At 40.3% G+C, this 71,189-nt stretch overlaps 4 protein-coding genes across 4 annotated transcripts; 3 read left to right on the top strand and 1 right to left on the bottom strand.

Moving 5' to 3' along the window:
• Positions 1-14,123: 14,123 nt before the first annotated feature.
• On the top strand, positions 14,124-26,425 carry fermt1 (FERM domain containing kindlin 1). Its single transcript, XM_085247514.1, has 16 exons — positions 14,124-14,249; positions 15,713-15,872; positions 16,506-16,603; positions 18,977-19,112; positions 19,252-19,389; positions 19,963-20,146; positions 20,250-20,352; positions 20,422-20,529; positions 22,265-22,396; positions 22,531-22,580; positions 22,972-23,096; positions 24,772-24,878; positions 25,087-25,311; positions 25,404-25,528; positions 25,622-25,763; positions 25,867-26,425. Exons 2-16 carry the CDS (start codon positions 15,722-15,724, stop codon positions 26,038-26,040), a joined length of 1,998 nt encoding a protein of 665 aa, XP_085103640.1. The 5' UTR covers positions 14,124-14,249; positions 15,713-15,721; the 3' UTR covers positions 26,041-26,425.
• A 2,122-nt stretch (positions 26,426-28,547) lies between these two features.
• Positions 28,548-37,008, top strand: trmt6 (tRNA methyltransferase 6 non-catalytic subunit). The gene is made up of 12 exons (XM_085246569.1): positions 28,548-28,910; positions 29,130-29,260; positions 29,453-29,562; positions 31,012-31,103; positions 31,202-31,285; positions 31,375-31,499; positions 31,618-31,788; positions 32,047-32,213; positions 33,397-33,482; positions 34,178-34,280; positions 34,511-34,597; positions 36,419-37,008. The coding sequence occupies exons 1-12, from the start codon at positions 28,792-28,794 to the stop codon at positions 36,578-36,580; spliced, it is 1,437 nt and encodes a 478-aa protein (XP_085102695.1). The 5' UTR covers positions 28,548-28,791; the 3' UTR covers positions 36,581-37,008.
• Positions 37,009-37,053: 45 nt separating this feature from the next.
• chgb (chromogranin B) lies at positions 37,054-41,274 on the bottom strand. The gene is made up of 7 exons (XM_085246568.1): positions 40,991-41,274; positions 40,751-40,797; positions 40,574-40,664; positions 38,966-40,268; positions 38,668-38,767; positions 38,367-38,477; positions 37,054-37,432 (listed from the first exon to the last, which is right to left on the bottom strand). Exons 1-7 carry the CDS (start codon positions 41,034-41,036, stop codon positions 37,352-37,354), a joined length of 1,779 nt encoding a protein of 592 aa, XP_085102694.1. The 5' UTR covers positions 41,037-41,274; the 3' UTR covers positions 37,054-37,351.
• Positions 41,275-56,274: 15,000 nt separating this feature from the next.
• On the top strand, positions 56,275-67,046 carry LOC146557538 (solute carrier family 23 member 1-like). The gene is made up of 12 exons (XM_085247577.1): positions 56,275-56,442; positions 57,329-57,463; positions 58,624-58,781; positions 60,195-60,354; positions 60,576-60,757; positions 61,502-61,622; positions 61,704-61,860; positions 61,940-62,193; positions 62,356-62,520; positions 62,607-62,715; positions 62,811-62,906; positions 64,614-67,046. The coding sequence occupies exons 1-12, from the start codon at positions 56,395-56,397 to the stop codon at positions 64,844-64,846; spliced, it is 1,818 nt and encodes a 605-aa protein (XP_085103703.1). The 5' UTR covers positions 56,275-56,394; the 3' UTR covers positions 64,847-67,046.
• The last annotated feature ends 4,143 nt before the right edge of the window (positions 67,047-71,189 follow it).

Genomic DNA, 71,189 nt, shown 5'->3' with positions numbered 1-71,189 from the left:
AATTAGTTTATGTTAGCTGGAGAAGGTCAGGGGGGCGTGTTCGACTGAGGCCTTTTCTTTAAATGCCACAATAGTGTGATGATCTGTGGATGCAGGTGCAGCATTCGGCTGCTTTTATGTTGCTGAGCCGCTTTGGGTCTCGGTTGTACGGTTCAGTTGCAACCTGGCAAAGACAATGAGGTCTTTTACTTGTGAGTATATGACATTTTTGAAAACAACCCTCCAGCCATCTAGTTTTCCTTTCTCAGGCTTTCCAAGTTCATTAGTCATAAACTCAAATATTATAACGTTCTACAAATAGCACAGGGAAAACCCTCAGCATTGTATGTGGTATAGTGGTTGAAAAACTGAAAAGGCTGCAAGCCAGGACTTCCGAACAACTAAAGACTATGGAGAATAATTTACTGGTAGTCATGGCCTGTGTGATTGTATTTCTAACCCAGAGCAGACCCAGTATATTTAAACCACTTTGAATTAGTTACTATGCGAATAAGAAGTTTCCTTGAAACTTATCACCATTTACGTTGACTGACTTCATATTTATGGCAAATGCAAATCCTTTTAATGATTGACTGTGATCCCAAATTCCCCCTAGCTGTGTACATCATGAGTCCTTAGTAACAGCCCAAGGCAACCCAGCCAGGCTTCTCTCACACAAAGCTCTATACTTAAGACAGGTCTAACTCCCTTCCCCATAGGCCATGCCATGCTCTCATCCCCGTATTTAACATTCTGACGTCAGAAAGAAGCAGAGGAGGCAGCAGAGGAGACTTTAATACTAAATCTCTCCCCCTGTCATTATCGGCCCCTGTGACCGCCTATCAGAGGCCCTTGAGTGATGTGGGAAAGCCTGTGCCCTGTCCTCCCAACTCCTGTAGGCCAGGCCGCCTGTTCTGTCCAAACCAAACTAAAAACTACAGGACAGGAACAGCTAGGGTTGACATCAATGAGGCGCCGAGCTCTTTATGCCCACTCTGTGGTCAGGAGGAGAGAAGCCTGGATATTAATCTCTTTTACTCACGTCTTTCCTCGCGTGTTTCCTTCCTCTTTCCCCTCCTCACCATGAAAGCTATATATCTGGGCTCTCAATCACATTACAGCTTAATCAAATAAAGGCAGGGAGTGTTTCTTTTGGTAGCTGCCGCAATTACAGTCGCAGCTGGAGGAAGCATCCTCTCCAACACCGATACTGTGTTTGGAAGGTAGAAAGAAATTAACGTTGTGTCCTCAGCCCAGCTCGGAGTGATGTATAGTGCCAGCCACTCTTTGCCTGTTTTGCTTTAACCTGTAAAACATTAGATGGACTGATAAGTAACTGCTTTAAACAGATGGTATTCCACATAAAATGACACAATAGAGATCCAAAAACATCAAGATTATGTCTAATAAGTAGTAACTAGTTAAATGCTGACTGTGAGAAACCTCATTATTATTGTGGCTTTTCAAACACCTGTGGTGAAGTGAAAAAGCCCAAACGTGCCAACTCAGTCAGTCAGTCCACCAGCCCATGTGATGTGGGCCTTTATGAGAGGACACCTGCAGCACCCAGCGTCCTCAGTCAGCTTTGTGAAAGCCTCGGAAATGGGTGGGGGACAGAGGGGAGAGCTAGAGGGCCAGACCCAGGTTTGTGCCCCGAAGGCCTTAACTATCACCCCAGTCCATGGGTTGCCTTTGGCCTTGCTAACTGTTCCATGAAATGGGCCCCAGGAACAGTGCAAACCTCCCAGAAACAGGCTGCTCACTGTTAGCCAACAGTGCTCTCTTTGTGTGAAAATTGTCAGAGCTGGCCCTTTTCTGCACCGGTCCTGCCTTTCTTTTGAGCCTCAGCTGTGAGCAAACAAAGCTGGCTTAAAGGTCTGCGTGGTGGTTAGCTAGGTAGCTGGCTAGCAGCATTAGTGTTTGTGTGAGTGAGAGCAATGTAGTTTCCCGTGTGAGCAGGTGGGCTTTCATTGACTAATTAGAGAAGATGACAATTACTCGCATTGTAACATGGTTACAAAATACACGCTTTCAAATCTAAGATTTTACACATGATGACATAATAAAAATGATTTAGTCATTCCCAGATCTGAAAATGAGGGAAACACAGCCTCAGATAAACAACAACACATGAGACAAAATGCAGAAGTAGTGTGTGTAAAACTAAGTACACCCCATGTGTAGGTAGTAAAACTACATTTAGCAACAATAACTTGATTTGTTTCCTGTATGATTATCATTTCATTCTGTCATATTTTAGAGGACTTTTGACCCACTCTTCTTTACGATGCACTTTTAGTTCTGTGGATTTTTTTTTTTTGCACATCTCTATCCCACCACAGCATTTCAGTCAGGTTAAAGAGTGAATTCAACCAATGAAGCACCTTGATTCTTTTCTTTTTTTAGCCATTCTGTTGCTTATTTGCGATCATTGTCCCATTGAAAGACCCAGTTTCAGCCAAAAGACACTCTTCCAGTCTTCCTGTGGTTTGTGCAAACCTAAGTTGGGCTGCTATGTTTTGTTTTTGTTTTTGAGAGAAGAGGCTTGTTCAGTCTTTTTCTAATTGTACTGTCATGAATTTTAACATTTAATATGTAGAGTCTAAGATGTAGCTCTTGGATATTTTGCAGTTTCTCTGGCTACGTTCACACTGCAGGTCTTAATGCTCAATCCCGATTTTTTGATCAAATTTGATTTTTTTGTCTGCTCGTTCACACGCCAAATAAAATGTGACAGCAAACGCGCTCTAGTGTGGACCCTCAAAGCGGCCCGCATGCGCAAAAGAAGACGTCACACACAACGCGTTCTGTTTAGACCCAGAGAAAACAGTATTGTTTGACTGATGGCCCTTAATATAAAGACTCGTTTCGGACTTTACGTTTCCCAATTTTGCTTTAAGTTATAAAGTTATTTTGTTATTTACATTTGGCCTAATAATGATCCTTATTGCTGTTTAGAGAGGAGCGGTGCTTCAAAGGATAGTTGCAGATTTCTGTCAGAATCTGCAGATTATACAGTACAAATAAAATGTTCACGTTTCTCCAACGCTGTCTTCCCAACAGTTTCACTAACATCTACACTGGATGGACAGGAAGCGTTCACGATGTCTTCTCCGGCGCTGATAATTGGCGTCTGTCTTGTGTCAGTGACGTAAAAGATGGATTTAATGCGACACGACCGTTCAAACAGCAGTCGCTTTCTAAAACATCGGATATGTATCGGATTCAGCACCACAAACGAAAGTGACCCAGATCGGATTTGAAAATATCGGATTTGTGCCGTTCACACTGTCATACCATGATCGGATATGGGTCGCATAGGGTCAAAAAAGTCGGATTTGATGCGCTTTCGCCTGCAGTGTGAATGTAGCCTCTGAGTAGTGTACAATCTGACCTTGGGGTGAATCTGACAGCCACTCTTGGGAAGTCAACTGTCTTGAATGTTTTCCACTTGTGAATAATATTTCTCACTGTAGAATGACGTCAACTTCAACTTCGAATTGATTGTTTTGCAACATTACAGTGACTTTAAGGGTAAAACAAATGATTTTACACATGCATAAATCATCCAAGCAGAGTTGATTTATGCATGTTTATTTCAAATAATGTTGATTGTGTTGTCACGGCATAAAATGTTTTGAGGAAACAGAAGAAACATTTATTAAATGCTATCTGTTATGGGGTTTCATCTGCGGTTGAAATGGACCATCAAGTCACCACAGCTTTTGGTTCACATGAGTGAACTCCCTACAAGATTTCTTCATTTTCAAAGCTGTGTGTAACACAGAGAAGCTATACAGCACTACAAAAATGAGCAATAACTACAAGTGCCATGGCAATGATAAATGCTTCACCATATTTACTGAGGTGGATAAACTCTGCTACAGCAGCTTTTTCCTTTTTTCCTCCGCTTTTGGATGGAATGGAAAACCAGTAGCACTTGGTTTAACCGCATTTAACTTTGCATAATTGTTCCCAAGGTTGCTGTTTTTTATTTCTAGGCTTTCTGTGCCAATATAATTCAATCTCTGTGGCCAAGCCAAATATTTGCAGCATGGCTTATGCTTCTAAACTGAGCTGTAGTGGGCAAAAGTGGTTTTGCCTCGCCACCAGCACTGCACAGACAAGGCAATAAACAGATTCGCTGCTCATCAACAACAAATCTGCTTCTAATCACTGATTGTCAGTGTCATTCCGTCCTCTGTTTTACAATAAAATTTGCGCGATTAGATCAACACGCAGTCATCCAGAGCACTGAAGTTTTATTATGCTTCAATCCACACCTTGCTCGGCACTGAACCTCATGCTGGATGGCTTGATGCAGCTGTTTACTACTCCGCTGGAACAGATGACACAAACTAGAGGGAGTCAAAGTCATTTACAGTTAGTTAAATTCCCTGCTGAGAGGCCTTGTTAAATGTTTCTTCCACAGACTTTGCTGGGAAATATTTGCAATGGTTTCCATCCAGATCTGGGTCATTCGGTTCCACATTCACTGCACAGGTGAGCTGGAGCAGGTTTGTTTGGCATTGGTCACTGGCTGTCCTTTCCTTTCCACAGGGCTGGGAAAGCAGTACCACAAGCAGCTTGCAACAACAAGAGATGCTTTTGTCCAGGTTACCGCAGCGAAATGACACCGCTAAGCTACCTGCTGCCAATGTTGTCCAGGTCTCCCAGGACAGTCCCTGGGGGCTACCAGACCTGCTGCAGGCCAGACAAATAGATTCAGAAGGAGAGTGAGAGCCATCGGGAGAATAGGTAACACTGTCAGCCGGTTGTTCAGCTGCAGCATACAGATGAAAACAACCTCTTTCACATGGAGTGTATTTTGGCTTTCAGAGCTATAATCATAGATGATTAGCCTAAGAACTCAATTCCGAGCGGGGACTATTTCTTATTCCTGTCACACTGTCAGAAATTATATTTACCTACCACTTTTCCCAACTGTCTCAAGACATAAAGGGCAACTTCACTGATCAGTGGAAATCAGGCAGGGGTGTTATATTTATTTTAAATATTAAAAGGGTTCACTTCATTTCACAGTGTATGTACAGGTTCACACGTATGACTGCAAGACAGCAGGGATGCTGTGGTGTTCCAAATGGCACATTCAGGCCAGAAAAGAGAGAGCCTCAAATCACAATTTTTAAAAACAGATTAAACTAACAGTTTATAAGGGATCACTTAAAAGAACCCAAATGCAATACAGCTATGTGCTAACCTAATGCGACATATGCTTTAAATGTTGAATAAACTTGCAACAATCAAACAAAAGCCAATGAAACCTATTTTGGTGTCTTTTAAGCACAAGAGAGACGTCTCGAGAGGAAAACAATACCATCCGATCAGCAGCCGTATCCTGCAGTGGGAAATGGAAATGGATCTGTTGCGATTGAAAAAAAACAAAACTGTTCAATGCGGCATCATTTCCTTCTATAAAAAAACCACACAAAAAAACTTTTGTATGACATTAACATGGCAAATTAGTTCAAAAACCTGAAAAAGTAATAAGTAACTTATTAGACTGCGTTGTGTATACTTGATAGAAAGGCTAGGGATATGATATTAGGGCTACAAAGTCAAGTTCTCCTGGCAATCCCAGTACATCATCTTGTTGCCAGACCACATCAGCTGGTGGCTGAAGTGATGCCATTCTTCATCCATCTTCATTTGCTAATTCAGTTCATAAGTGGCTGGAGCCTATCCCAGCTGTCGTGGGGCAAAGGGCGAAGTACACCCTAGAGAGGTCGCCAGTCTATTGCAGAGCTAACACACAGAGACACACAACCAGTGACACTGAAATTCAAACCTATGCCAATTAACCTAAGTCATGCATGTCTTTGGAAGCTGGAGTACTTGGGGAGAACCCATGCAACCACAGGAGGACCCAAGACCTTCTTGCTGTCAGGTGAGAGTGCTAATCACTGCACAACCTTGGTTTCAATCTGCATTTTGTAAAATCAAATCTCCTGTCCATAATTGCTACTGTCTTGGCAAGCCGCACTGCAACCCATACGCACCTCAGAGTCCCCTTTTCATGCTGTGTCTGACTTAATCAATGATCAAAATCATCTCCTGTCACTAATAGCCAGTATATGTGTGTGCGCACACGTGCATGCATGTGTGTGTGTGTGTGTGTGTGTGCATGTGTGGTTTTGCATGAGGTTTGGCTTTTCATTTATGTACATGGAATAAAAGGGAGATCCCCGAACAAAGCCATACTGCCAAATATAAATTACTGCAGATGGAAACAACAGTTCCCCTTTGGCAATAATCCTTCACAGTACAGTGGTCCCTCGCTATAAGGCAGCTCACCCTTCGCGGCATCGTTGTTTCGCGGATTTTCTTCGTGCAAGCTCGTCAAATTTACATAAATCTTCGATCGCTAGCAGTGCTGTACTGTATGTTTGTACGTTTTCTCCCCAACTAACTCAACAATCACCGTCAAAGGCAACCCCGGATGCATTTGGCTTCATTCTATAATACTGAACTTATTTTTCTACGAAGGTTTAAACTTCGAGAGCGTTTAAACAAGAGAGAAAAGTGTGAAAATGTTCATGCCTGTCTGAGAAAAGTATATAAAGTGTGTAGTGATGCGTTTTACAGCCTTAAAACATTTGTAATAATTGTAAAAAATAAAGTTGGCTACTTCGTGGATTTCACCTGTCGCGGGTTATTTTTAGAACGTAACTACCACGATAAACGAGGGACCGCTGTAGCTGAATAATTTGGTTAATGCAAAATCACAATAATTCAAATGGGTCTTTAACTGCATATTTTATATAAACAATGACAGTTATTTTTTAGTTTTGCATGTTTTTTGTTTTTGTTTTATATGTTTTATCCTCTTAGTAATATTTTCATAATTCTTTTCATTTATATTTAATCAAAGAAATATTATTCTGAAATATCTAAACGAAGGCTTCACTGGTTTGCTGTTTGTTAAAGACTAAAGGACATGTTAAGGACTGATGTCACCCCACAACAGGTGCAGCCCTCTCTTTGGTCTTCTAATACTTATCTCCCTTCTACAGATCAGCATAGGTGGTCCCTCTTTTCTATAGGACCCCTATGTTTCTTTTACCACTCCCCTCAATTTATCCCCAGCTCTATTTCCCAGTCTCACTGAGGTGTCAGTGCCAGAAGAACTGGGATGCGTATTTCTGGGCGCAAGCTGCGAGTTTACCATAGCATATTTTTATCATGAAAAGCCAACACGGAATAGGACGGCCATGCACAGCTGCTGGTCTAATTTGCTCTAAGCATGTACAAATAGGACGGCCCACACAGACCATAAAAGTGGAGTGGAGGTTTTGCTCAACGCGGCACTTTTGTCTGACCAGAGGCAATGGGACGCCTTCCAAAGAACAAACAGATCACAAAAGAAAAGAGAAGCGAAAACACACAAAGGCACTCTCACATGAGAGTTAGGAATACAGTAGAAGAACTCAAGAAGATGGACTACTGCTGCTGAGCTATTTGAAGCAATGTTTGCTAAAGCGAATTCCCTTTTATGCTGAATAGATGAGGTTGTGTCCGCATTAAATTCTTAAGAGTGGCTTCTGATGAATATAACAATGGGATATAAAAATAGCTTTTTTTTAAATTAATCAAGTCAATGTTGATGAACATCAGAATGTAAACATATAAATCCCTTTTTTCTGCTAACAAACTCTCAGCGCTGCTTTTCACCTTCAGACCAATGCACCTCCTGTTCATTCTCCATACATTTTATTGCACCACGGAAACTTTTATTTTCTCTCGAGCCAATTGCTCTGGAAAGCCCCTGTAGATCCTACAAGTCTTGAACGTTGGTGAAAGTATATACTACATGCCTGTGCATGAATTCACACACATGTACAAGCACACACATACACACCAAACGGGCGTGCTTACATATGTCTGAACGGGGTTCCCCTTTAGACACCAGATAAATAACTAACTTCAAACAGTAAACTAGGTGCTAATGAACTGGATCCTGACAGGGTTTGCTTTCCGCAAGCAAGGACCCACCCCACAATGGATTCATTCACGGGATCTCAGCCATGGAAAGTGTTGGTAAAGTAATCCCACTAGAGTTTATGTGACCTTTTCTAACTCTCAGTACGTCTTTCTCCTGTCGTGCCTTTAAGGCTTGGCCAAAGAAAACACTGACCTGCATCAGCTGATACAGGCAGAGGCGACCCATATTTGCATCTTTCAAAATGGCACCCATTCACAACCGGTTGGCAAATGTGGTGAGGAAAGGAACACAACGCCCAGCTTCCTCTTACGCTGTACCTGTGAGATCAGTCATGGTCACTTCAAGGTCAGTGTCAGTGGTTGTTTCTTCTCTCTGGGTCTGCAGCACTGGACGTGGCTGAATGGCATCTGAATGCTTCAGTGCAGTCCTCAACATGCGTGACCTGAGAGAAAATATGTTATTTAATCTTCAAAATCATATGGGCAATGTTTCCACTGTGTGTCTGTGTGAACTGACAGACCTAATAAAAAAATCGCACCATTGCTTGTGGCTTTATTCAACGTATTTGAGCTATTTCTGCAGGAACAGCAACGTCAGCCACTTCAAACTTTCATGCGCACCTGCTGAAACCGACAAAGTATCGTTTTCAACAGCTAAGGACTATGAACTCATCGGGTTTAATATCTGAAAATGTCATCCATGTGTTTTAATTTTGCACAAGCGGGAGTATCTGTCCTAGGCGAGCGATCACTGTCTATCCACATGTCTGTGCTCATTCATATCTTTTATGCTTATGGGCAGCAAAGCGATGAAATACTGGCCCTGACAGGTAAAGCGATATGCTATGCGATGGAAGTTCTTTTACAGTAGCCCATTTTCAGAAAGGAGCTCGATATTTAAACATATGATATCCTGTTCCAAACCACAGTTCAGAGCAGCCTCTCTTCTAAATGTGAGGGTCACACTGCACTGACAACCTGTATTTATGGCTATCTGACCTGACACCATGAAGTTTTATTTCCATCAGATGTTTCCATGCAAGAAGAAGTGAACAGGGAAAAAAGGGAATATCAGTGTTGGCTATTGCGCGCGGAAAATTCTAGTTTAATTGAAAATCCATGAATTTGTATGTTTTAGCTTTACTTTCAAATTTCCCCCCTTTTTTTAAGTATTTAGAATTTTTATGGGATTGGCCTTAGCTTGGTAACATTTTTCAATTTTTACTGTAAGATCCTTTTACTAAAGCACCTTTAGCTCCACCTGTATAAACAAACAATTATTTTAAAAATAAAAGAGCTTTTCTGCAGGGCTTTCAGTGCAGTTTAAGGGTTACATAATCTATCAGAGGTGGCGTTGGAGCTACTTAGATGAATACAGGCACTTTTCATCAACTCATAGACTGTTTAGTCACTGTGTGTTACACTGTACATCAGTATATATATTCTCTATTGATGATCACACCTCGCCTGCTTCAACTCTCTTGACTGAATTCAAAATGATGCTGACATTTACAGAACAAATACCCCGCATGTTCTTCTTTGTTGAGTTTTTTTTCCCCACTTTGTTTTTACTTAAATAAATAACGGTATGAAATTTCATGAGAGCTATGGGAATCCATGGCTTAAAAATAAATCAGTTCACAAGAAGCAGACATGATTTTAACAGCTTAAAAAAAAACTATAACACTCTGCAGGCCACAAGGATGTTTAGCCTTTGTTCCCCAGAGTCCTGCACTGTCAAGAGCCTCTCTTGTGCTGTTTCTCAGGGTTTCTGACCCCCTCAGCACCTAGTCCCACAGGACAAAACATGTGGTTTTGTTGGATTGGAGAAAATGGAGAGTTCAGCAGGATGCAGAGGCATAGGTGCAGGGGATATAACCTTTTAAAAACAACACCTTCGAACAGTGTTTGAATCAGTATTAAGCCATGAATGAGGCCTCCGCTGACACGTCAAAGAAGACGGTGAGGTAAGTCAGTTCCTTGTTGCATTCGTTACTCCCTCTCACCTATCCCACCTCCCCATCACATGCCTCAAAGAACACCCCTTCACCCTCCCCGAGCCCACCTCACCCCCAAAGCATAGGGCTCGACAGCATGAATGGAGCATTGTGATGCGTCTCCGTCACGGCAGTGAATGTTTTCACTTCCATTTGATCCGTCGGCGAGGCTGCTAATTGGGTAAGCGTGTTCCCAGGTCACCGGGAGGTTTCTCTTTCCATAAATACAGAGCACCGGCGAAGGCTTCTACAGATGTTGTTTCCCACCCGCTTCCAAGTAGGTTCAGACCAGCTTCAGGGAGTAGATGTAATTTATTGTGTCTAAAACCACAGTCCAAAAGCCTTCCTTCTCTTTCTCTTCATTGCTCTAAAGACTACATTTTATCATTCTCCCAGGCACCGTAGCATAGGTGATGTTTGTCCTTTCCTCCAGCTCGGACTGTGTGTACCAAGTTGCTCTTAGAACCACAGGTGTCATGATGACATGGGCACGGTGTCCAGCCTTGACAGGTCCAAATTATGTTATTTTCCATTTATCCTTAAACCAATGACACGGTTTATGAGGGTCAGGGTTTATTTGTTTGTTTTTGTCATGGAATTTACATTTCCTCTCTTACATAAGGCCTCAACACAACCTCGTGTGCCAGCACTAAACACTCACAGCAAAAACAGAGAGCTTTGACAAACTCACATGCATGTTTGCTACACCTAGTCTTTGGTGTGTGTGATAAAAAAAATTGAATAAAATGGCCAGGGGGCCAGAGAAAGTGTCCTTCAACCTGAGTGCCAAGGTTTTTGCCCGCATTGGCACTCATCCTGCTATGCTGAGTGGTCCATGAGTACTTTCCAGTTCCTAGGCTGTTCTTCTGCACTAGAGTCGGACACCAGACTCGGATGGGACAAGTAACAGTAGGCTCTCAGTTAATCTAAAAATATAATTTTTATTCTAAAAAAGCAAAACAAAACAAGTTTTTGTGAACCAAGAGATGGCTTGCACAATTAGAAAGCAACATTAGTCTCCTTTTGAGATATTACAAACAACTTTATTTGCATTATCTCAATTGATTTAACTCCATCTAATGTTGTGGTAACTTTAGTGGCCACTGTCAGGTCTTTCTTTCTGTCTCCAGAGCAAAAATTAAAAAAAAATCAATTAATAAAAATTTAAAAAAGAAAATAAAAATACTGAAGTGACATAATTTTAACTACTTTAAATGCTCACTCAGAATTATATTTGTCCATTATATAACATGAATTCAAATGTTAAAAACGCTATTTAGTTTACTGTTTCATTTAGTCATTTAAATAAAGAAATGCCTCCAAGCCTTCTCTCTTCCAACACTGGTGTGGTCAAATGGCGCCACCATGTGGTAGCAGAGGTGTTATCAGGTTTTGAAGGGCCATCATTTCCTTCAACAAGACTGACAATGATTTCAAATTGCATTTTCTCTCTGCAAATACGTGCAGTCATTAACAGTATTTCAACCAATGCATATGTGTAAAAAGAGATATAATTGATACAGTTCGGGAGTATAAAATTTCTGATAGAAAAAGCTGTTGCTAGGTGTGATTTTGCCAGTAGAAGGCTGACAAGATCTAATAGGTCAAAGTTCACAGTGTTGATGATGAGTTATTACGTCCTTTTCCATGAAGGAGATGCTCTTTCACTCAATTTAAAGACATTTATCTTAAAATATAACAGTTTGAATTTCATAAATCTGACTTATACGAAAGCAGCTGTATAGGAAAGTTAGCACATTCATCTTTCCTATGGTGGCGACATGAGGTTGATGTCCCTGCCCAGTTTTAGAATCCATTTCACTCTGAGGCGAAAGTATAGATAGAAACCAGGGGGTGGCAGGCTACACACATGGGCTCACTTCATGCCTAAATGACTAACAAAAAAACCACGAAACACACCTACACATTAAAAGCTACAAAGCTGGCTGTAATTCAGCGTGGCTGGGTGGTTGTCAGTAGAACACCATCTGTACAAATGGTAAAAAAAATGCTAACCATCTTTCTTACTGATGTGTTTCATTAGCTGGCAGTACGAATATGTGGAAAAGGCAAACTCAAATGATTCATCTTGATTCACTCATTGAGGAGGATGTGGGAATTATTGAAGGTGGGCTGATCACTTTGAGGTATATAACTGTTCGTGCTGTTTGAGGTCTGTAACTTTAAAAGCCATTTAAACAAAAATAATAATCCTGTTAGGATTACACCATCCGTTGAAAACATTACAACTTACAAATCGACCCTTACGCAAGGATGCATTTATAAATGCAACTTTAAATGTAAATACAATAAAGTAATAGTAAAAACAATAGAAAAAACGACAGTCTATCTCTCCATTAATCAGTGGTTAGCAATTTAAATGCAGTAAATGAAGACTAGGGGCAATGCTCACTTCTTCAAAGAAGAAACAGGTTACACTTTATGGATACACTTACCTGTACTTGCTCATTTAGACTGTCTTTCTACCTGTGGAACAACTGCAGAGTTACTTCACTTGTGCAGAAATTATCAAGGACAAAACTGGCAGGAGGAAGTCTCTTTTTGGATCTACAATATTATCTGTAAATTTAAGCTAATGTCAATTTTATCCCATGGTTATCTGAACAAAATGACAATGAACAACCCGTGCTAATGTAGTTGCTGCTAGCTAAAATACAAGACTGTAATATGGGTGCCATACCGAGGGCAACTGTGACGGCTACAATCACAGGCACCTTGTTTGCTTGAATGATGACACAGACATATTTCACTTTTAAAATGAAAATACATGCTTCTTTGTATAAAATGCTGACTTTTATATGTGTTAAAGCAATATTACCCTACATATTAGTTAAGCCACAGCTGCCCTAAATTAAAAGTATTGGTAATTACCAAAATTATTTTTTATGTTTCTGTAATGGTTAATTTACATGTATGTACACCTGTAACATCTTTTTTAAATTCTTTTTTTTTACTATTGTTAAACCAATTATTGTTGTTATCCATGAATTTTTAAAAATTTCTGTTTAGAAAAAAACAGCAGAAAAAGGCAAATTATTGATTTTTGATTAAAACGCCAAGTTACAGTTATTTACTTGCATTTGTGAACAGAAAGAATTCATTTTATTTCTAGTACTTCATTTATTTTGGTCTCCTCAAAGAAGTTCCAATGTGCCGGCTGAAATTTGGGTATAAAAACATGAATTCAATCCAGTGAATTCCATGATTTCTAGTTTTAAATATGTTTTTGACAGATTTCTAAAATATATTTTTTCTTGTTTTCATGAGAGGTAGTCTAATAGACAAATAAACAAAAACAAACAAATATACACAGTATGCGTTTTTAAATAAATATATAAAATGCTCTTCACCTTTTTTGTGTTATTTTGCAAAGCTCTGTTCTGTCATTTGGTCGTATATTACATGAGTAATAATATTTGAGTAAAATAATATCTAATTATCACTGGAACAATGGCCAGGTCTCTTGGAAAAATAGAAAGAATATTTTTGCCTTGAATATACAACCTAAAATACCCAACATCTAAACAAATCTGAAAGTGCATAGGCCATTATTTTGAAGATTTCTTCAGTTTGAGACACAGTGGGTTAGCATGATGTATTTTTAGTGATACAATTTCCCGCATCTACTATCACAATTGCATCCAAAATGGGCAACTGTAACAATCTGACGTTTTTGTACGATAGTCTTACTGGTCCTTATTAGTAAAAAGATATTAACAGTACCATGGTGAAAATTTTTGTTTCTCAGAAAGATGATTAGCATTTCAAGTAGTCTGTAAATTATGAAGGTACATTTTAAAACAACAACAAACAAACCTCTCTTAGTATAATGTCAAACCAAATTAAATTTAATAACCTCGTGTTGCAGTGTTGGTTCTACTGACATCTCTATTTGAGCCAACTAAGAGCTGCCGTTTTCTTGTTATTTCCACAATAACAAAGTGGTAACAAAGTGACAGTATTAGCTGAGCGGCTGAGTATGTTCACTGAAATATTTTTGTTAGCATTGATAAACTTGCTAGCTTTAGCTGGTCTGTACCTTTTAACCACTGAGACGGACAGTATGGTAGTTTATTCATTTTATTTCTCATATTTTGCTGAAAACAAACTCACCTCTGTGGGATATTATGCTACGTGCACCTCGGCCACTTCCTCCTACGTTCCCACCTCCGTTCTCTACCTGTGTGAACTGGGCGTGTTTTACTCCCAAAGGAGCCTCATTCTCGGGGTCAGTCCACTTCCCACGAAAATATCCAGGAATTGCTCACTGGCAGGAAACTTTAATTTAAGGTAAGAATGGGTTTCTTATTCTCGGTTGGGAAATTTGTATATACTTGATAGGGGGAGAGGTTACCGTTATTTTACTACGGAATTTGATCTCTGACGAAGAAAAAAAAAATCATAACACATGATTGCGATGACCCTGTTGGGATTTATCCGTAGGCCTATATAGGGCTCAGCGATAAATGCACCCCAAGACTCTTCTGGGAATCATGAATTCTTGGAAAGTTTCTGTTTATGAAAGTTTCTAAAGAAAGTTTGCTATCATTTTTCATAATTTTTGAATGATTTAAGGATTGTTTCGGAGCTTAGTGACTATTTACAGTGAATAAGGAATCGCTGAGGCCTTTTTTTACGTGGTGTGGGTGTCCTGTATGAGGAGTTCCAATATGAGATCTCATTGAATTGTATATTTTGCATGAATATATTTGCTTTTCTCTTATTAGAGCTTCTGCATTAAAACAAATTTGCTGTCTCCATCAGTTTTTTTGCAGCTAGTGTAATACTATGCCAGTGAATTCATCATACTCCGACACATCTCAACAAGCTTTCCCTCAGCAGGCATGCAAGCTCCAACTTTTTACTGCACCCTACAGCAGCGCATAGTGCAGGAAGGGAGCAGAACAAAGAAAGCAGAGTGTGTGTATATAAAAAAATCCACCATCACAACAACGCAGTATCAAAAAGTCACTGATATACAGTGTTGCGGTGAATAGTTCAGATTAGTTTGTGTCAGAGTTTTCATGTCTTTATTTCCCACATTTCAGAGCTCAGATGTGATATAAATGTAGGCTGGTGCAGTGTGTGGAGATTGTTGTTTTGTATGATCTCTCCTGCACCAGATTCGTGTCCCTGCTCGTAACACATTCCACAGCTGTGCTGCTCCTCCTCCTCCCCCTTTCCTTTCTTATCTGCCTTGTGTCTTTCATCCATCACTCTACCTTATTAACATCAACCAATCAATCCCCCAGATGTGTGCTGTTATACTAGGTTGTGTCGCGTTAGTTAGCGCATGCTGCGTGCTCTGCAGTCTGATCTGTTTTCTTCCGCCCGTCGGTGTGTTCGCTGGTGTCTTATTTATAAATGGTATTGAGTGAGGGGAGTAGATCGGGGGCTGCAGTATCATTGCAGAGACACTGCAGCAGAAGCAGAATTCGAATCTACTCCATACGCGGCCACTCAGAGACAGAAACAGTAAGGGATGTGTGGTGGTGAAATCTTTGCCAAGTAAATCAGAATGTTGAGAAACACTCAATCCTCTGACTCAATCCCAGACATTTCCTTATTATCCGAACAAACGGGATCAGCAAAATAATGCACATATTTTAGAGTAATTCCCCTCACTAAGTGCTTAATTAGAGATAGTAGTTTCCTTCTAAGATCCCCTGTGCTGTGCCCCTGTGGTCACGTTCACTAAACCCTTGAGCACCCCCACTTTTTTTTTTTTAATAATCTCTTCATTGTCTTTTTAGAACAGGACCATGGTTACACCTGCAAAATATGGAGAAACATCGTGGCAGCTATCTGTGCAGGTGGATCAAAAGGAAGGTGACGAGTCCATGAAATTTAAGATGAGGGTGATGGGAGACTTGCACATCGGTGGCCTCATGCTTAAGCTGGTGGAGAAAATCAGTAAGTGTGCTTAGCACGGATGTGTTTCTGCATAGTGGCTGGAAGGAATTTTAAAAGTGTGTAACTACAAAGGCTAACAAACAACCTCAACCTACATGTGGTGCTACAGCAGCTCTGTTAGCCAAGGCACACCCTTGTTTGAGCTGCATTCTTCTACACTACAGTGCCATTGTGTTGTCACAGTGCGCCAACTTGTGTAGCCCCAGGGGCCAAAGTTCAGCCAGTCTCTGATCTGATATCAATTTACGCTCCTCTATAAACACAGAGGAGCTAATGTGGCTAACTTAAAGGCAACTTTATGGAGGTGATTCAAAGAGCATGGGACATAATAAATGACTAAGCGGCTTGTCATCAACAGATGGATTTCAGCCCAGCACCATAAGATGATGTCAGGTAGACTCATTAAACCACACCACCTACACAACCGTGGGAGCGGAAAATATTTGTGACGCTAGCAGATGTAGTTGTTGGTGAAGTATGTTACCTATGGAGCCAGAACCTCCCCCTGAAGGCTCTTTAAACCCGACATGTAAATTAGTGCAATAACTTTATGTGTGAACTACCCCTTAAACCTGACATGTGTTAATAATATGCAGGTGATAAAATGTCTTACTTAATACGTCTGCCTTGCAGAGGCTCCTCAGGATTGGTCGGACCATGCTTTGTGGTGGGAACAGAGGAAATGCTGGCTGCTCAAGACCCACTGGACCTTGGACAAGTATGGGATCCAGGTAAGATGAATTCTTACACCCAAAGGAATGTGGAATATCCCTTAAAATATCCAATGGGAAGGTGTTCTCCAGTCAAATCTGGCTAAATAAATTACGTGTGTTCTTGCAGCTCTTAAAGGTGTAGAGAGGTTTTATATAACACGTTGGAAGCTATTAAATAAAATTATATCCTCCCACTTAGAGAAACTCTTATTGACCTATTCACTGTAGCCAAAACCATATAGGTACATAATAATGTTTGATATCTTATCCAGTCAAGTAATGTTTAAGCCCAAGTACAAACCCTGATTCCAGTAATGGTGTAAAAAATGTGGACAAAAACACCAAAGTATAAATTAGACAAAAACGCTTTAATATTTATTTTAAATCTCGATTAGTTCTACTGCAATGGCAGACATTTTTTACTACATGCACACCAACATGATATTGATAATACTGGGTTTCCAACACAAAGTAAATATACAGGATATACACTGGCTTGACACCTGAAGTGTCATGGCTACTGGACAGACTCACGCGCAGACAGTTCTTTCTTTGAGAACAAAAGGGGATTATTTATTTATTTTATTTATAATATATATATACACGTACTCCTCTTCAGCCGTACTCGCTCCGAAACTCCACACACGCTGCCACACCCGGGCAGGTCCCGTGATTTGGTCGAGAAGAGGGATATCTACACAGAGAATTCAATGTTAGTTCCACAGCAAAATACACACAAGGGATTAGTTTGATAATGCCGAGAGCACGAACTCAGGAGGTTCAACGTTCCAGCGGCGAGCTGTTCTGTGCCACTGCCTTAAATAGCAGCTGGGGAAATCAGCCAGATCAGCAGCAGGTGGACACAATCACACAGGTGGTGGGCCAAGAGCGAGAGCCCGTAACGAGCTCCACCCAGGCAGAAAGGAGGAGGAGAGACAGAAAACAAAAACAAAAAACAACAACACGTGTAGCCAGCGTGAGCCAGCCAGAGAGACACGGGGACCGTGACATGAATTCAATTCAATTTTATTTATATAGCGCCAGATCACAACAAAAGTCGCCTCAAGGCGCTTCATAGATACAGAGAAAAACCCAACAATCATATGACCCCCTATGAGCAGCACTTTGGAGACAGTGGGAAGGAAAAACTCCCTTTTAACAGGAAAAAACCTCCAGCAGAACCAGGCTCAGGGAGGGGCGGGGCCATCTGCTGCGACCGGTTGGGGTGAGAGAAGGAAGATGGGATAAAAGACATGCTGTGGAAGAGAGACAGAGGTTAATAACAGATATGATTCAATGCAGAGAGGTCTATTAACTCGTAGTGAGTGAGAAAGGTGACTGGAAAGGAAAAACTCAATGCATCATGGGAATCCCCGGCAGCCTACGTCTATTGCAGCATAACTAAGGGAGGATTCAGGGTCACCTGGTCCAGCCCTAACTATATGCTTTAGCAAAAAGGAAAGTTTGAAGCCTAATCTTGAAAGTAGAGATAGTGTCTGTCTCCCGAATCCAAACTGGAAGCTGGTTCCACAGAAGAGGGGCCTGAAAACTGAAGGCTCTCCCTCCCATTCTACTCTTAAATACTCTAGGAACAACAAGTAGGCCTGCAGAGCGAGAGCGAAGTGCTCTAATAGGGTGATATGGTACTACAAGGTCATTAGGATAAGATGGGGCCTGATTATTTAAGACCTTGTATGTGAGGAGCAGGATTTTGAATTCAATTCTGGATTTAACAGGAAGCCAATGAAGGGAAGCCAAAACAGGAGAAATCTGCTCTCTCTTTCTAGTCCCTGTCAGCACTCTTGCTGCAGCATTTTGGATTAGCTGAAGGCTTTTCAGCGAGTTCTTTGGACATCCTGATAATAATGAATTACAGTAGTCCAGCCTGGAAGTAATAAATGCATGAACTAGTTTTTCAGCGTCACTCTGAGACAGGATATTTCTCATTTTAGAGATGTTGCTCAAATGGAAGAAAGCAGTCTTACATATTTGTTTAATATGTGCATTAAAGGACATGTCCTAGTCAAAAATGACTCCAAGGTTCCTCACAGCGTTACTGGAGGCCAAGGTAATGCCATCCAGAGTAAGAATCTGGTTAGATACCATATTTCTAAGATTTTCAGGGCCGAGTACAATAACCTCAGTTTGATCTGAATTAAGAAGCAGAAAGTTAGCGGCCATCCAGGTCTTTATGTCTTTAAGTCATTCCTGCAGTTTAACTAATTGTTGTGTGTTATCTGGCTTCATAGATAGATAGAGCTGGGTGTCATCTGCATAGCAGTGAAAATTTATGCTATGTCTTCTAATGATGCTGCCTAAGGGAAGCATGTATAGTGTAAACAGAAGTGTAAACATGAAGCTAATATAAATACAATTCATTTTGCTACACAGGCCGATGCTGAGCTGCGCTACACACCCCAGCATAAACCCCTGCTACTGCAGCTTCCCAATATGAAAACCATCCAAATGACCGTCAGCTTCTCCAATGTGGTCTTCAAGACGGTGACAGACATCTGCAGAATACTCAGTAAGCGTCTGTTTCTTCTGATTGCTCTCTCCTGCATTATTATAGCTCTAATTTTGAATGCCTCATTCACTGTTCTAAGTTCAAGGTTCAAGTTCCTTCCCATATTCTTCCTGTCTGCTCCTGCTTTGCACCATTTCAGACATTAGAAGACCAGAAGAACTGTCACTGCTGAAGCCTCCGGATGATGCCTCCAAAAAGAAGAAGAAGAAAGATAAGGACTCAGAGCAGGAGGAGATTTGGGACATAGATTTACTCAGTGGCGGACCAAGTGGAACAGGTACTCTGAAAGAAAAAGATGTGCAATAGGAATAGATGGTCTTTCATGTGCCTTGAAAGACTCTGTAAGCCTATCTAAGGGAATTGGTGCTGTTTACAACGATATGTGCATTTGATTCATTACTTTCTGTGTGCTGCATTTTGCATGAAGTTCATTTAACCTAAAGAAAAATGGTATATAAACATACATATTTTCAAGGTATATGAATGGAGCATCCCCACTGTAGTTTTAAGTTTTGCATGGTATGTAGTGCATCTGTGATCTGACAGGGCACATTTCTCAACAGTGAGATCTGACAGAATTGTTCAGTATGCTGCCGTGTTCTCCAGGAACACCCACTCTCGCACTCTTCCTCTGAGTCCAAGTTCATACTCTGCACCATCCTAAAAATCGCTCCGCCTTCAGTCTGTAGCTCAGTTTATTTTGTTTTTCTCTCACCTTTTTTTCGAAGTTATATTCTAACTTTGGCTTCTTGGAATTTGGATTTTAAATGCAGTACCTTTATATTTAGTATAAATATGAAGATATGTTGAATCTTAGCTAATCATTAGCCCTTTATTTCCCTCAAACTAGGCCCCATGTATAGTAAGACCATGAAAGCAACCTATGACCCTGAGAATGGGATGCCAATGTCTGCCACCAGCGTTTGGTTTGGAGAAAATCCTCTTGCAGAATCTCAGACAAACTTGCCACCTGCCGAGCTGGCCAAGATGTATCAGCCGTTGTCACTGGTGGACAAAGCAGTCAACAATGCAGGGTAGAAACCGACCGGATTTCCTATCTCAAGCTGATTATTATACATTGAGAGATATTTCTTTCCCTAGATAAACATTTGATTTTGTTGTTGTTATAATAAACAGGTGGTTGGACTCATCCCGTTCACTTATGGAGCAAGACATTCAAGACTATGACAAGCTACTACTGCGCTTCAAGTACAATGTCTTCTTTGATATCAATCCTAAGGTAAGAGATCCAAGGTGAACACAAAAAAAGGAAAATGTTGACCTAAAACCGCATGTTTCTGTGTTTTAGTATGATGGCGTCAGGATAACCCAGCTATATGAGCAGGCCCGCTGGTCTATCCTGTTGGAAGAGATAGACTGCACTGAAGAGGAAATGCTGATGTTTGCATCTTTACAGGTGAGAAAAACTTGCCATTGCAGATAGCAAGCAAATGATTTTTTACAGTTGAAGTTGTTTAAATGTTGTGCAATCATTATTGTTTGCTTGCATATACTACGTGTGGAAGATTATTAAATGTAACCCTTGTTACCCTTCGCAAGAGGATGGTTTGGTTGATGAGTGACAGGGTTAATGAGAAAACTGTTGTGTGGCCCAATAAAATAACTTTAATAACAAGAAGCACTTGGAGAGCACAAACCTCCAACTCAGCTCACTTTCTTTTTAGGGGAATAGTTTTATATTTAGTATATTTACATTTTGTTTCTTTGTTCTTTTTAAATGTACTTTTAGAGCTTTGCAGCCAAACCAAGAGCCACGTGCAGGCTTTTGTTATTTGCTCTGCTGAAATCAATTTTAGTAAATTTGACAGTTTTTGGATATAATTATTTTTTATTTATGTGGATTTAGTAGGTGTGTAATATTAATTTCACTGTTTAAATGTTAAGTAATAAATATAATTTTTTACCTCCAAAAAACATTAAAAAAATGTTTGCATGTATTCAGCTTTTTATGTATTTAAATGGTTATAACCCGTTACTATAACAAAGTTATAATAAATAATGAGATATTTAGAATATATGTCATTCATACTCACAGGATCAGTAGGAAACATAGTTTTAAATAGCTCAGTATAGCACTATTATCACACTTTCTGATCAATGTATTGATTTTGAAGGAGAGGACAATAGTTTTAATCATGTCACATTGTGTTCATTTTTATATGGCACTTTCTATATGCTGATAATAAGTTATAAGGCTTTTTGTCAATTTTCAATTAAGAGTTTTAATGGCTTGTTAACATGACCTCACACCACACACATACTAAGTTTTACCAGGATTCATTCAAAATGTTTGTTGTGTTGACAGACAGAATGCTATGCCAACTGTCCCAAAAACACAACTTTCTTGGCAGAAGTAATAATGAACTATATTTCAAATTTCAAGATGCTTCACATAACAAATTACTCCTTATTCATTTGACTGGCTGTTTTTGGATAAATGCTCAGATTTGGATCCTGAGGACTATAAAGCTATAGATTGTATGTCATTATACATTACACTTCTCATAAAACAAGGCATACTAGTGTAAACTTTCCTTTGGTAAAGCTTTGAAATGAAGATCATGGCATGCAATTCTTCAGGGCCACAGTAATGCAGCTTTTTTAGTCTTTGATACAGTTTATGTTTTTCTTAACGCTCATAGTACAGCAGAGTGATGTGGGTGCCTAAATCCATCTGAGGACATGTCAGGACATGAGGAAAATCCCAGTGGAAGAGGAGGAAAGGAGGGGGAGGCAGGGAAACGAGTCATACAATTAAAGACAGAGTAGCAGAAAAGCTAGTACGGTAATAATTAGAATGCCCCAACAGACACAATAGGAGGAAGCTGATTATTACCTGCAACATGATGAGTGTCCTGATTTCATCCCATCTTTGGTGACTTCAGCTATTATTTTGCAACGACTGGGACAGTGATTCAGAAATCACAGATTCAAAAGGAATGCTGCACTCACCTACACATTGGTGCAAAGGCTGGCACGCTGGGCTGTGCTCAAACCTCCCTCTGACTCATGCCAGCCTTGCATAACCTCCTAAGTCATGTCGGAGAACTTCATTACCACTTGTAGTTGTTAAGCCCAGTGCAGAATCTTAGCTTTTTGAGATTCCTAACCAGAAGTCTTTGTCCCAACAGTATCGCATTTGTAAACTGACCGTGTCCACTGAACCTCTGAACAACTCTAATGAACCAGAAATTGACGAAATAGAGGCAGCCCTATCCAACCTGGAGGTGACACTCGAGGCTGGACACACAGACAAAATTCTGGTAAACATATTTTTAAAAACCAAATGTTTTCACCTCTGTTGCAGTAGAATACCTGCTCTGAAGCTGAGGTTGATAGACAAGCCTTAGCTAATTGCATGCATGGGATAATTGACAGTTGTTTGTCTTGCCCCCAGGAAGACATTACAGACGTCCCAGAGCTGGCAAATTCCCTCCGACTGTTTAGGTAAACCCAACTTTAAATATATTACATTTATATTGCACAAAGATGCTAAATAATTATTGAAGTGTAATCATTCATCATCATAGTAATGTGTGTGCATGCTGCCCTTAAATAACCAAATTTAAGGTTTATAAGATCAACATTTGTTAGAGATCAAAGGCGTACTGGATAAACATAAAATATTCTGTTTTAAAATTCATTTTGTGTGTTTTTGTCTCTGATTCATGCTCCTGTTTTATAATGTCCCTGAGGATATCTGATAATTAATGAAAGGCTCTCAGAATTGCTGCTCTGAACGAGCAGCCTCCGTTATTAAAAAATAAGACTTTATGCACATTTTAAAACATTTATGCAGTTTTGCTTAAACAAATGTACTTTTTCAATGCTAAATCAGGCCAAAAAGACTGACGCTGCGCTCATACAAAGAGTACTGGTTTGTATTTAAGGACACCACCATCTCTTACTACAAGAACAAGGAGGCCTCCAGTGGAGAACCAATAGAGCAGTTTCACCTCCGAGGTCAGTAAAAAAGAATTATGTGAAAAAATTATTAATAAGTTTGAATTTAAATGGGCCCTATTATGCTTTTCTTTAGTTCATAACTTTATTTCACATTATCAAACATGGCGATTGTTTCAAATAAAGAGCTCTGCATATATATATAAGGATATATGTATGCAATCCTGTGTACCAAAAGTTCAGGACTCACACAACATACCTCCCTGTAGCTTCTCTCCTCCTGTCATCCCCCCAAAACCTCATCCTAATGGAGACTGTATCTACTCACAAACCACCAAAAGGAATCAGCAACAAATTATTTAAGCATAAAAAGACAAAGAAAGAACTCCACCAAAAAGTAAAAGTGTTAAATGTGGATTATTTACCTTTAGATATCTCTCCTCTAAGTCCCTGTTAGTAGATAATGTAATGATAATAATCAACATGTTGATTTTTTTCGGCCTTACAGAAACCTGGTTACAGCAGGATGAATATGGTAGTTTAAATGACAACACCGCCAAGTCATACTAATTGTCAGAATCCTTAAAGCACAGGCCGAGGAGGAGAACTGGCAGCAATCTGCCAATCCGGCTTGTTAATCAACAAAAGAACCAGTCAGTTTTAATTAATTTGAAAGCCTGACTCTTAGCTTTGTAAATCATAATTAGAAAACAAAAAATAACACACACAGAAAAACTGTTTTATTTGTCATAACTACAGTCCTCCTGGCCCTTATACAGTTTCTTTCTAAATTCTTTGAGTTTTTATCTGATTTTGTGCTCTGCTTTCATAAAATAACATAGTGGGGGATTTTAACATTTATGTAGCTGCTGAGAACAACACGATCTACGTGACATCATAAACACTGCATTTAATCTGTTATTAGAATCAATGGCTTCTGTCAAAATGTAGATAAGCCCACCCACCATTTTTATAACACTCTGGACTTTATTCTGGCATGTGGCATACAAAATTAACAGTTAACAGGATTCCCCCAAACCTTCTTTACTCTAGGGGCTTTATCTTACAATACAAAGCACCTTGGGGGGACTGTTTTTTTGTAATTTAGTGCTATATAAATAAATTTGAGATGAAATTTAATTGAAATTGCTGTTGGTAATGATTTCAGTAAGAGCAGGTGTTAGTTTATTATGGTCACAGAGGTACATAGCTAGCACATGGCTGTTCAAATCTTCTGTTTACAAGGAGCAGCCAGTCAGTAGAAGAAAAGGAGGGAATGAGAGGAGCTAAAACCAGTTGTGGATGAACTGAAGAGCTGCAAAGACCCAGTATAAGATGAGAAAGAATTATGTTAAAGTATGAATATGCAAAGCTACATTAATAGAGACAAGCACTAAAAATACATAGCTGGGGGAAAAAAAGGTTAGTCTCCCACTGAGAACCAAATGAGAATGATCATTTCCCCTCAAAGGCTAGAAAAACAGAGAACCAAAGTATTCTGATCATTTCATATATGATGTGAAATTCCATCCATCCATCCATCTTCATCCGCTTTGTCCGGGGCCGGGTCGCGGGGGCAGCAGCCTAAGCTGAAATTGAGATTTAAAATGTAATTCTTTAATATACATTTTTAAGCTGCCACAAAGACAGCAGTTATATTCTGTGACAATATTCTGTTAGAGATCTGCTGTATCTATCCATTCTTATATTACCATCTCCTCTTCTTGATTCCCAGGCTGTGAGGTGGTCCCTGATGTCAATGTAACTGAAAAGAAGTTCGGCATCAAGCTTCTGCTGCCAGTGGCTGATGGAATGAATGAGGTGTACATCCGATGTGACAATGTAAGCCCCACCTTATCATTCATATAAGTAAAGAGAATGTTTTCAAAGCAAAATCTTTACTTTTTGAGATTTTGTGCTTTTTTTCTGTCAATACCAGTAAGTCTTCTTTATTTTAAAACGAATGCCTTGTGTATATTTGTGTATATAAACATGAGAAATTTGAAGCAAACTTTACACCTTGTTATTCTATTCCTTCCCTTTGGACCAGGAAACCCAGTATGCTAAGTGGAAAGCTGCATGTGTCCTCGCTTCCAAAGGCAAGACAATGGCGTACAGCTCTTACAAAACAGAAGTGAAGCACATTCAATCTTTTCTGCAAATGAAGAACCTGGCGCCCCCTCCTGGTCAATCAGCTCCTGACGTCGAAGCGATGGATATGAACGCCGAGTGTTTTGTTTCGCCACGATACGCAAAGAAACACAAGACCAAACAGGTTTGTCTTAGGTTCGTCATATTTTACTTTGCCGACAGCTATCTTTTTTTTTAAGTATTATTATTTAATTTGCCTTTGATTTCTGCATCAAGCTGACCGCACGTATCCTCGAGGCACACCAAAACATAGCACAGCTGTCCCTGGTGGAGGCCAAGATGCGCTTCATCCAAGCATGGCAATCACTCCCAGAGTTTGGTATCAAATACTACATTGTCAGGTACGGTGAAAGGACTGATATAATAGACGTTCAATGTCATTTATGAATGATAATCCAAGAGATTTTCCTTTTGCTTATTTTTCAATCATTCAGATTCAAAGGGAGTAAGAAGGATGAAATTCTTGGGATTTCATATAACCGCATGATTCGTATTGACATGTCCACTGGGCTGCCTGTCACCACATGGAGATTCGCCAACATGAAGCAGTGGAATGTCAACTGGGAGATAAGACAGGTGAGGGATTGTTTTTTTTTTCTTCCTTCATTCAGGACATTTCTGGTGTATTATCTACAGACAGCATTACTTTAAATCCTGAATCTCTTGTATGTAATTACAGGTGGCCATAGAATTTGATCAACATGTGTCAATAGCCTTCTCCTGTGTGAGCTGTGACTGCAAGGTAGTCCACGAGTTCATCGGTGGTTACATCTTCCTCTCCACGCGATCTAAAGACCAGAATGAAACACAGAATGAAGAACTGTTCCATAAACTTACCGGAGGCCAAGAATGAGCAAAGATGTATTAGTCTATGCTTTTTTTTAAAGAGCATTGATCACTTATTTACATTTATGTTACAGTGTGAAAATAGAGCACTCATCAGCTAGCTGCAGTGGTCCATAAACACTGACCACATCAGTGACAGAAGAAATGTGATACCAAATCACATGAGATAAAGTGATATATTTTTACCCAGAGAAGAATGCTATGATCATTTTTCATCATATATCTTGTTTTAATCAGTTACGCCAATGTTCCCCGCACTAGGAAAATAACGCTGTTGATGTAAATATGTCAAGACTATGTCAAAAGTCTGGATGAACTGATGTTTTCAAGAAGTACACATTTGTTTCCAGCTGCACAAATGTACTCATTTCAAAAAGTAAAAAGTAATTAAAGGATTTTTTTTTTATTTTGCAACTTGTTTCACTTTTTTTTTTTTTTTTTTTTGGCTTACAGTTTTTATAATTGGTCCTTTTTTTCTGAGAGTTTAATGAACTCTGTTGGACTGATACTTATATATATATATCATAGTCCCTTGCTGATTAGTCTGATCCTTTAAAGCACTACAAGTCTCATTAATCCAAATCGCTTGCACATTTTTGATTGCATGTTTCAGTCGCTCCCAGTAGGGCTCGCTACAGCGAATTATCCGCCTCCATCCCTCCCTTTCTTGCATTTCTTGCATCCTTTCTCTAAAACAAGGGTGGGCAATTCCAGTGTCCTGCAGGTTTTAGATCTCACCTTGGGTCAACACACCTGAATCACGTGATTGGTAAATGGCCTGTATTTGTATAGCGCTTTACTAGTCCATAAAGACCCCAAAGCGCTTTACACATCCAGTCATCCACCCATTCACACACACATTCACACACTGGTGATGGCAAGCTACATTGTAGCCACAGCCACCTTGGGGCGCACTGGCATAGGTGAGGCTGCCGGACACTGGCGCCACCGGGCCCTCTGACCACCACCAGTAGGCAACGGGTAAAGTGTCTTGCCCAAGGACACAACGACCGAGACCGGCAACCTTCTGATTACAAGGCGAACACCAAACTCTTGAGCCAAGATCACCCCACATTAGTGATTAGTTCATTACCAGGCCTCTGGATAACTTCAGGACATGTTGAGGAGCTAATTTAACCATTTAAATCAGCCGTGTTGGTTCAAGGACACATCTAAAACCTGCAGGGACACTGGCCCTCGAGACCTGGAGTTGCCCACCCCTGCTCTAAAACCAACTCTCTGCTTGTCCTCCTTAACTACGTCCATCATATCAGAAAGTCTTAGTCCCTACATTCAAAATCCCTACTCTCAGCTCCACAATCCTTCTTTCTCGCCACCTCCGAACATGCCTTCCCCTTCTTCTCCTCCTCGTCCGTCTGCAGCCAACAGTAGTACTAGCACAATGCTGGTCAACAATCACCCCAAATCTTCTCTTGCCTTCAAGCCAGGCCTTTACAGCCACTTCAATATGTTAACCTCAAAACATTTTGCCACAGTTTTAGAAGTACGTTTGGGATTATGTTTATTGGGAAAACCCATTTTTGATTTTTTTTTTTTTTTTTTTAAATCCTGTAGCCAAAACATATCACTGACTTGATGCTGCGTCCACTCTGCTTTACGGTTAAGGTAGTGTCTGTTTGTTTTAAATAAACACCTGAAGGAAGCATCTTAAGCCTTGCAGAGGAATAGATTTGCACAGATCTGGAAAAATCTTTCTACAAGTTTCTACATGCTATTATTAGAACAACAATCAAGTCCTCCACTAATGTGAACAACCACATGGTTGCGTTGGACTGGAAACTGAAATGGGCCTTTAAGTTTGTGGGACGGGGGATTCATGACTTCAGTAAATGTCAAATGTCAGCATATTATTAAAGCAAAAAATTACAATAGTTTTCAGTGTATTTCAGTGATATTTGATTTCTCCCGACTTTATACTGTAATGCTCTAAGCTGATAGTATACAAAAACAGACAGATATTTTGCCAGATTTAACTGGAATTGGCAACAGCTTTATGCAGCATATGTCATTCTGTGTAAACTCAATGTGCTTAACACAAAAGACAAAAATATCTATGTAGTTTTACAACGCATTAAGGCAGTGACAGCAAAATATAACATTTTTTTTAAAAAGATGTTGAGTCTATTTTTAGTCACAGATGTAACTGATCTCCGGTTAGCAGGCAGCTTATTCCAAAAACAGCACCACCGTGATTGTCACAGATAATAAAAAGCATAGATATGACGAGAAGAAGACCTTATTTGCTATAAGTATCATAAAATTCGTCCATGTTGCACATAATGTTCTCTAAAGATTAACACGTTATATATACAGAATATAATTTTGCATTATTGTGTTCCAATGCTTCTTTAAGTCCCGCTATGAAGCCGTTTTCTCGGGAAAGATCACCTTTTCCCCTCCCCGTACCCATGATATCGATTATTCTGAACTCTAAAGTTAAACTTAGCGCACTTCTATTCACTCTATACCCTCCTATTGGCTAGCGAGCTCGTCGATGTCTAACCAGCCAATCACAGGCAAGTAAGTCGAAGCATGGCACCAGCAGCACTCTGCTTTCGTTTAGCCGTCCTGAGAAGCTAGAGAAGTGAAAGCTAACACGTGGAAATATTAATTTGGGATATTTTGCTATTTATGCAGGGTAGTGTAGTGCCTTTTTGAACTGTGCCTTGACAGCGAAGACCCCGAATCATTAGCTGAGAAAAACATTTATCGTTCAGCTGAGCTAGTTAGCTCGTTTATGAGCTTCGTTATGGCGGACAACGGAGACGATGATAATCAGTACAGAATTAAAGAGGGTGACTACGTTGTGTTGAAACGAGGGGAAATCTTCAAAGCTGTGCAGATTCAGCCGAGGAAGTAAGTTGACAGCTTTAAAGGAAAATAGAAGCATTTTAACCACCTTAAATACTTCACTGAATTTGTGCTGATCATAATATTTTTACGAGAAGCACAGACTGAGGATTAGCTCACATAAGATGCTTTTGTGTTCATTTGTTATTTTCAGATCAAAGCATGTGTGCAGTGAGATGTATTATGCAGATTATACTAACAAACTGCTCTTTCTGTCTCTCTTAGAAAGGTGATTTTTGAGAAGCAGTGGATCTTCCTCGATAATGCAGTGGGACAGCTGTACAGCACCACATTTGAAATTTTGTCTGGAGGAAATCTAAAGCCACATGAGCTCAAGGACACTGCAAGCCCCCTTGGTGTGTAACCTGCTGTTAAATCTTAAGTCTTTTTCATATTTTCAGATATACAACTGACTCTTTTATGCTACCAGTTGCATTTGGACTTGTGACGACCACCTTCTATACCCAAATAAATATGTCATAGACTTTCTACCGCCTATAACCTTTTACTTACAGTAGTGTCTTTGTGTGCTTGTTTGTGCCTCCCAGATGCAGTGGAGGCAGGTACAGACAACAGAAACATTGTTGACGATGGCAAATCACAGAAGCTGACCAGGGATGACATTGAGGCTCTTAAAGAGAAAGGTCTGAAGGGTCAGGTACATGTGAAACTTTACAATTTCACATTTAAATGTGTCAGAGTACTGCCTATAGTTGTTATCTTACAGAGTGATGGTAAAAAAATACTTTTTTTTTCATTGCAAATTGGATGGAAAACCAATGTTGACCAGTATCTCTAATTGATGACTTTAATTGAATATATGAAAAATACAGAAGGTAACTCGGTTAATACTGATAATAGTACTTTTGCACCAACAAGGGGATGCCTTAAGAGCTAGGCAGACCTGAAAAACTATCTAAAGCCAATGAACATTATGTGAAAGTCATGTCATAAAGAAATGGGAACAAATCCTGTAACGTCATGACACGGGACCTGAGAGATTCATTTGGCCATTCAGCTGATCCTTTCACTGTTTACTGAAGCCTCATCAGAAATGATCTCAGTGGAACAGCAGCTATTTTTACAGAAGGAAATACTTCCTTAACGAAATCTCACAAGTCCACTTCTAATTTGTGAATGCCAAATTACAGAAGAACTGCACTGAGAATCCATGGCGATAAGTCTCATGGAACGATGAATCCTGATATTCCTAAATAAGAACAGAATAGATCAGGTGAGTGGTACAGCACGGAGTGTTTATGGCCATCTGTAAAAAACAGTGGAGGCTCTGTCATGGTTTGGGACTGCATTTCAGCCAGTAGTGTTGAGGATCTTGGCAAAACTGATGGAATTAGGAACACAGAAAATTACTATCAGATATTGATCCACCATCTATTACCACCTGGAAAACATCTGATTTGCAGCAGCTTCATTTTGATAAGGATCCCAAACATAGTGCCAGTGAAGTAACCTGGATAGAAATGCAAAGAATGGAAGACTATCAGTCATGGCCTGCACCTCAACTTTGTTGGTGTGGGATCATCATGACAGACAAGGGGACAAAGGGCAGTCAAGGTCCAAAGAAAAGCTTTGAATGTCCTTCAAGAAGCCTGGAGAACTGTTCCTGAAGACTACTTAAAGACATTGCAAGAAAGCTGCCTAAGAGAGTTGAGGCTGGTCATTAGAATTGTCGATTTCTGATTTATATATATAGTATTTTCATGTATGCTTGAAGATTTTTCAATAAAGTGCTGCACCTTTTCCCCCATTTTCCTAGCACAATGTAAAGAAATAGGGGGTGGCATAAGACTTTAGCACAGTACACATCTAAATGAGTTACTGCTTTAGAGACTTGTGTAAACAAGCAGTTAAACATATGACATATTTATTTAAAATAGATTTTAGTGGTTGCACATCTTAAATGGGAACCAACAGGCTTGGCGTTGAGTCCCGCATACATGATAGCAAAGTTGTAGGAAAATAAAGAGACAGAACACATTGTGTTTTTGTCTTTTCGTGGGAACATTGTGTTTTTAGGATTTAATTAAATTGCTGTATTCCAACATAAAGTGAGACGAGCGACTGTATGTGTGTTTGGTCATCACAGGACATCATTAAGAAGCTCGTAGATAACCACGCCACTTTCGGAGATAAGACTGAGTATTCCCAGGTTAAATACATCAAGAAGAAGAAGAAAAAGTGAGTCACTTATGATGATACAGCCACAGCCTGTTCTGGACTGTTATTTAACGAGCTGTGTTTTAATTAGTGTTATCGGTTGTTCCCGTCTTTTGCAGGTATGAAAATACGGTGATGATTCTAAAACCGTCCTGTCGCATCCTGGCTATGATGTACCACGGCCGCGAACCAGGGAAGATCTGGTGAGTCAGCACATGAATTATCAGTAAGTGTGTTTTCTTTAAATAGCTGTAAGATGTCTACATGAAACAAATATTTCCATGTGCCGCAGCCACCTGCGGTATGACACACTTGCCCAGATGCTAACTCTGGCGAACATCCACGCTGGCAGTAAGGTGTTGGTGTTTGAGACTTGTGCTGGGCTTGTACTGGGATCCATCATGGAAAGAATGGGAGGCAAGTTTCTTCTTCTCTGTGCAGTTATTAAGGTTTTTTTCTTGTTTGTTTTGTTCTTCTTGCACACATCTTTTCCTTGATCTTTTGAATAAATACTCTTTGCTTCCTCCTCATCCAGGCTACGGATCAGTGATCCAAATGTACCCAGGGGGTGGGCCAGTGCGGGCGGGAGTGGAGAATTTTGGCTTTCCTGCGCATTTTCACGACACGCTGCATGAGTTTCCCATCTGCCACGTCAACGCTCTCTTGGCAGGAACTCTGGACACCAGTGCCAAAGACCCCACTGCTGGTAAAACTCGCCTTTTTTTTTTTTTTTAACAGTCTTTTCAAGATAGTTACACCCCTTTAGTTTCAGATGTAGAAGTATAGCTTCTCTCTTCCGTTTGATCTTCATTTGTTCACGTGAGCATACAGAAAACGTTTAATTCAGTAGTTCAGAAAGTAAAACAATAACCTAAATCTAACTTGACCCGTAAAGTATGTTTCAAGAGACTGAATCATACTTTATGGTGTTCAATGTTACGCTGACAAAGATTTATCATTTCAGAGAATACTCATGAAAAGCAGTTGAACTTGGCTGCAGAGAAGAAGCAAAACCAGCCTGAGGCAGAAGAGCAAGGCACTCCAGAGGAGGAGAGCATGGTGACCAACACTGGTGATGATGCTGGTCAGGACGTGGAGAAAACGGAGAAGGATAAACTCAAAGAAGCCAAGGTGTGTCCAGCGTTCATGCATTTTCCTTTTTCCCCCTCAATCCTCTTAGTTTTGTTGTCATCAGGAACAGGAGCTAGCCTGCTAGTCTCACGTCATAAAAGGAAGCAAACACAGATGCACCATTTAGAGTAAATACTCCCAATTCTTTATGCTGCTATGAAGTTGCTACTCTGACTTCATAGAAGTTGCACAGACAGTCAAATGTGGCTTCCATGTTTTCATGGCAAAGAAGATATGTATGGGTGTGCAGATTTAGCAGTAGTTATCATTAAGCTAGTGAGGTACTCGACATCTAAAGATGATTCATGTCCTAAAAAACAAAAATATACCAGCCTCCTGTCACTTTGGACTCAAAAAAGGAACATGAGTAAATAAGTGCCGGTAAGGTTTTTGAAGGTTGGTGAAGTTAAGTTAGATGACAGTTAGAGTTTCCATCCACAGCACAATATTATGGCACTGCATGCTTGGTTGCGTAAGTTGCATAATAAAAATTCTGTTGGCTGGACAGTATTCCTCTTTGGTGCAGTTAATCAGTACAGATGTGGACACTGTAATCATGCTCGTGTGCAGACTAAAGCAATCATACGGAGACCCTTTGGAGGAGGTGGTCTCAGTTCCAAACTAATTCCAGAGCAGTTTCTTTATGGTGACAACGTGATCCGACCCAACTCGCAAGGGCACACTGCAAGATTGAGTCGTTTCTGTAGCCATGTATGGATTGCATTCTCGGCTGTACTATTAATACATAACATAGATGTGTATTAATACATAAAAGTATGAGGGATGAATTTTCCATGTTATTGTCTCGTTCTCATGTGGTTTGTGGTGGCACCTTTGGTTCACTTGGAGGATTAGCTAAGTGAAAAGAAACTAAAACACACAAAAAAAACTACATGTCTAAATACTCATCTACTAATTCAGACCATAACCAAAAAACAATGGATGTAAAAACACATGAAGTCTTAAAACTATTTAAAAAAACAAACGAACAAGGATGACAGTAGCATTTGTTGACAGGGCCAAAGTTAAAAGGCAGCATAAATAGTATTATTGGACGGGTAATATATCATCACTAAACAACTGGATACAGTCATCAATGATGCTGACACATCATTGATGACTCTCAACAGTACACATACTATCATATGGTTTCCTGACCTCAGGGTTTGTTTGTTTTCTACAGGCTCAAGTGAAAAAGCTGAGACTAGAGGAGAAGCAGAGGAAGCTGGCAGCTACCGCCGCCCTGCTGAAAGGAAGGAATGCCGACGGGTTGGTGTCTGATTTTATTCCTACATCGACATTTCTGTCTCTCATCCCGCTCTTTCTAACATCCACCTCTCTCCGCTCCGGCTCTGCCTTTTTAAAAATTACTCCATATTCAACCAGGTCATTTAAAAAAAAAAGAAAAGAAAAAAAAAAGAAGCAATTACAGTAGATCACAGGGATGAGAAATTTATGGATGATTATAGTGTCATTAACTATCTCCATAAAAGTCATTAGAAATTATTTGTTTCTTCTGAGCACACACATATTGACTATTGTACATTGCCCTTTACGGGGTAAGTAAATTGATTGCTCAGCAGCTTCCTCTCATATAAAGTGAAGAACGCCTTATAGTTGTTTTGTGACTGATGGATAAATTGTTATCAAGGTGACATCTGAGACTGGAATACAAGTGTTGAGCTTGTTTCCCTATTGATTCCCCTCTAAATCACTGCTGCTTTATGATAATCACATTGTCCTAAATCACCCTTTTTGACTCGCTGTCTCGTTCAGCTTTCTGAAATATAGTACGAATGTCTACTACAGGAAGGTAATAAATCCTTGAGTCTTGCGTTAATGTCTTGCATGCAGCATTAGTTACTGAATTGCTGTATTGCCTACCTACGCATTTCCTGTACAGCTGACAGTGTATTTCATACTAGGCTTGTTTGCCTAATCATCTCTCTCTTCTTCACCTGCAGGCTGGTTATATCGAGCCGGTTTCACCCCTGTCCCGTCCTTTTGGGCCTGCTCAAATTCCTCTCACCCTCCAGGCCTTTTGTAGTTTATTCCCAGTATATAGAGGTAAGATCTTCCATGTCCCGTACGGAACAAAGCTAATAAGTGAGATCTCTCATTAGTTGCCACTGTAGTCAGGCTTGTATTGGTTAGACATCCAATGGGGGGGGCTGCCATACCACATGAATGCAATGGGCATTATCACCGCCAAGAGGTTGCTTGAACTTATTAACTTCCTTCATGCCCATGTTGCTAGAAAGAGCAATCTGTCATATTTTCTATGTTGATTTCCGCAGCCTCTCATAGAGTGCTTCAAGAAACTCAAGGAATGTGGCGGCACAGTCAACCTCAGACTCACAGACACCTGGCTGAGACATTACCAGGTAAATATTTGGACTCTGCACTGTGTGTGCTTTCTGTTTTTTTTGCATTTGAAGCTATTCTATAATCAAAGTATAATGAAGGTGGCTCATAGTCAACAAGCAACAGGGAATAATTACTCAAATCAGCACAGCTAACTGCTTTATCACTGTTTAGGTTAACTAGACAATTACCTCTTTTCCATTAGCATCGGCTCTGCTCAACTCGACTCAACTGCTACTTTTTTTTGTTATTATTTTGATTTTTGTGAAGGAATTGCTCTCATGACTAATTAAGTGCTGCCGCTGACTGGATAGTCTGTGGCATACAGAGTTGACATTACACTTTCCCATTGACTCATACCGCTTGGACCCCCAACTGAGCAGGTACTAAAAAAGTAGATGGTAACAATAAAAACCGAGTTTAAAGAAGATTTGGGAGTGTGTCTGTGGGAACTGCTGCCCTCTCATCCAGAAGATTTGTGAGCTCAGATATTGATGTTCAACGTGAGGGCCTGACCCATAGTTTTCATACTAGATCACGTTAAAGGTGTTTAGTGAGCTTGAGTTCAGGCTTCTACGCAGGCCATTGAAGTTTTCCACACTAATCTCATCCAGCCGTACCTTTATGGACTTTGCTTTCTGCACTGGGGCACAATCATGCTGCAACAGAAAAGGGTCATTCCAGCTTTTCCTTTACTGGAACAAAGAGGGGCAGGCCAATCCAGGAAAACAACCCCATGGCATTATTATTATTCTACCACACTTTACAAATTTAACAAAACAGACAGGCAGGGAGCCCAAACCCACCCATCAGACCACCAGATAGCAAAGTGTGATTTGTCACTGTACAGAACACTGCTCCAGAGTCCAGTGTTGGCATCTTTATACCTCTCCGCTGGTATTGTGCTTGGTGATGTGAAGCTCATTTGCTCGGTTATGGAAATCCATGCCCTGGAGCTCCCAGCACACAGTTTTGTGCTGATGTTTATGTCAGAGGAGGTTTGGAACTCCAGGCTTTTTTAACACTGTCTGCCTAAGCAGTCTGTAATGTTACATGGACTTCCACTTTGTGGCTGAATTGCTTTGGTTTGTAAATATTTTCACACTTACAGCCGAACAAGAAATAAATTTCCCAAACTTTTTGCTGCGATAACATCCTGTTACAGTGTCGTGCTCAAATTGATGATAGCAGCGATGTATAAACGTTGAGACCTTTTGAAACACTGTGTAGATGGACCCGATCTTTCACAAATGTCTGTAAATGCAGACTGCATGGCTAGGTGCTTGATTTTTATACACATGTGGACATGGGACACCTTTATTCAAAGATGAAGAGGTGTGGCCCAATATATTTGCCCAAATTAATAATTGTGGATTATTATCTTTCAATTCATTGGTTGTTGTCCCACCAGGATCTATTGCTTAACCATAAGTATTCACAATGTGTAATGACACAATCCAGAAAAGAATCTAATTCTCCGCTTAGAAACTGCAAGCATTGAATTAATTAGAACACGGGGATGTTGCTGATTATCCCTGTTGAAGCTTCTTTTATTTCTAAACACTTTACTTTGGACTAACTTATAAAATCCTTCTACATTTGGGAGCATCACTACATTACATTAATTGCCACTGCTCTTGATAAATTATTAGACTCCCTACTTTTGTTTTTCTTTATTTTGCATTCCTTTTCATTCGTATTGCTTCTTACAGAATTGGATACTAAGCAGCAGCAACTAGATAAATGCATGTTTGCAGACTCTCAGGACCAAAGTGTTATTCACCCTCTAACCATTCTTGCAGAGTTAATGTCTCCTGACTGAGACTCTGTTTGGTCCCTAGGTGTTGCCTGACAGGACACATCCTCTGCTACTAATGAGCGGGGGCGGGGGCTACCTCCTCTCAGGGACGACCGTTGCCACGGACCACTCGAAACCTGCAGGCTCTAAGCAAGCTGAAGAACCAGCGCCAAAGAGACAGAAACTGGAAGACACGGAGGGATAAACAAATACAGAAGCATCAAATCTTTTTAAGGGCACATTCCCAGAGGCCTGTAGGGATTTTTTTTCCTCCTGTGCTGTTGAACTGATTTGACACCATCAGTAGTAAGGGGAGACCGAGTGTCTGGTTTGTATTCATCAGAACACTTTTTCCTGCCGGGTGTGCTCACATCAGTGGAGATGAGGAGTAAATTGTTAGCCAGTTTATAGTTTGTGTGTCGAGAGTAACAGCTTTGGTTGTTTTTGTCCTGAGACAAGTAAAAGTTTTTGTTTTTTTTTATGCTTTCCAGATTCTACGTTATAACTTGCTTTTATTTTATTTTGTTATTCTTGCAGAAATTGCCATTTGTTTTATGAAACAGTTGCTGATGCAGCTTTACTGCGGGCTACATTTCTACCTGCACATTAAAAAGCAGTACTAAAAGAACCAAATGTGTGACCACGTTTTTTCTTCAATAAATAAAGGAGAGATGTTGGTTTGGTCCCAGAATAACTGTTTATTGAGTGCAGTCAGAACAAACTCTGCAGAACACATTTAAGTAATTATGATCTCATATATGTATATATTGTTTTTACATTTCTCTGAATATAAACATCCAAGCCATTCCCATGCTGTTTGATTTGATAACATCAAAATATCACAAAAACGAAAACTCAGCTAAAATGCTTTGGCAAGGCTCCAGGGTTGTTGTTTTTTTTCTTCATTTTAACACTGCAAGCACACTAAACTGGGAGACATACAGTAAAATTGCAACTTTTTTTTTTTGTTTTTCAGTTATGCAGTGTTTTCATGCAACTTGGCTGCAATTTTCTGCAACTCCATATCCATCGCTGCCAGGTTCTGTAGCTCTTTCTCCTGAAAAACACAGATTAACACATTACCAACATTTCCTGCTGGAACAGCATCACATTTGGAATAGAAATCAGGACTGAATGATCATACATTTCCTTCTATTTCCCCCGCCACCCTGTGCCTGCTTCAAATAAAATATTGTAATTGGTCATTTAGGTTAACTAGTCCCTCGTCATGCTTGTAGTTGCATTGCTGAAGAACTAATAAATCATTATGCCATCGCCTCCCTAATTTGTTTTTCTGCTTCAAAGACAGGGAGGTCTCTGTAGGCTCTAGTTCTTTTTTTTTAATGGGTATATTATAACTTTGTTTGCTCTGAGAAGCTGCAGTCATGTGGTTCTTACTGTGATTACTGCAGCACTCATAAAACGCTGGTGCAGGGAGAGCAAAAAAAAAAGAAAGAAGCGCTGTGAGGAAGTCAGCACGCAGATTCAAAGCAAGCCAGACGAGTCGCTGCTCATGAATGCACTGGTTAGATTCTCCTTAATGTTTTGAGGACATGCTCACAAGGGGCGGTTCTTGATGTGCATTTGCACAGATGCGTTGAGCTTTTTGAAGGATAAATCCCAGGATCACGGTGCAGGCTAGAGATGTCCCTAATGAGACGAGCTGCTTTTTCTCCTCGTGAAGCGGTGCGGTGGAGGTGTGTGATGCGCTCCGTGGTTTTACTAGGTCAGCTAAATGTGGTGCAAATAGTTTACAGAAACAGCTGCAGAGTGCAGTGTGGTTTTTTTTATCAGTTTGCGTTTTTTGGATGAACTGACTTTTTGTAATATTAAATTACCTGTTTGTTGTCTGAACCCTTCTGATCATCAGTATAAGTGACAGACGTGATTCCAAGACTAATTTTCAGTCTTCATCAGTGGCATAAAACACTTTTTTTTTGCACTTGTGAATGCAGCCTTTTATAGTTGTTGTTTTTTGTTTTTTTTTGTACCTCCTGTGGTGTAAGTGCTCTCTGCTGTGAGCTCCTCATTGCCTCCTCTTGAGGAGAGTGGTTAGCCAGCTGGTTTATCTTATAGCTCAGCAACTTGGTCAGTTCATCCATCTGAACAGACAAAAAGGGGAAAAAAAACACATTATGTGTCTACAAAAATATACAGTGACTTCAGACTGGGTGAAGTAACATTCTGTTGAAAAATGTCAAAACTAAGCGCTCTTTGATGTAGCACACAGAGCAGTCATATGCATTTGATTATCTTCAGTCAAACGCTGTATTGTCACAACCTCATGCTTACCTTGTTTGAGGTTGCAGTGTGTTCTTCTGAATCCCTTTTAAACCAGGCTGGGTGGTAGAAGCCTCGGTAAATCCAGGGATTGCGCTTCTCAGCAAGATATCTGAAAAATGGTTAGATTTTTACCAACTTCTTCTTATTTATTCGTTTTTTATGGCAGCACATGTTTCATTTGTGAGATTTGGCTTTTATTCTCTGTTCTTACAGTAATCTGCAGTATTTTGTGCTCCAGATTGCAGGCAATGAACCTGCGACACTTAACAGTAGAAGTCGTTTGATGTGAAAAAAATATTTGAAGTACCTCAAAGCTGCGTCTCTGTCCTTTGCCGCCTCCGCGTCTTCTTCTGTGAGCTCCTCATCTCGTTTGTGTTTCTTTTGGTGGTACCTGCCGGGTCTCCAGTTTCTCTTCTCTTTTCCACTATCAAAATCCCAGTATTCTTGGCTGCGTTCTTCATCCGGTTCATCCCTAGCTTCATCTGACAGCTCTTCATCCCGTTTGTGTCTCCTCTGGTGGTACCTGCCGGGCCTCCAGTTCCTCCTCTCTCTTCCAGTGTCAAAATCCCAGTCTTCTTGGCTGCGTTCATCATCCGGTTCGTCCCTAGTTTCATCTGACAGCTCCTCATCTCGTTTGTGTCTCCTCTGGTGGTACCTGCCAGGCCTCCAGTTCCTCCTCTCTCTTCCAGTGTCAAAATCCCAGTCTTCTTGGCTGCGTTCATCATCCGGTTCGTCCCTAACTTCATCTGACAGCTCCTCATCTCGTTTGTGTCTCCTCTGGTGGTACCTGCCAGGCCGCCATTCTCTCTTCTCCCTTCCAGTGTCAAAATCCCAGTCTTCCTGACTGCGTTCTTCTTCTGGCTCCTCTTTGGCTTCTTCTGACAGCTCTTCATCTCGTTTGTGTCTCCTCTGGTGGTACCTGCCAGGTCTCCAGTTCCTCTTATCTCTTCCGGCATCAAAATCCCAGTACTCCTGGCTACGTTCTCCATCTTCCTCGCCCTCTGATGGCTCATTGCTGCGTTTGTGGGGTGTTTTCTTGTGATGATAGCGATGTGTAGGTTTCCAAATGCGTTTGTATCTCTCCTCCTCATTCTCATCCCCGTGCCTTTTGTCTGCTTCCCAGTGCTCTTGGCTACGGTCCTCATCTACCTCGTTTTCTCCTAGAGGTTCCTCATCTCGTTTGTGTTTTCTTTGGTGGTATCTTCCAGGCCTCCAGTTCCTCTTCTCTCTGTCTTCATCTTCCTCTTCCTCATCGTCTGACCTCTTTTCATCTACTCCCCAACTCTCTTGGCTGCGCTCGCCATCCTCTTCTTCCTCTCCTCGTTTGTGCCTTCTTTGGTGGAATCTTCCAGGCCTCCAGCTGCTCCTCTTCTCCCGTTCTTCTTCCACATCGTTCTCATGTCTCTTGTCCTTCTCATCACCCAGACTCCAGGATTCTTGGCTGCGCTCATCTTCTGGGTTTTCTCTTTTTTCTTCCACAGACTTCAGGAGTTCCTCGATGTCTTTCACATCTGCTGCCTTTGCCACTGGCTCTGCGTGAACTTTGACTATCTCTTCATGAGTTACTGAGCCATCCCCACTCTTCTTGTCCAACGGGGCATGTATAATACCTGTGACAGAGCAAAAGAAATATTATAAACAATCCACACAGGTGCAAGTTATGATGGATTTGTAGAGGAATTTTAACCTTTAGATCAAAAGAATAATGATCTGAGGAAATCAGCACTACTTTTTTTTAGAGAAGTCATGTGAAAACTATGATCATTTTTAATGTAATGCTGCCTGATTTTATACCTGCTCAAAGCTTTGAGCTTCTCACTTGCGCTCTGAGTGCTGTTTTACCCGTCTGAAGGTTAAAAAAAATAATAATAATAACAATCCTGGAATTATCCAACCGATCATTTGTGCCACAGACCTGCTTGGATGATGTCTTTGCATTGCTGATCGACCTGAGAGTCCGGTTTGGAGAGAGCTTTGGACAGAACTTCAACCAAACATCGTGTTACCTGGAAAAATCAAATGAGCTAAATAACAATATAGATCTTTGCACAGAAAATGCTTTGATTAAAAAGCAACGAATCGAAAAACATACCACATCCTCTCTCTGCTCTTCTTTACCAACTGGAAGCGCAAGATTTCCTGCATTGGAATAATTAAAAAAAATGTATCTGTGTTAAACATATAGGTTGATAAGCGAATAGTTTGCTTGTAGCGAATCTGAGGAATCGATGGCGTCTCTGTCCATGGTCCTGAAGAAACTTATTGCACAGCACTCAACAAAAAAGGGGGTGAAAAAACAGAATAAAAAGAAAGGCATAACTCTTTCACCTACCTGTCAACAGAGCCGTAACCGCCAGCACGACTGGAACAAGTCTCATCGTGACGAGCTGACGGGTAAATCCGGGAAAACGTGACAAAGCTGGAGCTCTCGTCCCTCCGCGGCGGCAGGAGAGAGCTGCGCTGACTGTGCGCCTGCTGCTCTGAGTGTTGCAGCAGAGGAGCGCCTTAAATAAAGAGAGGAGTGGGCTGGAGGGGCGTGGGAGGAACAACCTTAGGCTCAGTTAATGTCATGACTCATTAGACCTGCAAAGAGAGCGACTTGATGGGAATTTCGACATTTTGTGGGAAGCCAAATTGTAATCCGGTTATTGTCGCGGTGCGTTCAGGTGACACGTTAGGTTAAAGAGGCGCTGGCATTAAGAGTTCATGCGGCGTGTTTGTCCTGCTGGTACGGCGGGTGGACACGACACGACCCCGAAGATGTTATGCAACGTGATACCTTACAAGACTACTTTGAAAGTGTCGTTTTCGATGTTCCCAGAGAAGTTTCTGTTTGCTGCTGGTGCTTGTGTCCTCCTTAGAAAAATAGTTATGTTTATTTCAGGTTATGCCTGGTGGCTAATTCCCTTAAAATATCAGTTGTCTCTGCGGTTTCCGGTTGTAGTTATATAATTCCTCCCTTATATTTGCCCAAACGGCTTGGGTGTGCGCGCTAAAGAAAGTCAGAACTGTACCCAAATTTCCCCAGTGATTCATCCACCTTTGAGCGAGCACCATCCACTTTCCCTTGGGAGCCAGTGGGCTTCAGCACTAGCAGAGGAAAACTAATGGAGATCTGCATCATTAGTTGTTGTGGTTAATCCTGACTGGTGCGCATATAAGAAGAAATCAAAAGAAAAAAAGACTGTGTAGAGGTGTTTTTATTGTTACTGATATTGTTATTGTTGCCTTTTTTCATTGTGCAGTGATCTTTCTGGTGCAGTGTGGGCCTGATCAGGTGTGTAATCCCGCTGTCATAGAGAAACACGAACATTTACCCACTGCAATGTACAAAGTACAATTGTGGGTGTGTGTAAGTGTAGAGATTTTCTTTCCATTCCCAACTTTGTGGGAAACTAGGCTGTGCATAAACAGTGCCAGGATCTGTGAGTGCTGCTGTCTTTATGACAAACACTGGATTGGAATGAGCTGACACATGCAGCGACAGAGCTCAGACGTAGTAAGCTGGCCTCAGCATGGCTAAGGACATTAAAACTGACAAGTCCTGGCATCTTCTTTTTGGCACTTTGCATCATTTTCACTTCCCTGTACAGCAGTTTGTTCTCTCTTTGTCTACAGTGCAATCAGACGCAGGAAAAAGAAGGGAAAAAACAACAACAAATCAAATTAAAAAGTGAACTGAGAATTTTGACAATATAGAATGCTTAAAACTTAAAGTGGTTCCATCTCGGATGTTTTTAGATAAGTATTTTTTACATACGATGAGAAGCACTGACCTTTAAATGCCACAAAATACATTCGAATTCAATCATGTCTTGGAAAGCATAAGTCCAGAAACTGCAACCGCTGCAAGCAAAATTGGAATATTGCTTACCACAAATCTGAACTCTTGTCTGTGCTTGTCATCCCTACATGACTGGTTATTGACATCTCTATTTGTTACTGCACAGAGCCTCCTTTGGGGTGACTGAATTAATTACTGTTCAGAACATAAAACAGTAATGCCAGATGGTGTATTGCACACACAAGCAATACACACTGATTCTGTGGCGTGAAATATAGGAGGACCATTTTCAAGTGTGTATGCTTTGTGTTCAGTGAACAGCAGTAGGGTAGAAGAGCTCTGCAGTTTCCTCTATTGTCTCTGGGGAGGAAGTTATGTCTGAGGCTCAATATTCCACAGTGAGCCATGCAGTCAGTAGATATCAAAAGCACTGAGCCACTGAATTATACAAGTCCTGTGGCCTGAACAATGTGTGTGTGTGTGTGTGTCCGTAAATGTGTGCTCATTCATTCACATGTGCTTCTGTATATGTGATTTTTGTGGCTTTGCCGCTTTTGCTCCAGGCCCGATTAATATTTCAGTGAGCCACGAAGATATACTGTAGGAGCTTACAGGGGATTTCAGAGGAGAAGCCAGAGTGCTCTGCTGGTCTCTCAGAGCACGACTCAGATTGGCTCGTCTGCAGCAACACCACCTCTTTCATCATCTCCATTTACATGAATGAACAAAAGGCAAAGTGGCTCATGATGAACACAATGCAGTGGGCCGCATGAAAGCCTCGACCGCGCTTTGATCTTTGGTGGGGACAAGCTTTGTGTTTGGCTCAAACCTACTGTGTGACTTTGATGATAGTCCAAGAACAATAGGGGAGTCTGTGTACAGTCACTTTTGGTCAAATACACGTGCGTTTGTTAATATTCTATGATCAATGCACCATTGTTTTCTGATATTTTGTTGTGAAGGAGTAGCTTCTTATTAGTATATAGGCACAGTCTGATGTACTAAAGACTAAAGGTTCTCACTAATTAGCACCCATCCATTTTTAACATCTATCACAGCACAATTGACCATAAATAGTTTCTCTTTGTTCCAAAAGGAATATATCTTGTCTGCTGCTGTATGAGGCCCCGAAGCATTTTAGAGGACTCTGGAAATTGTGTGTTTTGTTTTGTTTATTCAGTAATTACAGCATTGTGTGTGTGGGTGGGTGGGGATTATTAAGATTGACTGTTGTACTGACAGAAGATGGCGCTAAAAATGTTTTTAAAGCTTTAAGTACTTATTTCTTAAATCCAGCTTCACAGACAGTTTTACATCTACATCCAGGTGTAAATTAGCCTTTATACATGTAGCGTTTAATGTCACCTTTCATGCCTCTCTCAGGGTGAACTGTAAAAACTTTGGTAATGCCTGATGCAAAAAATATGCCACATCCATCAGCAAGAACTGGATTTGTAGTAGGTTCTGGTTCCAAATCTCAGGCAAGCTCCCAAATTATGTTAGAGCACCTAAATCAATTGTTTAAAAGAACTGTAAGCATTTTAAATGCAAGTTAATTTTTTTTTAAAGTCTCACAATACTAAACCTCTCTCCCAAATTCTTATTTATCAAAACACACTGCCAAAACAAACTACCTAAACCAAGAGTGAAAAAAGGCCTTGAATCAACCAGAAAAGTGGGTCATTGTGTTTTCTACCAAGCTAATATTAATCAACCAAACTGGTGAAACAAAAACTAAAAACAGTGTGTTTCTAACTCTAAGCTTAATCAATTAATCATGAAAGAAAACTGTATTCTTCTATATTTTATGGGGGTTGGTGAAAGATGGAGAGCCCCTCCACCTCCTTTGACTTTATATGTGGTATCGCTCAAATGCCATTTCTTCAGCTATAACATTGTTTGTGCTAATTATCCTCATCACAGTTTAGGATTCAGAGCAGGATCCACACTGTGATGGGAAAAAAAAGTCTGGACCACTTGTGGCTCCTGGTGTTTCTGTTGCTAGATATTCAACAAACAAGACCAAGCAGACCATTGGGTAAAGACGATAGAAACGAATAAGCTGTAAAGAATGAAAATGAAGCTCCAAATGACCCATGAAGGTGTCATTACAGAACAGCTTGGTTGTTTATGCACTCATCAGGCTGTGCCATATCTCCCTTTATCCAGATCTGTAATGCTATTAGCACCTTCATTGTGGCATCAGGGTGCTTTCTCAATACAGCACTCAATGGGGTCCAAAAGGCTTTTGCAAGGATAAAATGGCCTATAAAGAGGATTTAGCTCTGATTAATTGTTTAATTCAGGATCTAGATTATCCTAATTAGCAGCCATGCAGGTGAAGGCTTAATTTTATAATATAATATGATAATACTTTACTGGATGTACCTCACTTATTGTTCAGCTTCAGCAACATTTTCATAACAGAATTCAGCTCCTTAATTAAATATCAGAGAGATAACCTGAGGCCAACGACAGAGAATGAATGGGGCTGAATGCCCCACTGAACCTGAAGGCACTCTTTCAGTGTTTGTCTGACTGTGAGCTGCAGACTTGTAGAACTGGGTACTGTGACTGAGCTCTTCTGACACCACCCATGAGTCATTTTTTATTAATGCAGATGGTTTTAGGGTTTTTTTTAAAATTTTATTTTAGTAAAGGTGAAGATTCTAACGAAGTCTTCAAGGAGAAAAGAATACCAAGTGCTACTTAAACGAGAATAAATATGAATAAAGTGAATATGGGATTTTCAGGGTTTTCAAGAATAAAGGTCACTGAGCCTTTACACTACACGGTGAGGACACTGTGTGTTTGCATTATAGCACTGTTATACATCCATATCATCATTTTGACTGCATAACCCACCTCCAGTGAAAACTCATTCATCCAAAATGCTTGTGCGTTTCCTGCTGAATAACATTAAGAGTACTTATTATGGTAGCACAGGACCGGCTCATTTTAATGTGGTTACATAGCTGTTTGCCAAAATGTGCTAATGAAGTATAGTTATTGAGGAGATAGCATCATCGCTACACTCAGCTAAGAGAGCAAAATATCTCAAACTGTACAAGGAAGGCTTGAGCAGACTGTCGAGTTGGTTGCAAGAGCTAATGAAAGTTTTTATGTGGACCCTGCTGCTGACAGCATGGCACTCAAGTCTGGCAGCAAAATAAAAAGAACTCTATTGAGAACTTATGGTGCTGCAATTGTAGCGGGAAAAAAGGCCAATAAACTAACCAAATCAAGCCAAGATCCATGCAAAGTCCAGTTCAACTAATGAGTTTAATATTCAATCCAGTCAGTTTATACTGAAAGAAAAGGATGGTATAAAAGAGTTTGACCTCTCTCTAGTTTTAATTACTGTGCAACAAGGTTGAATATTTGTCCTTGATTCTTGTTTTAATTTTATTTTAAATCATCTAGTGTTGTTTTTCGGCAGTCTCTAATAGAGACATGTACAGTGGGGCAAAAAAGTATTTAGTCAGCCACCGATTGTGCAAGTTCCCCCACTTAAAATGATGACAGAGGTCAGTAATTTGCACCAGAGGTACACTTCAACTGTGAGAGACAGAATGTGAAAAAAAAATCCATGAATTCACATGGTAGGATTTGTAAAGAATTTATTCATAAATCAGGGTGGAAAATAAGTATTTGGTCACCTCAAACAAGGAAAATCTCTGGCTCTCACAGACCTGTAACGTCTTCTGTAAGAAGCTTTTCTGTCCCCCACTCGTTACCTGTATGAATGGCACCTGTTTGAACTCATCATCTGTATAAAAGACACCTGTCCACAGCCTCAAACAGTCTGACTCCAAACTCCGCCATGGCCAAGACCAAAGAGCTTTCGAAGGACACCAGGAAAAGTATTGTAGACCTGCACCAGACTGGGAAGAGTGAATCTACAATAGGCAAGCAGCTTGGTGTGAAAAAATCAACTGTGGGAGCAATCATCAGAAAATGGAAGACATACAAGACCACTGATAATCTCCCTCGATCTGGGGCTCCACGCAAGATCTCATCCCGTGGGGTCAAAATGATCATGAGAACGGTGAGCAAAGATCCCAGAACCACACGGGGGGACCTGGTGAATGACCTGCAGAGAGCTGGGACCAAAGTAACAAAGGTCACCATCAGTAACACACTACAACGGCAGGGAATCTAATCCCGCAGTGCCAGACGTGTTCCGCTGCTGAAGCCAGTGCATGTCCAGGCCCGTCTGAAGTTTGCCAGAGAGCACATGGATGATACAGCAGAGGATTGGGAGAATGTCATGTGGTCAGATGAAACCAAAGTAGAACTTTTTGGTATAAACTCAACTCGTCGTGTTTGGAGGAAGAAGAATACTGAGTTGCATCCCAAGAACACCATACCTACTGTGAAGCATGGGGGTGGAAACATCATGCTATGGGGCTGTTTTTCTGCCAAGGGGACAGGACGACTGATCCGTGTTAAGGACAGAATGAATGGGGCCATGTATCGTGAGATTTTGAGCCAAAACCTCCTTCCATCAGTGAGAACTTTGAAGATGAAACGAGGCTGGGTCTTCCAACATGACAATGATCCAAAACACACCGCCCGGGCAACAAAGGAGTGGCTCCGTAAGAAGCATTTGAAAGTCCTGGAGTGGCCTAGCCAGTCTCCAGACCTCAACCCCATAGAAAATCTGTGGTGGGAGTTGAAAGTCCGTGTTGCTCGGCGACAGCCCCAAAACATCACTGCTCTCGAGAAGATCTGCATGGAGGAATGGGCAAAAATACCAGCTACTGTGTGTGCAAACCTGGTAAAGACCTATAGTAAACGTTTGACCTCTGTTATTGCCAACAAAGGTTATGTTACAAAGTATTGAGTTGTATTTTTGTTATTGACCAAATACTTATTTTCCACCCTGATTTACGAATAAATTCTTTACAAATCCTACCATGTGGATTCATGGATTTTTTTTTTTTTCACATTCTGTCTCTCACAGTTGAAGTGTACCTCTGGTGCAAATTACTGACCTCTGTCATCATTTTAAGTGGGGGAACTTGCACAATCGGTGGCTGACTAAATACTTTTTTGCCCCACTGTATTTGGCGAGAGTGTTGAAAAGTAAACAATCCCAGTATATGTTTTTGTTTGCTAAATTTTTCATTAATGTCAATGCTGATTAAGCATTCAGATGACTGCTATATTTCCTGAGGTCTTTCAGCTGATCGATTCAATTTTGAAATAACAAACAACAGTAGTAACAACCCCTCTGCCACTTCCCCAGAAACTGCATAATCTAGTTTTAGCTTCTGTGAAATTTGTCAAAAACACTTTTGCATCACTCTGCTCAGACAATTTATGTCCACTATTACTCGCCATATATATTTATTTACCCCTAAAACATAACAAATGTTGACTGCTACACATCTCAGCAGAATTACAACCTTTTGGACTGAACCTCTGCAGTGAATGAACATTTAATGTGGTCCTGCTGCATATGTTCTCCTCTCCTGGGTTTAAATAATGAGTATTGATTTTTTTATGTTAATGTGGCTATCACATAAATCAAATCAATAACTGTGATGAAGAGACACAGACAAATGTTCCATCAAAATAGTGATTAAAGCGTAAGTCCAAGCTGACGCTGAGGCAGTGTAGCATCGATGCATGTGTTTGTATTTTATCAGACCACATTTTCTTCCTAAGAGAGATTTAAAAGAGCACTCAAGTTTTTCCATTATTTCCCCCTCGTTTTCTCTCGTCGCTGCTTTTTCTTGCTGGCTTGCTGTAGTTTCTGCCTTTGTTGTCTCATAATACCACGTCAATATGGCACATGAAAGAGCTCACAAGAGGGACGACAGCTTCACAGTCTAAGTCCGTTTGTTCTTCATAGGAGAAGCAAATAAAAGCTGAAAACACTTCTTTTTTTTCTTCTTTTTCTTCTTTTTTTTAAATAAAAGAAAATGGGAATGGTGTTAGCTTGGCAATACATGAAAAAATCACATTTTATAGCTTCACTAAAGTTCCTGCACAGGAATGCTTGTGTCTTTTTGACTTTGAGAGACTTTTTAAAATAAAAACACAAAATACAAACTAGCTTTTCCATGTCATTGATTTTTGTCCCTACTACTTGCAGCTGAGGAAAGGCAGATAAGACACAGTGTACTGTAGAACTACAATTTACACAATGGTTACACAGTGGTTTTGTTTTGTTTTGGACACAGTGTCCAGACTGGGGAGTATTATATTGCATTTTGCATGATTATGACTGTAACGCGGATTAAGCACCTGAGAACTGCTTACAAAATACCTACAGGGAAGGCTTTATCTCCTTAAGCTCACTGCAGAGGTTGTAAAACATGTCAATAACTAAGTTATGCAATCCTTTTCTGTGCAGTAAAGCAGTAACTTTTGAGTATAAAAACATGTTAGGGAAAAGCGATTCACTGCTTTAAAATCTCGACTGAAGTGATATTAAAATTGGCTGATTCTCCCCTAAAGCATCTTTACTGCTGTGACCTTCAACCATTTACTTGAATTGACACTAATGTTTTGCATTCTTCACAGGAGTGACAACACTGAGTGGTCTGAGTCAGGACCGAGACAGCGGTGAATAAGAAATTGGATTATTTTATCTAAATTCTGCCTCAGGTTCAAAGGTTTAAAGCTTGTCAATAAGTGTAAAGCTTCAGTGTGTTATACTGGCCTCAGACAGAGCCTAGGGGTAACTTCTTGATTGCATTCACGGTGAGGCCTTTTGGTTTGAAAGGTAACCTTTGTGCTAGATTCAAATAGGAGATTGCATTACACCAATTGCATCACACCGGTGTGCTCTGCGGGACAATAAAACAATAAATAATACTTACTATCTGTCTATTTTATCTATGTGTGCAAATCAAAACAAAATCATCTTGCGATTATTATTTGCCATCTCTGACCTATTAACACTGAACACGCTTCATCTGGAGATCTGCTGCATATTTGATGTGGGAGCAAACAGCACATAATGTTTGTTGTGTAAGCTGATCACTAAATATTCAAAGCACACATGTGATAATGCCTCTTTGTTATTCTGTTTAGTTGCTGATGAATTTCTAGTAGTGTTCTCTTACAAAAATGCCCAACTGTGGAAAAGAGAGTAATCAGAGATTGTCTTTGCTTTAATTATTCGTGGCACAGATTCAACAAGGTGCTGGAAACATTCCTCAGAGATTTTGGTCCATGTTGACATGACAGCATCGCACAGTTTATGTAGATTTGTCAGCTGTTGTCGGATGATGAAAACATCCTGTTCCACTGCACCCCAGTGGTGCTCTATCGGATTGAGATCTGGTGACTGTGGGTCATTTGAATATACAGCGACCTGATTGTCATGTTCAAGAAAGCAGTTTGAGATGATCTGACCCTCATAAAATGGTGTGTTATCCTGCTAGAACCAACCATCAAAACACAGGCACACTGCGATCATAAAGGGATGGGCATGGTCAGCAATAACACTCAAATAGGCTGTGGATTTTAAACGATGCTCAGTTGGTACTAAGGAGCCCAAAAGTGTGCCAAGAAAATATTTCCCACACCATTTCCCCACAGGAGTCTGAACCACTGATACATTGATACAAGGCAGGATGGATCCATGCTTTCATGGTGTTTACACCAAATTCTGACCCGACCCTGCCATCCAAATGTCACAGCAGAAACTGAGATTCATCCAAACAGGCAACATTTTTCCAACCTTCTGGTGTCCCGTTTTGGCGAGCCTGTGCAAACTGGAGCCTCAGTCCCTTTCTTAGCTGACAGGAGTAGTACCCGACATGGTGTTCTGCTGATGTGTTGTAATTTAATAATAATAATAATAATAATAATAATAGTGGATTGGATTTATATGGCGCTTTACAATGCCACTATTCATTCACACACTGGTGGAGGCAAGCTACGGTTGTAGCCACAGATGCCCTAGGGCAGACTGACAGAAGCAAGGCTCCCATATCGCACCATCGGCCCCTCTGGCCATCACCAGTAGGGTAAAGTGTGTTGCCCAAGGACACAACGACCAGGACAGAGAGCCCGGGGACCGAACCGGCGACCTTCCAGTTACAGATGCGCTTCCCAACCCCCTGAGCCATGGTCGTATTTGAGTTACTGTTGCCTTCTTATCAGCTCAAAGCAATCTGGTTATTCTCCTGTAATTCTGGCATCAAAGAGGCATTTTCACGCAGAGAACTAACACTTACTGGGTATTTTCTATATTTTACGGATCATTCTCTGTGCTGAAAATCCCAGTAGACCAGTAATTTCTAAAATACTCCAACCAGCCCATCAAAGTCAACCATGCCACGTACAAAGTCACATAAATCGCCTTTGTTCCCGATTACGATGCTCAGTTTAAACTTCAGTGTGTCCCTCTGACCATGTCTACATGCCCAGATGCATTGAGTTTATTGGATAAGTTAACCACAGACAAGGAGAATAGGTGAAGAGGGTTGCTCTCTTTTTCATCTTTTGAATAAGGAAAACTTACTTTAAAATTTCTCATGAAAGTGCATCACTTGCTGAGAAAGAGCCTTTCGGAAGGTATTATGAAAACAAGCTGACTTGTGACTGTACACTTACACCAATAATTCTGTGTTATGTATGCGTTTTATTGTTATTTATGTTATTTAATAAACAAAAACTGTAAATATGCTTGCGTATATAAAACCCCAATTATTTTTCACTACAAGGTCTGTGTTTAAAATGTTTTTTAATCATTAAGTCTGCCTCATAGCAAGGCCACTCACACTGGTAGTTTGGTAATTTGTTGTATTTTTCCTTTTCTTTCCCTAAACTCACTTTTGAACAGAGTGATCCTGTCACTTGTTTACTCTGAAAAGGTCTGTGATTTCAAGCTGTACGATGTATGAGAAAGGCAGCCATTAATCTGATTATCTGATTTTATTCAGGTAGAAACGCAGCATGTTTGACGTATAACTCGCACGTCCTCGGTCAGTGTCTACCGGCCCGTCTGAGGAAGACATGAATGACTCACTGCTCACTATCACAGCTACAAAGATGCATGAGAATGATAGCAGGGGATTAAAACAATAAAGTGAACTTTATGATAGCTGTCATCTGCTTTAGCCGTCTTCCCTACTCACTATAAACGTGGACATTGAAAAATCATTTTCACCTGTTTCACATGTTTACTTTATAGTCTAAGTTGTTTAGATGTTGTCTAAAAGTATTTTTGGCAAGTTATGAAATTAAAAAGAAAAAAGATACAATGAAAATGAGCCTGATTATATACAATGCAGCCGTGGTGACATACACCGCTGCAGAGGGTTTCAAAGAGAACGCACATTCTTTATGTGCTCCCTCGGGCTCATTGAGAGTCTGTAGTTGCTGCATCAATAAATATGACATGAAGCATTTGTTGTGTGTGCCCTGAAGTCCACTAGCTGCATTTCCTTTGCTGTTTCTATGCCATGTGTTTACATTTCTGCATCCAGCCTTTTCCTTCCAGAACATGCCATCATGAGTCTGAGAGCAGATTTGCATGCATGAATGTGAACACGAGTCTCAGTCACATTACTGCTAACCGATGACTGAACGTAACGTAGATGCATCACTGCAGCTGTCACGTTTTAAACAGGGAAACGTCATTCAGCACAGGATGATGTGTGTCTGGTCATCATCTTGTTGCAAGTGTTTTGTTGTAACTACAGTGGGGGAAATAATTTACTCTTTACCGAAACACCCTAAATCCTTGGTATTTGAAGCTTCAACTCAGTCCACAGATTTTCTAGGATGGAGGTCTGGAGCCTGGCTAAGCCACTCCAAGAGTCTAATGTGCTTCTTCTTTAGTCACTTCTTTGTTGCCTTTGTTACATGCTTTGGGTCACTGTGATGCTGGAAGACTAGTCCACAACCCGTCTTCAGTGTTCTGGATGAGAGAAGGAGGTTCTCATCCAAGATGTTGTGTTACATGGCTGCTCAATGCAGTGAAGGCGTCCTGTACCCACAGGAGAAAACAGCCTCCTGCTTTACTGTGGAGAGATGTTCTTTAGGTCATTCTCAGCATTTTTTTGTTTCCTGTTCTCATGCTGTCCTACCATGGAAGCACAGCATGAGTAGAGGTCTCTTTTTTTCCTCTTGTACTTTCCCATTGTAGTGTACATTTCAGTGTTTTTCTGTAACTCTACCGATCTCCGACTTGTATCCCCATGTGATGTCTGTGTTGTGTGTGTAAGATCGGGGGGGGGGTCCCATTTTACTGCAGGGCAACCTGCATGTGGCGAATAAAGTTTTGATTGATTGATTGATTGATTGATTGATTGATTGATTGATTCTCTTCTTCCAAGCACAGCGGGTCAAGTCGATACTAAAGAGCTCGATTTTGGTTTCATCTGAACGCAGCACCGGCTCCCAAGCCTTCTCTGAATCATTCATAAAACAGGTGTACATTCGTGTCTTCTTGAGCACAAAGACCAGCAATATTTCAGTCCATTACAATGTAGTTAGTTAACAAAGGTTTTCTTGGTGACTCTGATCCAAACTGCCTTCACATCGTTAACAAGTTTTGGGCTGATCGTCCATCTCTCTCATGTTCATCCTCACCCCCATGAAGCAAGATCTTCAGACCAAGAGCAAGTGATGGTCATTTGATATTTCTTCCATGGCCAAATAATTGATAGCTCTTTGGTTTTGCACATTGTAGTGGAGAGGTTGGAATGGAAGAAACTGATTCTGTGTACGGAGATTAGGATTATCTGTAAATGACTGGATGACTGATTTTAATGGGCATACAACCAATGTGTGGCATCCAGAGTTCTAGCAAATTCTGCAAATCAATTCATAACTTTTTCTGTAATGTTTTTTCTCTGGATTTTTGGTTTATATTCTGTCTGCATCCATTAAAATGAAAGCACCATCACAAGCGAACAAACTTAAAAATTCAGCAGGGGATTAAATTTCCCCCACTGTAAATACTTGCAACAAAACACATTACAGAAAATACTTCAGTGTTTTAATGATCAAAGAGATCATATTTTACTTGCTCTATCCACACAAATGGACTGAAATGTTTTTCTAATCTCAGAATATAAAAAATTTATCTGTCTGGTAATGATACAAAATGATAAAGAGGCACTGCATATGAAAATGTTGCAGGGTGTTAATAATTTGCCGTATCGCAGCCAGTGACGTTAAAGCATGGTGTTCTGCAAAGAGTAATTTAGAATATAAATGACTTTCTAAGTGTGCTCGCGGAGCTCACATTGCGAGCACAGACACAGATATTAGAATTATCTCAAAGTGCAAAGAGCTTGCTTGTGGCGCTGCTAACTAAATATCTACACCCAGTAAAAGGATTTCTCTTGACTTTGGGGTGGATCTGGTTTTATTATCCCGTAGTTCTGTTTCTGCTAGTGTAATTGCTTCAGCTCAATCAGAATAGGTGAGACAACTGTGTGAACTCATGGATTACACTGACTTTAGCTTTGGAACGTAGGTGAGTCTGGGTTGCTATGATCTCATATCAAACACCTAAATGTTGCTGCTGTAGAGACAAAGCACAGCACTGCAATTGACCCTCTTTCTGTTACCTAACTGGACACTGGAGTCTGTTTTCATCTGATGACTGTGACATATATTGCCAAAATATATTGCCATACCTGGCTCAGCGCATTAATCAACACTCACATTCTCCTCACTGCTTTGTGGAAAAAGAAAGAGTGCTTGCTGGCATGAATCTTTTTATCTAACAATTTTGTAACCTGTAATAGTCTGTAATAGAAGTCTCACATGGAAACTATAAGCCATCAAATAGAATCTGTCAGTGTTATCTATGAGTTCAACATGAAATCAGCAAATCAAAGAAGAAAGAAAACAATTTTTTAAACATCAGACCCACCGAGACACTAAAGCCGCGCAGTCCTCGCCCAAATATCCTGTCTATGACATATTCATTTTTTTAAAGTTTCCCGTGAGTTTTCTTCGTCATGAGTTTAATCGGACAATCATTTACCTCGGTGTACTCTGATCTCAGCGTTAAACCCTCAGAAAGGTGATGGGAACAGTGTCATCTTGTTAATGTTGCTCTGGGAAACATTACATCGGGTGTGATTTGGCGCTATATAAATAAAATTGAATTGAATTGAATTGAACATTACTGTCAAACAAACACACCCACTTACAGCAATGATTAGGCCCCACCCTAAAACCTGCAAAGGATTGCTACCACCCACAAGTGGTTTTATTGTTAAGAAGATAAGATAAGATAAGACTTTATTGATCCCACAACGGGGAAATTTTTGCGTCACCTCAGCTCAGGTACAGATATCAGAAGGAAATACAAAATGATTGGTGAGTTCATGCACCCACTCATATTCACATTTGCCAGATTTATTTTATGCTCGTACTCACTGCTGAACCTCCCATTTACATTTATATTTATACATTTATTTTCTGATGTTCTTTTGTAGATTTCCTTGTGTATGACTTTAGAATATCCTTTACTTTAATTCATACTTTGTCTCTTAAAAGTTTCATGTGTGCTTTGGGATTTTTGGACCTTGCCTCTTACCTTTTCCCTTGTATATTTTGCTTAAGGCATGAGACCCCAAGCCTAGACTCAGTGTTTTCAATCTTTTTATCTGCCTCTGGTGTTATGTATTTGGACGCTTTCATCTCTGAACCATCACACCACCTCTCCACCAAGTTTCAAGATTTTTAGTTTATTAGTTTTCCGGCATTCTTGCTGACATACAGCAAGAATACAGCAGGACATACAGCTCTGCATGGCCACATTTCTCTCACATCTCTTTCTCCTTGCTGGGAAGTATATCCCCAATCATGCACCATCCTTAATCATACAACATTTTATCACTATTGCTGATATATACTCTCTGTCAACTTATCACAGCTTTTACTGGACTTTACGATTATTTAGAGTAAGTTAGGTTCCTGGAAGTCAACCTTTTTAATTTTTATGCTTTTTGCATTAAATCATCATATTTGAACACGAGCCATGAATGCAATTAAAGATTATCTATGTAAATAAAATCCATTCACTTAATTTTTTCCATTTATCCAATTCAGTGTCACAACATCCTCACTGTCATAGGGCAAGAGCTAAGGGACATCCTGGGCAAGTCGCAGGACCAACACAGAGAGACAGACAATTAACAAATTAACATAACATGCTTGGTATGTAAGCCAGAGTGCCAGGTGTCAAACCATGCAGACAAGGGGAGACCATGCAAATTCCACAATCGCCCAGTGGATTTGACCCGAGGACCTTTTTGCAGTGAGGAGATGGAAAACGAAAACACTGGCACTGCAGCATCTTCTATCCGAGGGTAAAGCACGGTGGAGGGAGCATAATAGTGTGTCTGTTTTCCTGCATCGAGCTGGGATAGGTTGTAATCATTGATAGAGCAAGAAATTCTGAATTCTTTGAAGATGAATGTGGTGCATAAAGAAAAACAGTGACCTTAAGCACACTGGCTGTTCTACCACAGATAGAATAAGAAGAATGAGGCTTAATGAATCAGTGTTTTATTCTTTTAGAAAATTCAATCCAAATTAGACGATTGGGCAAGTATTCCCATTAGCTGATGTCCAGGAGCGAAAAGGGGGGGTCACATCAGACCTTGAAAGCAAAAGTGCATAATTTTTAACTCACAGAAACTGGATAATATATGAACAAATGCAATAGTCAGTGTCATTTATTTACCTTGTTCTCCTAACTTACCTTTAGCGCTAGGAAGTCCACATGGTTAAAAAATAATTAACACGGGTGCCCGGAGCTGAACTTAGTCCTGGGATGACCATAACAGTACTAGCTATAAATGTGATACTCTGAAAGGCAGACACTGCCAGTAAGACACCTTTACAACGTCCTGTCCACCTTTGGCTCCTTAACAAGTAACAACTGCTTGTTAGTACCTTGTTGTACATACAGTTTGGTTCATCTCTTGTTAGAAAATCTACTTCATTTTGAAATTTCAATGGCTTCTGGGGTGGACAGCAGTGGACTCGACAATCTTGCGTTTGATGTGAGTACAATAACGTGTTTTTGTAAAAGATACCATTGTTTGCTTCTTTGAGCATTCTTTCTAAATAAGGTCAGCATCAATAGGCACCTGGAAACGTTCAGATTGCCTTTAACTGCAATAAGAGCTGCACTTAACTCTGTTCTAAGTGATCCAGTGGGAGTAAAGGGTGAGAAAGTTTTGAAAGTTTTGCAACCTACTAGTGCTTGCTGCAGTTTAGAGCACATATACACAATATGGTATTTTCTTTTAAACATACAAGTCCAATAAAGAAATAAAATGCTTTATGATGTCTGTGCATTCCATTGCATCTACTCTCTGCCTGAACGTGCACATAAAACCTCAAATTATTCAATGATTCAGTGTTAAATAATGAATATTTGCAAGTCACAAAAAGCAGCTGAAGGCAGGTCATTACACTAGTACAGTGCTTAAAAATTTTATTGGACCACCTGTCATAAAAACGAGAATTCACACATTCTAGCATCTGTCAAAAAACTTTGTTTGAAAACTAAAATAATTTAATTTTTTCATATATTTAGCATCCTAGTTAAAAATGATCATGTGATTTACTGTTTTATTGGGGTTTTTATTTATAAAAGTGTAAATTTCAAAATTCATGGATAGCTATAATTGTATTTTACAATCAAAACTATTATTTCAGTTATAGAGCTTGCACATGCTGGTGGATTAACCGTTACAGAAACAACAATTATAATAATAAATTTCTTAAAGCACTGTTTGTCCTCAGTAAAATTTTTGTTCCCTGTTTTTATATAAACTGGAAGTGAACTAGTCCCGAGATAATGATTTTTCATCTCCTTTTATTTTGGCATACTGATTCTTTTGTATTGATTTTTTGATTGATTTTTTTTCTATGATATTACAGATGGATGAGCGAGTTAATGATCACCTCAAAGGAAAGGCGTGTAAAACGTCTGAAACAGATGGAGACAGAAATAAACCGACCTATTGTGTGACTGATGTTCCACCTTGGTACCTGTGCATTTTCTTGGCTATTCAGGTGTGTTTAATCTTTGATGTGATTAGTGTATTGGTGTCTTTTTCATCCATTTATCAGTCATGTATAATCAGATCCAAAAGTTTTTGAACAATGACAAAGCCCCCTATTTTCAGAGGGTCAAAAGTAACTGGACACCCACTTAGCAAGCAGTTTAAGGGCTGAATTTAGATTTGGATTTCCCTCTCAAATGAGATCCAAAGACATGTTTCTGCAAATAAAAAATTCTATAATTGGGATGAAAATTCAAAATAAACCAGAGAAAGCAAAAACAGTAGGAATGGTCATAACAATCTTAAAAGGAATCAATGCACAGGTCAACTCAACAACATCAAAATTCCTGAAAGACCACAGGTGACAACTAAAGTGCACGATACCAGACTTTTTTCCATGGCTAAGAAAAAGAACTTTAAGAACACTCTCAAGGAGGTAGGTTTACCTCTGTGAGACTTCTTCATGAATGCAAATGCAAAAAGGTGCAGACAGATTAGACTTAAACATCTAACAGAGACTGAACAGTTCTGGGAAACATATGAAGAACGAGACGAACAGCTCATATCACATCATCTGTGAAGTATGGTGGAACTGATGTTAAGGCACGTGCATGAGTGGCTGCCAGTGGTGTTTATTGATGATGTGACTGCTCATAGAAACAGGAGGATGCATTGTAAAGTGTACAGGGCTGTACTCTCTGCTCAGATTCAAACAAATACTGCCAAACTGATTGGCGAGTACTTCACAGAGTAAACAAATAATGACATAAAAGGTAAAGAAATTCGATATTTTTTCTGTGGCACAGTGTCTCAGGGGAGGACATTTTTGCTTTTGATGATGTCCATGGGTTCTAGACTTCAGGCAGTCAGTAACTGCAAGTGATTTTCAAGTATTAAACACAATCCTTGTATTTCTTATTACATTAGGTTGTCCACTTACTTTTGAAAGTGTAGTGGTGGACAGAGATCCAACTGTAAACATCACAACAGCAGTTAAGGAGTCTAAAAGCAACCCCTTTTTGTTTGTGTACAAATACAGAAAATGACCCCATACCATAAGTGACACGGATGCCTTATAGGCCTTCTGCTCTCTCTGTTTCACTAATGTTGGTAACAGTGTAATCACTGCCATCGTTTTGTCATCATCATCACTGTTTGTCTCTTCTACAGCATTACCTGACAGCATTTGGTGGGATAATCTCCATCCCTCTCATCCTCTCAGAGGGCCTATGTCTGCAGCATGACAGCCTGACCCAGAGTCAGCTCATTAACAACATTTTCTTCGTCTCTGGCCTGTGCACGATTCTGCAGGTCATCTTCGGTGTCAGGTAATAGTGCTGCTGCTGGGTTATTGCTGCTTTGTATCCTTTAGGGATGGTCTGATATTGACTTAATAGTTAATACAACTCTGTCTGCACAAGATGTTGCTGCCGTGGATGAGCAAGACCATGTTCAAAAATTCAGTAAAATCCTAATATTTACATAGATACAGGGATGGGAATAACGTAATATGTGTAGTGTTGTGGATAGTTTTGTGTTGTGTGTCAGAACAATGAGGCGACTGCTGTCTCCAGGTAGAAACAGGAGTGATACACCTGCTGCTGTCAGACCTGCAGGTATCAGGCTGTGATGTTCTCCTTTATAGTGGACAGAAATATTTGGAGTGGCACAAATAATTTGTGTGGCATCTTATTGAAGAACAGCTGATTGTTCTGTAAATAGTTTGAAATGGTTATTTTAAAAAAGGTAAAAGGTAAATGGATGCAAATAACTTTGTTGTTTGCAAAACTTGTGCATATGATTTTAAAATTGACAATTTATATTTACATTTAAAGTTATGAAATATGATTCAATAAACATGTTTGTGGTTGTTACAGTAAAAAATAGAACTTTTTCTACTCTGATTTTATGTTTTTTGTCTGATTTTAGATCAATTATGTTAATACAGTCTGTCAAAATGAAAACCTGACTGTAAATTCAGACACGTGAGGTTGTGCTGAAAAGGATGATACCAAACAAGGCAAAGTAAATAGTTTTTAAAGATAAAATGTGGAGGGAAAATCAAAAGTAGTTAAAAATGGCCAATTATACCCTGGACCCCAGAGGGTTAAACGTTTTTTTAAAGTAACGCAATAGTTACTTTTCAAGTAATCAATTACTTTTAGAATGTTGTAACTCAGTTACTTTTTTGAAGAAGTAACTACTAACTATAATTAATTACTTTTTCAAAGTAACTTGCCCAACACTGCATAGATACTTTGTTTCTTTTACTAAATTCCAATCACATTTTTATGACAGGAATTAATAAAAAAAAAATGTACTTATGACACAAATACATGTTAAGTTTGAAAGGTAGCTGAATTAGAAAGATTATTAAATAACAACAAAAAGAAAAAAACAGGCATCAATTGGTGCTTGTAGTAAATCTTAGCATCTTAGTAAATGTTAGCTTGCTATTATGATAAATATTATTAATTTTGTCTTTCTGGACATGCAACCATGTCAGCACTATAGGGCACAAAGCTATGGGCTGTTAGCAAGACGTACAGTGACTTTTTTGTGCAAAGTATTGCATAATTTAGGCTAAAAAAACAAACAAGCTTACTAAAAAGAAAATTGAATCTGCTAGCTTGTGCTTAACGACCTACTGTCTTCTTTTGTTAGCGTACCATGTGCTAACTATGGGTCTAACTGATTGTCTGTTTATCTGAAAGTTATTACTGTTTATGTCACACTTCTAGGCTTCCCATCCTACAGGGAGGTACATTTGCCTTGGTGACCCCAGCCATGGCCTTGTTGTCCATGCCAGACTGGGAATGCCCAGCTTGGACCAAGAATGCCAGCCTGGTCAATACCTCCTCACCTGTCTTCATAGAAGTGTGGCAGACCCGCATGAGAACAGTGAGCCAACGCAAATTCTGCGCATCCAAATCTTTGCTTAAAAGCACGCTAACAAAAAAATAACAGCACTTCTGCAGAGCTCATGATTTATTCAGTGAACACATGTGGTTTGCACTCCAGGAAGTAACGAGTTGTACTCATTGTTTAAGTCTAGCACTCAGCCAAAGAAAACACGGTGACATTGATACTGATGTTCTTGAACACTATGTTCCCGTCCACAGCTGCAGGGCTCTATTATGGTGGCCTCTCTCCTCCAGGTCTTGGTTGGTTTCTCTGGCCTCATCGGCTTCCTCATGCGCTTCATTGGCCCCTTAACCATTGCTCCAACCGTGTCACTCATAGGCCTGTCGCTGTACGACTCAGCTGGAGTGAAGGCAGGCAGCCACTGGGGCATTTCTGCTATGTATGTAACCACTCTGAAGCATCAGTATGGGGTTGAAGATTTTCATCCCACAAGGTCACAGTCTAGACTTACATCAGGATGTAAATTCTGCCTTGTCGTGGTTTAGCATACAGCCAAAAGCTAGTGATTTAAACATGGTGTCTACAGCGGTATCACCAGTATCTTCCCATATGGAAAAGAAATAGAAAAAACTTATAAAAGACTTGCAGCAGATGTGGCCTACTTCATATAGTGAATCATATAAGGCTTATATGATTTACTCATGAAAGTGGTCACTTTCATATATTGTTTTAGTAAGTTTTCAAAACATACAAGTTTCATTTATATAATTTTTCAAGGGATCTTATATCTGTTTTCACTCTTGTATGCTTTTCATACAAGTTTCACACAAGACAGAAACTTTATAAGATTTATATATATCTTTTCCATATGGGTTTCCAATGACACAATAAATATAAAGTCATAATTTTGAGTAAAATGCACTGAAATATTTTTTAAAAAATCAAAGATTTATTTAATAAAATACAAAAATCTTTAAGGAAAATGTGTTTGGTATCAAACAATCAAATAATTTAATTCAACTATATTCCATAAAATGTAACAACTTGTACTTGTGCAACTTGTAACAAAATGACATGGGAATTTTACATGCAATTAAATTAGTTAAATTCAGCAGTTTGTGTTGATGTTTTTTGAGTTTTTGTTTGCATTCATCACCTTTTGCTTATTCTTTTCTATGCACAGGACCACAGTGCTGATCATCCTTTTCTCTCAATACCTCCGCCGCATACCAATCCCTGTTCCTGCATACAACAAGATCAAGAAACTGCACGTCTCAAAGTTCTTTCTCTTTCAGATAATGCCAGTATGTTCTCTTAAAATTCGACTTCATATTTGATGTAGCAAAAACATACTGGCTCTAATACTAACTTTAGATGTTGATTAGATTCTCCTGGGCATTGCAGTCTCATGGTTAGTCTGCTACCTCCTCACCATCTATGATGTTCTGCCATCTGATCCAGATGAATACGGCTACCTGGCTCGCACAGATGTGAAGGGAAATGTCGTGAGTGAGGCTTCTTGGTTCACATTTACTTATCCTGGTGAGTCCACAGGGAATTAAAACAATGCCAAAAGACGTATTCAGCAGTGACAAGCCTAACTGTTGACCTACCTATTCAGGTAAATGGGGGTTGCCAACTGCTAGCCTGGCAGGTGTGGTTGGCATTATTGCTGGAATAATATGCTCCATGGCAGAGTCTGTGGGTGACTACCATGCATGTGCCAGGCTGTCAGGAGCACCGCCTCCCCCCAAGCACGCCATCAATCGTGGCATCGGTGTCGAGGGAGTCGGGTCACTGTTGGCAGGGGCGTTTGGCACAGGCAATGGCACTACTTCGTTTAGCGAGAATGTGGCAGCCCTCGGCATCACCAGAGTAAGATACTGTGAATATGAATTGCATAAAATGTTCCACTCCGGAGCTTAATTATCTTTCAACACAAGGATCAAGACTGCAAACCTAATTTATGAGTGAGGCTGTGGGTCCTGATTACCCGGGCAAAACATATGAACCGCATGATGTTTCATTTGGCAACAGGTGGGCAGTCGAACAGTGATTCTTCTGAGTGGATTCGTCATGATTTTGATGGGGATCCTGGGAAAAATTGGAGCAATCTTCACAACCATCCCTACACCTGTGATTGGAGGGATGTTCATGATCATGTTTGGAGTCATAGGAGCTGCTGGAATTTCTAATCTGCAGGTAAACAACCGTGCTAAATCCTTTTTTTTTTAATCATTTACATTTTTGCTACTATCTGTGTTTTGCTGACACATCTTACATGGCAGTCCACAGATATGAATTCTTCTCGGAATATCTTTATATTTGGTTTCTCCATGTTTTCTGCACTTGTTATTCCAAATTGGATCATGAAGAATCACACTTTTCTTGACACAGGTAAAATCACCATTGAAAATATCACTATAAATAGTTTTTAATGTTAAATAAAAAGCAAATCATCCAAAATCTTTTGTGATACTTTTTTGTCTCAGGTGTCAAGGAGGTGGATCAAGTGTTGCAAATATTGTTGACTACTCATATGTTTGTAGGAGGCTTCCTTGGCTTCTTCTTAGATAACACAATTCCTGGTAAGCTGTAATGGATGGCTTCTCTTGAATAATACAGACTTTTTATAACAAATGGCACAGATGTATTTAAGATACATATTTATACCAGCATATCATTGAAGTATACTAGTCGTATGGCCCTGCTTTTGTGCATGTTGCCTCCTCAGCATGCGTGTATGCGTGTATGGTCTCACTTGTAAAACAGAGGTATCTCAATGGGACTTCTTGGTAAATGCAGGTAATAAATACAGTTAAAGCTGCAATCAGTGCGTCTCAGTGCATGCTCAGGGGTGCTGCTGTCGAGCCATGCTACAGCTCAGGCGTGCTTTAGATGAGGAGTTTCATGTGGTTATGTGGATGTTTTAAGCCTGGGATGCTAATTGGTTGTTGCTTAAATTGGCTACTGAACCCACACCCCCACCCACCCACCACGCCCACTAGGTGGTGATGGAGAATAACCACTAATTATAAGACACACTGCTGTATATCATGCATGGAACCACCAATAAAAGTTTCATGTACGTGGGATGATGATTATCACCTACTGTTGATTTCCTGTTGCCATAAGTGTGACCTCAAGAGTCTCCAGACTCTGACTCTTATCAAGCATGTGAAGTCTGGGGCTGACCGGACAATGTGTACTTGAGATATACAGCAATTTCCTGTTTCATTGCCAAAAATCAGAATTCAACATGGCACCAATGTCACATCCTTTGATGAAAACTCAGTTTTCAAATTGTAGTACCACTAACTGCTTAACCTTATAGCCTAATGCCATTTGTATCATATTTGCTACATGAGTTTCTGAGACCTCTATCTCATAATTGCCATAATTTCAAAATGTTATGGACAAAACTCATGGCATTTCTTGTTGCCACAAGGGGGCACTATGACTACCATTAAATATTTCTATAAAAATATCTTCGTTTATATGGAAATATCAGAAAGAAGTCTGGGTCAGATTGAATAATCTATAAGTGAATGGCAGCAAATTAAAATTCCATGGCAAGTGTTCGAAATTCACCACAGTGCCACAGATACCGCCTTCAACAAAGACTCAAAAAGTTTGCAATATAACATTTCGCAGCTCTGTTGTTTAGACAAACCAAATATGAAATTGATACAATTACAACCCTAGGAGGAGTTTGAAAAAGTACAACGACTGAATAATACAAAAATCACCAAAATCAATTAAAAATGACAGACTTCCTGTGTGGTGTTAATTCAAAATGGTAGAATTACTAATAAATAAAGCTAACCAAGAAATGCAAAAGACCGCAGTCCCTTTAAAAGGGAGTCAATCCTCATAGGCACTCATGTTAAATGGCCAACCTCACAGAAGAAATTAACAAATTTACCGACAGCTAATAGTATATACATTGGAGTGTGGCTCCCTGGTGTTCTCCCAGCCTGAGGAGGTCACAAATAATCTGCCCCCAGTGCTGGTCTGAAGCCTGGATAAATGGGGAGGTTGTATTAAGAAGGGCATAAAATCTGTACCAACTCAAACATGCAGATCAATATGTTGTGGCTTTGGGAAATAATGGAGTCAAACGTATCTTCTTCAAACACACTATATGCAGTATGTCACCCCGGCTTAAAGTCATGCACATCTAGGAGCAGTTAGCTGACATGTCAACAGTGACTAATCTTGTTTTACACTGTATATGTGTACATATAAAGAAAGGTGCGGCATATTCAACTAACAGCCTTCTTCATACCATTCAGGGACTAAACGTGAACGTGGCCTCTTAGCCTGGGAAAACGTGTATCTTCAAGACTCTAGCAGCAGTTTGGAAACTGATGAGGTGTATGATCTTCCGTTTGGCATAACTTCTCACCTCCAATCTCAATCTTGGGCTCGTTACATCCCTTTCTGCCCACACAAGGGTCACAGATCTCAGTCGGAGGACAACCATGTGTCACAGAGCCCGGAGAGTGAGTACAGCACACGGATCTGAACGACCTTAAGTTTGCTTCTTAGTTTGAATCAAACTGCTCGTTTCTTACCAAGACGTGTCGCAGAAAAGACTCTGGTGTTTAGACCGTGCATCACTGACTGATGGATATCTTTTAAATTGAACCATGTACTGGTTAGCTGTAAATATCAGGTATATATGCATTTAAGGTAACGCTCTCTCTTTGCTTGATCTTGATTGCAAATAGAGATCTGTCCATCTTAAAAAAACAAAAACAAGAACAAGACAGTGGGATTATCTCTGTCAAACCTGCAGTCGCTTTATTTTTGATGTGCAAAGTAGATTTTGACAGTTTGAGCCTGTCTGCACCGAAAAGGAATAAAAATATCTAAGACTCGGATTCTGTCAACACCAATTAAAGGAGGACTTCAGAGCGATCAGAGTGTTACTGTGTGCCACCATTACTCCCAGATCTTCCAATAACTTGGTGCTGGTCACACAAACAGAAAACTGGAATAATGTGCTTTTCTTTCTTTTCTTTCGAAAGAAATTAAATTTAGCCCGTGGATAAATTTATTATCACACAGCACCATCTCCCCTTTGATTCAGGCAGCTGCTTAAAAACCCACAGCAGCAGCCCCCTGAGCTGTTATTGTGTTTCCTTTAGCGAAAACAAACACAGATAACACATCTTCTCAATCTCCCTGCCTTCCATGCTGTCATATCTTTTTCCCTCTGTATTCATTTCCTTTGTCTAAGCAACTTTGACAGACAGGTGGGATATGGTGCAATGCTGCGATCTGTGGATCCATCAGTGTTCCCCGGGGCCTATTTTGACCACAAGTCATTGGTTGGTTGCACACCCTAAGGTTATTTCAGGATGGCGTGCTAGAACGAGGCACTGAGCGTAATTTGCACTTTAGAAATCTCACATTTTCTTTGATTGGATGTACCTCGGTGGGAACATATTGCAGAATATTAAATTTTGCACAGTGTTCTGGAAAGTGGCGTTCCTCCTCACTAAGTCAAAGTTTTGTGTCAAATTGTAGCATGGATCTGCATATCAGTGGCATAAAAGATTATAACTTAGCAATTCCCACTCACTGACGGGACTTCAACCCTGAGGAATCGCCTTTATTTTCTTTTTCAATCATCAGCGTCCCGTGACATGCCCTGCTTTATGAGATCTATTGTAAGCTCTTGAAAGATCAGATTTCAAGTGCCAAGTTTTTTTTTTTTCTGACACAACTATCACTGCAAATGGAGTTTCAGTGGAGCAGCGTGAGGCTCAAAGAGAATCCATGAGAAATAGAAAATGACTGTGCATTTATCGCTGGTAGATAGAGCCACACTGCGGGCAAAACACGATGCTGGTTCATTCATTCATTGAAACGTGGTAAATAATAAGCATCCAGTGAAGGTATGTGAAGTATATGTAAGCTGACCTCATTTATGGGCTGTAATTCATGGTAACTGCTATTTTTCTGTTTATAAGATTCAAGCCCAACATAATTATACATAATTATGTGTGTAAATGAAACATAATTATGCCCTGAAGGTCATCATCAGAGAGTATTAAATGCTCTGAATTGTCAAGAAAATAAGAGCAAAGACATTCATAAAATGTTGTGTTTCCATAACTGTTTTGTATTTATTTGTTTCATTTAAACTTAACATTTTTACATGTTTATGCGCACATTGGGAACAGTTTTACTCACTAAGAGGAAACACTCTCACCTGACAAAGTGTGATTTATTCCTATAATAAAGATCAGGTTAAGCCTTCGACTCTTGTCGTACGCTTTGGGAAACAGCCTGCTCATTTCCTGAGCTGGGTGTCGAGCATATCTTGTACATCAGCGCTCAGAAATACTGATTGTCTTCACACTGAAGAACGGTGAGGAAGGAGCCTCGTCTAAGGTCGAGTGAAGCAAATCTGTTTGTGACATGTAGTATTTTATTTCATACAGAAACTACATGTGTTGTTGTAGCAAAAGCTAACAGGGTTACTTGTAAGGCAGCCAGTTATACTGCTGTGTACTGTCAGGATTATGCCTGGAATAATGGGACTATAAATTTGATGTGTTTCCTCGTGCTCACTGGTGGAAGAAATTATGACACTGGTTTACCTTCAAATAAACTCTGATAGCTTTTAAATAATAAAATTTTAAACAACAAAGTTAAAATTGTATGTTCCTTCCTTTCACAGACACATTGATCATATTAATCTTCATAAACTAAAGTCTCAGAATTACAACCCCAATGCCACAAAACAAGTCGGGATGCTGTGTAAAGTGTCAATTTAAAACAAACAAACAAACTGAATGTGATTGTTTTCAGATCACACACAAACACATTTAATTCAGAGTAAAGCAGTAGAATAGAATAGAATAGAATAGAATAGAATAGAATAGAATAGAATAGAATAGAATAGAATACCTTTTAGTGTCACTATATACATGTATAATGAGATTCAGAGCAGCTCCTATCCAGTGCAGACATGTGGAAAAAGAAAAGGGGGGGATGAGGTGCATAGTTCTGAGGCATTATGAACAGTCTCAATTAAAATATCAAATATACAAATATTGGAAAAAATGAAAAATACAAATAAATAGGGTTTACAGTACACAGTTTTTGTTATGTTTATTTATAAGATTGTAAGTTCGAAGTTACATAAAATCACACCAGACAAAGGACATAAGATTAAAAAATAATAACATTCAAGCACAGAAGAAAAAGAAAAACAAACAAAAAAAAAAACAGGAAAGAAAAGAAAAAATACACCGGTTAGCCAGTACAAATCAAAAGTTCAAAAGAAACACCAGTGTCCAAAGAAGATGATTTTCTGTGTGAGGTTAGACAGGACAACAGAGAGTTCACCACGTCCAGAAGATGTGGGGAACAAGTCCAAGAAGGAATCAGGGTCCAGCAGAAGTGCAGTTTCACACAAACACAAAATGCAGTCAAATAGGTTAAAGTTTATTTTGAACCAAAGGAGCTTGCAAAGAAAAGCGTCTGGACTTCTTTAAGTTGCTTGAAGACGTTTCACCTCTCATCCGAGAAGCTTCTTCAGTTCTAAGGTCAAATGGTGGAGCGTCCCAGATATAAACCTAGTGGGAGTGACCCCCCACAGAGGGACAAAAGGACCCCCTGATGATCCTCTAATCGCCTGAGCCAAGGTGGGAAACTGGGCGTGGGTCCCAATCAGCCAGAGTTTCGGGTGTGTTCATTGTGAAACCTGGCCCCACCTTATCATGCGAATTCCTGAGGTCAGACGGCCCAGGATGTGAGTGGGCGTTAAGGCGTCTGGGGAGGGATCTCAAAACTGGATTATAGATGGCAGAGAGTTGGTGTCGTAAACCACCGCCTCTGTTCAAAGATGGTCGCTCACAGTGGACATAGATGGCTTCTTTCACTCCTCTTTCAAACCATCTGTCCTCTCTGTCCAAAATGTGAACATTGGCATCCTCGAAAGAGTGTCCTTTATCCTTAAGATGCAGATGGACTGCTGAGTCTTGTCCTGTGGAGGTGGCTCTTCTGTGTTGTGCCATGCGCTTGTGAAGTGGCTGTTTGGTCTCTCCAATGTAGAGGTCTGAGCATTCCTCGCTGCACTGTACAGCATACACCACATTGTTAAGTTTGTGTTTTGGCGTTTTGTCTTTCGGGTGAACCAGTTTCTGTCTGAGCGTGTTGCTGGGTCTGAAATACACTGGGATGTCATGCTTGGAGAAAACTCTCCTGAGTTTCTCTGATACACCGGCTACATAGGGGATGACAATGTTGTTGCGTCTGTCCTTCTTATCCTCCCTCGCTGGTGTCTGGTCTTCTTTTCTGTGCCTCTTTGCTGACTTTAAGAACGCCCATTTAGGATAGCCGCACGTTTTGAGTGCTTCCTTTACATGTGTGTGTTCCTTCTTTTTCCCTTCAGGCTTAGAGGGAACATGTTCTGCCCGGTGGTGTAGGGTCCTGATTACTCCAAGTTTGTGTTCCAGAGGGTGATGGGAGTCAAGGAGGATGTACTGGTCCGTGTGTGTGGGCTTCCGGTAAACTTCGATGTTGAGTTTGCCGTTCTCTTCAATGTGCACAGCGCAGTCCAGGAAAGGCAAACAGTTATCCTTTGTGTCTTCCCTGGTGAACTTGATGTTTTTATCCACAGCATTAATGTGCGCAGTGAAGGATTCCACTTCTTGTGTCTTGATTTTGACCCAGGTGTCGTCTACATATCTGTACCAGTGGCTGGGTACTCTTCCTTTGAAAGAGCCAAGAGCCTTTCTTTCCACTTCCTCCATGCAAAGGTTGGCTACAATAGGTGACACGGGGGAGCCCATGGCACAGCCATGTTTTTGTCTGTAAAAGCCTTCGTTGTACTTGAAATATGTAGTGGTGAGGCAGAGGTCTAACAGTGTGCAGATCTGATCGGGTGTGAAGTTGGTCCTGTCCTCCAAGGAGCTGTCTTCTTGTAGTCGTTTTCTGACCGTCTCCACGGCCTCCGTGGTGGGTATGCAAGTGAAGAGAGAGACTACATCAAAGGACACCGTGGTTTCATCTGGATCCAGGGTAAGTTTCTGGACCTTGTCGGTGAAGTCGGTGGAGTTCTTGATGTGGTGTGGGGTGTTCCCCACGAGAGGAGCAAGGATGGTAGCAAGGTGTTTAGCAATGTTATAAGTGGCTGAGTTTATGCTACTGACTATGGCACCAGCGAGGGAGGATAAGAAGGACAGACGCAACAACATTGTCATCCCCTATGTAGCCGGTGTATCAGAGAAACTCAGGAGAGTTTTCTCCAAGCATGACATCCCAGTGTATTTCAGACCCAGCAACACGCTCAGACAGAAACTGGTTCACCCGAAAGACAAAACGCCAAAACACAAACTTAACAATGTGGTGTATGCTGTACAGTGCAGCGAGGAATGCTCAGACCTCTACATTGGAGAGACCAAACAGCCACTTCACAAGCGCATGGCACAACACAGAAGAGCCACCTCCACAGGACAAGACTCAGCAGTCCATCTGCATCTTAAGGATAAAGGACACTCTTTCGAGGATGCCAATGTTCACATTTTGGACAGAGAGGACAGATGGTTTGAAAGAGGAGTGAAAGAAGCCATCTATGTCCACTGTGAGCGACCATCTTTTACAACACCAACTCTCTGCCATCTATAATCCAGTTTTGAGATCCCTTCCCAGACGCCTTAACGCCCACTCACATCCTGGGCCGTCTGACCTCAGGAATTCGCATGATAAGGTGGGGCCAGGTTTCACAGTGAACTCACCCGAAACTCTGGCTGATTGGGACCCACGCCCAGTTTCCCACCTTGGCTCAGGCGATTAGAGGATCATCAGGGGGTCCTTTTGTCCCTCTGTGGGGGGTCACTCCCACTAGGTTTATATCTGGGACTCTCCACCATTTGACCTTAGAACTGAAGAAGCTTCTCGGATGAGAGGTGAAACGTCTTCAAGCAACTTAAAGAAGTCCAGACGCTTTTCTTTGCAAGCTCCTTTGACTACGATGACCTGGATGACTGAGAACCTTCACAGACTTTATGTTGAACCCCATTAATATGATTGAGAAAAGGGCCCCAGATTTCGACAAACTTAAAATGAGTGTCAGCCAGACGATAACGAACCTCTTCAATATACAAACATGCAATCATCATGTAGCCAAAACCTAAACAATGGAGGAGATGGTGATTTCCGGGCTCTTTTAGCTCCAATCATGCCAAACATTAAGGCTTTCTGAAGAGGACTTCAGGACGGCTTTAATTTGATGTCATAAATACAGTTATATATATTAAATATCTCTGCCCAGAAACTCCCGAGTGTAGGGCAAGACCAGAAAAGGTGACCAAGGGTTCCTTCCATTGCTTTGCATCTGTCACACAAAGACAAAATAGATGGAAAAATGCTGCCTAGCTTTGTTTTAGAAAAATGCAAACGATGAAGGACCTTGAACTGTATAAGTTGTAGTCTGGCATTAACAGAGCGTTCTTTAATCTTCTTCAACCCATGGGCCCACAAAGCATCCAATATGTCTACTTCCAAGTCCTTAATCCAAGCATCCTTGATGTGGTTTGTAGGTGCAAGTGTAAAAAGTGTAGTAAACTGGCTTATTAGGTGTTTGGAAGTGGGATTTTTAATCAAATAATCATAAAAGTCACTATGAGCAGGGGCCTTATCCAGATGGGCGAAGGAGTGTTTAACAAAATTCCTCATTTGTAAGTATCTAAATAAATGAGCAGAGGGGAGCATAAATTTTGATTGCAACTGAGCAAATGAAGCAAAACAATTGTCGATGTAGAGGTCCTTAATAGTGTGAAGACCTAATTCTGACCGAAGCTTAAACACAGGGTCCATCGAGCCGGGTGAAAAAGAAAGGTTTTCAGTTA

Source organism: Mchenga conophoros, linkage group LG15 (assembly GCF_057382185.1).
Source record: "Mchenga conophoros isolate Kocher_MC1m ecotype Shallow Benthic linkage group LG15, M_conophoros_male_GT1.1, whole genome shotgun sequence".
Classification (NCBI taxonomy): domain Eukaryota; kingdom Metazoa; phylum Chordata; class Actinopteri; order Cichliformes; family Cichlidae; genus Mchenga; species Mchenga conophoros.
The sequence above is the reverse complement of the archived record's forward strand: the minus strand, read 5'-3'. Positions and strand labels throughout refer to the sequence as shown.

What these genes read in the sequence shown, in the direction of transcription:
- trmt6 (XM_085246569.1), top strand. Translation starts at nt 28,792, where the DNA reads ATGAGCTTCGTTATGGCGGACAACGGAGACGATGATAATCAGTACAGA. An exon ending in GGACACTGCAAGCCCCCTTG is followed by an intron (nt 29,261 to 29,452) that starts GTGTGTAACCTG and finishes TGTGCCTCCCAG; the next exon opens with ATGCAGTGGAGGCAGGTACA. An exon ending in CCTGGCTGAGACATTACCAG is followed by an intron (nt 34,598 to 36,418) that starts GTAAATATTTGG and finishes TTTGGTCCCTAG; the next exon opens with GTGTTGCCTGACAGGACACA.
- chgb (XM_085246568.1), bottom strand. Translation starts at nt 41,036, where the DNA reads ATGAGACTTGTTCCAGTCGTGCTGGCGGTTACGGCTCTGTTGACAG. An exon ending in GACAGAGACGCAGCTTTGAG is followed by an intron (nt 38,768 to 38,965) that starts GTACTTCAAATA and finishes ACCATTTTTCAG; the next exon opens with ATATCTTGCTGAGAAGCGCA. An exon ending in ACACTGCAACCTCAAACAAG is followed by an intron (nt 38,478 to 38,667) that starts GTAAGCATGAGG and finishes TTGTCTGTTCAG; the next exon opens with ATGGATGAACTGACCAAGTT.
- LOC146557538 (XM_085247577.1), top strand. Translation starts at nt 56,395, where the DNA reads ATGGCTTCTGGGGTGGACAGCAGTGGACTCGACAATCTTGCGTTTGAT. An exon ending in GGCAGACCCGCATGAGAACA is followed by an intron (nt 60,355 to 60,575) that starts GTGAGCCAACGC and finishes TCCCGTCCACAG; the next exon opens with CTGCAGGGCTCTATTATGGT. An exon ending in CAGCCCTCGGCATCACCAGA is followed by an intron (nt 62,194 to 62,355) that starts GTAAGATACTGT and finishes ATTTGGCAACAG; the next exon opens with GTGGGCAGTCGAACAGTGAT.
- fermt1 (XM_085247514.1), top strand. Translation starts at nt 15,722, where the DNA reads ATGGTTACACCTGCAAAATATGGAGAAACATCGTGGCAGCTATCTGTG. An exon ending in AATTCCCTCCGACTGTTTAG is followed by an intron (nt 22,581 to 22,971) that starts GTAAACCCAACT and finishes ATGCTAAATCAG; the next exon opens with GCCAAAAAGACTGACGCTGC. An exon ending in AGAAACACAAGACCAAACAG is followed by an intron (nt 25,312 to 25,403) that starts GTTTGTCTTAGG and finishes TTCTGCATCAAG; the next exon opens with CTGACCGCACGTATCCTCGA.